A 70,789-nucleotide genomic window follows, 5' to 3' on the forward strand; every position below is an offset into this window, starting at 1 on the left:
GAAAGCAGCTTCATGTGTTCGTGTCTGTAGCCTGGAGATCAGTTGTAATTCCGGGAGATCTCCAGGCCGTACCTGGAGGTTGGCAACCGTGCTGATAAGGAGGTCAGTGGTGTTCATAATCCAGTTCTATGCACATACTCTGAAGGCAGTGGGGCTTTCTCCAAAGTAAAAGTGCATAGGATTGAGGCTGGTGTTAAAAAAGTGTCCCTGAATATATTTTATTTAGTTATTTTAATGGGGATGCTTACAAATCCATGAGTGTCGGGTGCATTCTCAGAAGAGGCTTTCCCCCTTCTGTCTTTCATCGGATGGAATGCCTGTTCTGAGATTGGGGTGTGTGTGTGTTATGCTGTGGCTTTCTAGTGTTGCCAACTCTGGGTTGGTAAATTCCTAAAGTTCTAATCCTGGGAGAGCTCCAGGCCAAACCTGGAGATTTGGTAAGTGCATGGCTTTCTGTGCATTGCCTTAAAAGAAAGAAAACAGGCTCCCTCCCTCCCCCAGGATTATTGTTTCCCTCCAATGTAAAAGCATACAGATAAATCAATTAAAATTGTATGATTGATCAGCTAAGGTCTCTTTAATTCATTGCCAGTCCTACTGATAAATGAGGTTTCCCTATTGGAAAGAGGTCTCCTTTGAGATGAAAAATCCCTTTGAATAAAAGTGGGCTGGGTATCCTGGGGCTTGCGGCTATGAAGATTCTCAAAAGGGAACGCTTATAGGGTCCTTCCCTGTGGGAGAAGAAAGGCCCCCCTGAAGCAAAGGTTGGGCGAATGTACCCAATAATTTAAAAGTTGGTCAGGTTGTGGGCTATTATTGGGGGGAACGGAGCCAGTGTGGCGTAGTGGTTAAGAGTGGTGGACTCTAATCTAGAGCAAAGCTGCTTAAACTGTGGGTCACGACCCCATATGGGGTTGCGTAACTGAATGTGGGGGTCGCGAAAAATTTGATTTATTATCAGTAAATGTTTGATTTGTATACCTATTTTATATAACTATATACCCGGGGTCGCGTAAACATTTCTCGGGCAAAAGGGGTCGCGAGTGGGAAAAGTTTAAGAAGCCCTGATCTAGAGAACCAGGTTTGATTCCCCTGTCTTCCACAGGAAGCCTGCTGGGTGACTTTCAGCTAGTCAGTTCTCTCTGAACTCTCTCAGCCCCACCTACCTCACAAGATGTCTGTTGTGGGGAGGGGAGAGGAAGGAGTTTGTAAGCTGCTGTCAGGTCCTCCAGCCAACCTAGGTCGTCTCAAAAAGTCACTCGCTCAGACAGGCAAGTCAGAAGCAGGTAAACGTTTATTGAGAGCATCTAGTAAGCATGGATACACTGCAGCTTGAAAGCTGCCAATAACTAGCTGGACTACAAGGCATAACTTAAAGCATGATTACATGATTACATCACAGGTGCAAGATCAAACGGCCTGGGAAACAGCGAGATAGCTGAGCACAGGGGGAAGGAGGGAGGAATAGGAGTCTAAACACGGCTTGGCCGTTAGCTACTCAAGGTCGGGGCTCGGGAGGGGCGAGGAACAGGGAGTGGGAATCACCGAGCAACTGAACATCAAACACAGGCCTAAAACATGTCAAGAGCCTGAACCAGGACCTGACCGCTTGTACGGGTCGGACCTGACAACAGAGGTGAAAGAAACAAACCAACAGGCTTCCTCACAGCTGCTTTGAGACTCCTTAAAGGTAGAGAAAATTGGGGTATAAAAACCGACTCTTCTTCGTCTTTAAAAGTGGGAGTGGGATATTTCATAATGAGTGGGGAATCTCCTTTAGCCAGTATGTGTGGGTTGCATGGGGTTATTAGCCTATTGGCTTATATGAGGCGTTTGGGGGTGTTCCTTGCTTGGGGGGCCAGGATGACCCCCTGAGAGGAAAGGCCCTGTAGAGAAACGGCCATGTGTAATTGTGCTTCACACAGAGGAGCCAGGATTCTGGGGGAGAGAAATATGCCTGAAATAGAGAAACTGTGCTCCTCCCGTAGGAGAAGCACCTTGGGCACTTGCCCATCTCTGAATGGAGAGCTCTGGTCCTACCCCGTGGGAAAGTGGCACTTAGGCAAGGGGGTCCTGCAGGACAGACAGCCTTCGCCAGGAACAGGAGGCCCTGTTAGTCCTGCACAGGGAGGTGATAGGAGGGCACCGTAGGGATTAATTTTGGGTCTTTGGAAGTGAGGCCTGTACCTGTAAGGGAAGGTGCCTCAAATGGGATAGAATGGTAGGTAAGGTGACCCCTTCTGTAGGAGAAAAATGCCTGTAGGTTGGAGGGGAGGGGGGAATCTTCCCCCTTACTGGGTCTTGAGTGCTGTAGCATAGTGTAGTGGTGAAGAGCGGCGGACTCTGATCTGGAGATCTGGGTTTGATTCCCCACTCCTGCACATGAAGCCTGCTGGGTGACCTTGTGCTGGTCACAGTTCTCTCTGAACTCTCTCAGTCTCACCTACCTCACAAGGTGTCTGTAGTTGGAAGGGGAAGGAAATGTGATTGTAAGCCGGTTTGATTCTTCTTTTAAAAAAAAGTAAAGAAAGCCCGCATATAAAAACCAACTCTTCTGTCCATTGAGAAGAGCCCTGTGACTAAAATGGACTGTTTGTAGCTGATGCATCCTTCTTTTCAGAGTACAAGGTGAGGCTAGATGGTCTCTGAGTACTCCCTTTGCCTTTGTTGCGTTAAGTATTCTATGCTGTCTTCACCACACCCTCTTTCTCCACACTCTTCTGTGGAAGAGAAGTCTGAAATCAGGCAGGATCTGACCATGGGGTTAACGTACATCCTTGTGTACTGTCGAAGGCTTTCACTGTCAGAGTTCATTGGTTCTCGTAGGTTATCCGGGCTGTGTAACCGTGGTCTTGGTATTTTCTTTCCTGACGTTTCGCCAGCAGCTGTGGCCGGCATCTTCAGAGGAGTAACACTGAAGGACAGACACTGTCCTTCAGTGTTACTCCTCTGAAGATGCCGGCCACAGCTGCTGGCGAAACGTCAGGAAAGAAAATACCAAGACCACGGTTACAGCCCGGATAACCTACGAGAACCAATCCTTGTGTATGTTCCTGCTTTGAGGAAGCCCACAAGGAATTCTGTGGGGAAGCTTCCTCTCTGCGTGTAACTTTGTTTTGGGGTTGGGAGGGACCTACAAAGCTCTGTGTCAGCTTATCTTTCCCTGTAGGCGGTGGCTTGACTCACTTGCTCAAGCTATTTCAAATTGTACATAATTATGCCTGGTACAGAAATAAATGGTCAGAGAATTTTTTTCCTGTCTCAAATATTAGAAATTAGAGGCACCCAATGAAGATGATACTGCCTGTAGGTTTCCAGAACATGTTTCTGCCTCGTACATCAAGGTGATGTACATGGAGTTCTCCAGCAGTCTTCCACCTGAGCACTGTCCAACCCAGGCAGCTTCTTCAGGGTGTGTTCAGACCACATTCTGTATTGTGTTAGAGAGTCAGTGTTGGGGTTAGGATGTTGGACTAGAATTCAGGAGACCTGGATTGATATTCATACACTGTTGTGAGGCTTGCTTGAGCCGGTCACTGTCTCTTTCAGCATAACCTACTTTGTAGGGGTTGTTTTGAGGACACCATATATGCCACCCTGAACGTTGTGGATGGAGACTGGGGTCAAATATCAAGCTAGACAGATAGGGTGTAGGTAGTGGTGGTATTTATATATTTCCTGCTTTTTAGCTGAAAGTTTGCTCCCCAAAGCAAGTCACTGGAATCCAAAGACAATGCGTGTTCCAATTAAAATGTGATGAAAAGTAACCCTTGTGGGGGGCATCGCAGCTGGTTGCTTCCTGCCTTCCCTCTTATGTCCTCATAATGGGTCTTGAAAGCAGCAGGGCGGGGTGGGGGGGCGGCTTTCAGCTGGGTCTGGATCCGGGCAGGATGCATGCCTGCCTGACCGCTGTTTCTTCCGATGGCATCTGTTCCGGATGCAATGGAGGGGTGCCTGTGTACCTCCTGCTTCTGCCCTGCTGGCTTCATTGATGGCAACTGGGAACCTTTGGAAAGAATTATTGAGAGATTGAATGTGGGCTCCAGGGTAAGCAAAGAAGGGGGGCTTTGAAACTCTCTTTGGTTCATGTGCAATGCCTCCCCTTTCTCGTGTATTCTTTCCTCACTGTGGCTTATCTGGATTCGCCCTTCCTTTGAGCAATATGACTGTTTTCACCTTGAAACAGAATTCCTGGTGCTGCTGTCTCCCCCCTCCCTCCACAAATGCTGAGCATAGCCATTCATCCTTGGGAGCAGGTAACTTTAGAACAGAAGCATCCCTCGTGTGCAGATCTGGGTGCTTTTGACAGGAGGTCAGGGGCCGGACCTGCTTCCTGGCTAATCAGGAAAAATGAACGGTGTACCTAGCTGAGGGAGGAGGAGGAGGAGGAAAAGGAGTCCCGCTGACTCTGCGAGTTGGCAATCTGCATTTTTCTCCAGGCTGCCGTGCTGAGGCCTCCTGGGGCTTCTGAATGCTTGCTCACTTTGTGCCTCTGACGCAGTCCGAAAATGCTGGCCTGGTCTGTCTTTTTGCTTGGGCCGCTTTTAAAATAAAATTGGTTTGTGAGGATTTCCTCCCCACAGAGCAAGGACATCCAATCATGTTGACCCCCTTTCTCTATGGAGGGCTTCCTTCTCATCTGACTTGTGCTTCTGCTGTGAGTGCTTATCGCTTGCTATGCGCGCCAGTTTCTCTCTGTTGGATGCTTCTTTGCTGAGATGGTATTCACGGGGCTGCCTGGGGGTTTTATGGGTCCTTGGGCCCAGGGTTTCGTGGATGTCTCCCCCATGGCTCTCTTCTGGTCACAGATGCTGCCACCTGGCTTCCCACAAATTGTGGCTCCCCTGTTCCCCTTTTCCTCAGCAGAGAGTGACATGACCCTTTCTCACACACCTGTCAGAGAACGGATGGAGGGGACAGCTGCACATAGTCACACACTGGAGAGTGAAAATAACCAGCCTTTCAAGTCTTTGCTTCTTCCTAAGCCAGTATTTTTCAAAACCACAATTCCCATGGCTCTTGGGGGGGTGGGGAGCAAAGCCATACTAGTTGAAATTAGTTTAAGAAATGGAGCATAGATGTGCCATGTTTCCTGCGTCATTCACAGCAACTGGGCCTTTGATGATTGGAAGCATCTCAGGACCCTCGGGTGGCATCTTGTTAAAACATTCCTGACCAGTTGCACAGTGCAGTGATTTGCTGGCAAAGGAAACTTCCAAGAGAGCCAGTGTAGTGTAGTGGTTAAGAGCGGTGGTTTGGAGTGGTGGAGTCTGATCTGGAGAACCGGGTTTGATTCCCCACTCCTCCACATGAGCGGCAGAGGCTAATCTGGTGAACTGGATTTGTTTGCCCACTCCTACACACGAGGCCAGCTGGGTGACCTTGGGCAAGTTACAGCTCTGTTAGAGCTCTGTCAGCCCCACCTGTCTCACAGGGTGTCTTTTGTGGGGAGAGGAAGGGAAGGTGATTGTAAGCTGGTTTGAGTCTCCCTTAAGTGGTAGAGAAAGTCGGCATATAAAAACCAACTTCTTCTTCTTTCAAGGCTGATGGAACTGTGGCTTTCTTGTTTAAAAATGAAGTCAGTCTAGAGTATATTGCAGCTCCAGGTTGGGACATGGGACATATGGTTTAGTTGGAGCCCCAAATCCCAGATTTACACTGTGAACCTAAGCATGTATACTTGGAAGTAAATCCCATTCTGTTCAATTGGACTTGTTCCTTTGTCAATGTGGAGCCTTAGTCTCATAGAAAAAAGTGGCCCATTATGTGGGAATGGGGGCCTAAACTAGTATGTGTCTGACGTTGACAATTCTAAAGCTGAATCAAGGCCGTCTCAGCAGGAAGGAGAGCCCTTAATGAATTCCTGGGGTGCGGATTACTACTGGCTCTCTTAGATCAAGAAGAATCTCTCTTACTTCCTTGCGCTAAAATACAGAAGTAACTTTGGTTTGGTGGTTTCCAGTTGGGGTGGGATTCTTCTTTGCTCGATTATTCCCCAAAAATATGCACGAGATGATCAAAGAGGCCTTTTCTGTCCTAGCCGTGTTTGACCACTTCTTCCTCTGTCTTCCAGAATCGTCCACAGAGGCACTAGCGCTGCCCCATCAGAACTTCATGATCCCCCAGAAGGCGATCAACATGGTTCCCGACATGGCCAAGTGGAAACGCTCTCAGGTGCAGAATTCACTTTGCTCGGTGATATTGGGGTTGTTACAATAGGTCGGCCAAATCACAAACGGAGACTTCATTTCCTGTGGAGGTGGTTGGCTTGCATCAGTTTGTGGACTTGAATGCAGTACCTAAAATAAATAGATAGCTAAACCCCTACACATAGAAAACTAGCATGTTAGGTTGAAGAGTTCTACCTTAGCCTGAGGGAGGAGCAAAGAAAGCCTGGGCTCCTACAGAAGATCATAAACCCATCTGCCACAAGGGAAGGACTGCCGTGGGACGTCTGCAAGAAACTAGACTAGGGGTCCTCAGTGTGGCAACATCTTTCTTGGTGCCCGCCAACTGTCTTTAGAAAGTGGGTGGGGTTGGGGGGGGCTTTTGCCCAGCAGGGTGTCTGATTGGCCATTGGAGATCTGATTGGCTGATTTTGTGACTGTGCCCAACGTTCTATGCCAAAACTCCAGAGGAGCCCACAGGCTCAAAAGGATTGGGCACTTCTGGTCTAGACCACTACTCTGGTATGGAAACATGGTTCTGTTTAGGAAGCTGTGCCGTAGGACACATTTGGAGGACTCTCTGCCCTCCCTCCCATGCAGTGCCAAATGTCCTTCGTCTTTGTCAAGAGTTGTATGGTATCGGGTCATGTGAAGAGTGATGTACTTCTGAATTCCTTTTGAAGCCCATCCTAAGGCCTCTCCTTTTTTTAGGGATATTGACTTCACTATAACATTTATGATTCCTATGAATCGTTGAAAAGAATTACCGTACATAAATTTGCTTAAAGTCCCTATAGCACCCCTGTAAGGTAGGACAGTGTTGTTATTCCTCACACTGGAGATGGGGGAGCTGAAGTGGAAAGAGGCCAAAAATGCCTCAATGCAGCACCCCTCCGTAGTACCTCGAATTGCTGTGACGTCCACACGTGGCTACCTGGGCAAACTGGAAGTTGTTTTCTCCCCACAAACCAGGGTTCTACACTGGGATTTAACTGTGGCTTAGAATCCTGGTTTTTGGCAAGCAGATCAATTCCAGTTTGCCCAGTCACCTGCATTCAGATGTCACCAGAGGCACCACAGACCCTGCTCTGTGGAGGAGGAGTGGGGTAAAAGGCTAATAAATAAATGTTGCACACCATTGCTGTTTAAGCCTCAACCCTGCCCCCCACAAACAAATTAGCCAAAATGCTAGGGCGGTGGAACCAAGAATGTGTTAACTTTCCCTCACATCTGGTTCCCTGTGGATCCTGCACCAGATGACAGCAACACAGTACCTCACAGACAGAAGGCCCGTTGCTTGCTAATGGGTCTGAATTCGTACCTCAGACTTTGGAGACTCGGCTGCATTTGGCTCATGCTTCCTCTTTGTGGCTGCAACTGTTCCTAACTCCCCCCTTCCTTTGCAGGCTTATGCAGACTACATAGGCTTCATTCTCACGCTGAACGAAGGTGTCAAAGGCAAGAAACTGACCTGCGAGTACAAGGTTTCTGAGGTGGGTGAACGGATGAGGCTGCCTCAGGTGGAGTCAGCCCTTCCAGTCTGGACTGATCAACGCCAATTGCCGGTGGCTCCTGGGAGAGAGAAAGCTTGAGACACTTTGACCGGAGAATCTGAGGTTGAACCCAGGGCCTTCTGTGGGCAAATCATGCTGAGCCCTGAGAATTCTGCACTGTCTTGTTACGGGGCCTGTGCTGGTTTCTGAGCCACATTCTGCAGATAGAATCAAGCCATGTGGGGTGCCGAAGATCCAGCCCGTGAGCACTAGAAATCCTGCTTGGTCCCACCCTCCTCTGGTGACGAGTGTTTCCTCTGGCACACTTAGGAGGCTGACTTGGCAGTCGTAGTTGGTGGGAAACAAGTTGCATAAATATTTTTAAATAAATGAATAATACAGTGAGGACTATTTAGATTCAAGTCCAGGAGCACCAGTGTGGTGTAGTGGTTAAGAGCGGCGGACTCTATTCTGGAGAACCACATTTGATTCCCCACTCTCCACATGAGCAGCAGTCTCTAATCTGGTGAACCGGCGTGGTTTCTTGGCTCCTACCCATGAAGCCTGCTGGGTGACCTTGGGCTAGTCAGTGATCTCTCTGAACTCTCTCAGCCTCACCTACCTCCCAAAGTGTCTGTTGTGAGGAGAGGAAGGGAAGGTGATTGTAAGCTGGCTTGATTCTCTTTGGGGAGGGGCCGTGGCTCAGTGGTAGAGCATCTGCTTGGCATGCAGAAGGTCCCAGGTTCAATCCCTGACATTTCCAGTTAAAGGGACTAGGCAAGTAGGTGATGTGAAAGACCCTTGCCTGAGACCCTGGAGAGCCACTGCCGGTCTGAGCAGACGATACTGACTTTGATGGACCAAGGGTCTGATTCGGTATAAGGCAGCTTCATGTATTCATGTGTCCTTAAAAAGGTTAGAGAAAGTCGGCATATAAAAACCAACTCTTCTTCTTAGAGTCCAACAAGATTTTCAGAGTATAAACTATTGAGAGGCAAACCTCCATCAGATACCTGACAGTACCTGTCGAAGGGAGCTTTGACACTTGAAAGCTTATACCCTGAAAATCTTGTTGTTCTTTAAGGTTCTCCTGGACTCAAATCTAGCTGTTCTACTTCAGATCAACACGGCTACCCTCTGCAACTCTGAGGACTAGAAGCCCATTTCTCCCTCCCCTCCACCCCCCACCCCCGATTGTCAAGCTTCTGAGTTTTGATCCATTTCTACATTTAGGCTGCGCTGTTAGAGAGTCTGTGCCAGCACTTTCCAATCTGTGGCCAAATAAATGCATAGGAAAATACGCAGTTGTTTTTTCTAATGATAGTGGGCCAGTACACATGCAGTGTTTTGAACCTTGATTTAAGAGCTTGGTAGCTAGCCATAGGACCAGGCATTTCCTCCCCCACCCCTTCTGCTGATGTTTTCTCCCTGGTAATGGGTTATGTCCTCCCAGGGATTTAGTCACAGTTAATGCAGATCTGGGTTTCCATCTTAACCAGGATTTGAATCAGGTTGGCAAACCATGGTTAAAAAGGGAATTTTGTGTTAGCAACATGCTAGTTTGGTGCAGTTATTACCCAAAACTGTGGTTTAGGCTTTGAGGGGAGGACAGGGGAAACTGTCGCTGAAGAGGCACAACGAAGTGTTTTTCTCACCCCTGGCTAGATGCTGCAAGCGTGACGGCCACAGTGTTTCGGCAAGGGCAGAGTTTTAACCATTTCTTTCTTTTATTTGTGACGCTTTTTGACCCATCCCATTTCCTCCCCTTCCATTTTTGTCTTTGCAACATCTCTGTGAGGTAGGCTAAGCGGAGAGATTGCTCTCCCAGTAACCTTCACATCTGTGTGTGTTTTGAGAATTGGGCCTACCTCTAAGCTGCCACATGGATTTTTTGCCCCCCCCCCAAAAAGTCAAAATGGAACTAGAGATGCCAGGCAAACTCAGCCCCCCCACACACACACACATCCCGCTATGGTTCCTGTGTCGGTTAAACCTTGGGAAGTAGCCTGATTTTAATAAGCCCCTCTTCTTCCCTCCCCAGATGAGTGGCATGCTCCATTAATTATTTATTGAGGAGGGGGAGCTGGCAGCTGTATTCCGCCGGCTCGGCTGTCTGCTGTTGGGCTTTTCTTAATCCCATGCCGAAAGCAAAGGGGAGAAGATGTGTGACTGCTGTTCATTCCCCCCCCAAGGCAGAGAGGTGGGGGGCGTCTCTTGCCGACCGCTTCTGTAGCCAACATCGCTCCCTGCACATGGGTTCCAAATGAGGAACTCTGGCAGCAAAGGCTGGCTCGATGGTGGCCTTTTGTTATTTAATGCCAACGGCCGTCCCGTTAACTGGGCCCAGGAGTGGCTGTGTGACCCATATGGTGCCTTCCAGCTGGGGGTCACGGGTCCCTGGTGCCATCTGAATGCTAGTTGTGTCAGCATCCCAATATAAACTCAGATGTTTGCCCTACTGGAGTCAAGAGAGACTCCGGAGCAGGCATGGCACACATTTTGGCGCTTTGGGCTACGGTTAGAGAGTCCTGGATTCCAGATCCCTGCAAAATGGAGTGCCCTTTAGCCAGTTGCTCTCTTTTGCCAGGTCCCTCTTCACTACCAGCGGGAGGTTTTTGGGGCGGAGCCTGAGGGCAGAGTTTAGGAGAGGGGAGGGACTTCAATGCCATAGAGTCCAATTGCCAAAGTGGCCAATTTCTCCAGGTGAACTGATTTCTATCGGCTGGAGATCAGTTGAATTAGCAGGAGATCTCCAGCTGGTACCTGGAGGATGGCAACCTTACTTGTGGCCTAACCAATCTCACAGTCTTGCAGTTTGAAATAATGAAGTAAAATCAGATAAAAAAGGACAAATATGCCTTGAATATTACTATTTTGGGCCAGGCTAGGGATTACAGTGGAGGATCCATGCCTTCAAACCTGATCAAGTAGGAGGAGCAGGCTGAGTAGTCTTGGGGCAGCTGCTATAAAGGCCCTGCTCCTTGCTGCAACAGAACTGACCTCTTGCAAGAACGGAGCAGGGCCTGATCCAAAGAGTGTAGTTGACGAGGGTGCTGTTTTAGGGGAAAGTGGGGCCTGCAATCAAAGATCCGTCCTGCTAGCAGAGATGCCTCTCTTTTGCTGTTAAAATCAAACACCAAGTCCTCTTCCCGTGTGATCGCGGCAAATCCAGGTTTTAAAAGCACACAACTTGACCCTCTGTTTAGTTGGCCGTGTGTTTTGAATGTTACAAGTATGAGAACGTGCAAAGAGCTTTGCTGGATCAGACCACTCTGCACCTCCTGTTTGCAACAGCAGCTAGCCAAGTATGTGTGAGTGGCCGCAAAGATAGCCATCCCTGTTGTCTGTCTTTCTCCAGACATTGGTATGCAGAGGTATACTGCCTGTGGACACGGAGGTTCACTCTTGCTGCCTTGGCCAAATAGCCATTGTTTGAGCCCCTCTCCTGAGAATGAATTGGATCTTTTAGTTTAAGGCTGTCATTTTGTTGTCAGAATGTGACCTCCCCCTTCATGGTTTATAGTCTGTTAAATTTTATAGGAGCCAGGCCCAAATGTTTTTTAATCCAGGATTTGAATTAAAGGGGTTGATCTTTTTAACATTGTTTTAGTCGGCTTCTAGCTTGAGGACTGTTTTAAGAGGATTGTTTTTAAGCTGCTCAACATTTTATGCTGTTTTTATGACCTGGCCCAGTTTTTAATAGTTTATTAATCATCACCTTCTTCAATGGTACTTTATGTTTTTACGATGTTTTACCTCATAAGCCGCCTGAAGCATTTTCTTTGGAGAGGCGGCACAGAAAATCTCTAAGCAAATAAAAGATACTTTATGCAAGGAAAGCCAGCCAGCGTATGAGTCTCACCCCTTTAGAGTTTACCTCCCTGAGCTTTTACTCCTGCTTTTGTAACTTTTCTCCCTCTCCCTCCGCCCCCCCAGCCCCATGGCACCGGAAAACCAGCCGTGTGCCTGGCTTAGAGGACCAGTGATGCTTCCAGAGGCGGCATGAGCTGTGCGCGCGCACAGGAGACGGCAGTGCTTGGCTCACCCCATCGCTCTCTCCTCCTCTGGCGATGCTTCAAGGGCTGGAAAGTTGCTGGCCTCAGCAGTTTCCCATCACTCCTCCCGGCGTGCGAGCTGAGTGATGGATTGAACTTCGGCTCAGGAGACCGGAGAATTTCTCCCGGACGATGCCTCCAGCAAAGTCAAAGCCGGCGCTGCTATTTTTGCCCTCTTTGTTCTTGCTTGGCGGAGAATTCCTGTCTGGAGGAGCCGTGGTGGGAAGCGATGTGGCGTACCGCCACTATTCTCTGGGTGCGGGAAGCCCCAAATTCATTACTAGGGGTGGAATAAGAGAAAGAACCCAGGGGTGGGTATTTATTTAAAATATTTATAAGCTTGCCTTTCTTCTGACAAAGTAGGACCCCAGTCCTGTTGGCGTTATTGTTATTTTTATTCTTCTTCTTTGTGATAATTATTAACAGATGGAAGAGCAACACAGAGGGCTTTGCCACCTTGGGGGGCCTTTTCTGCAGCGGGGAGGCAGGACACAAACGTTTTCATAAATAAGCAGTCTTCCAACACAAAGTTGAAAAACACGAGCCCCACATACTTGATACTCTAGTACTTCCTGTAACACTGCAGAGCATTGAAAGCCCCCCACAGAAGAGAAGGCCACAGAGGTAAATGCCTCTGCTAGCAGAACGGATCTGTGGGTTCCAGCTAGGATTGTCAACTCCCTTTTGAGGAATTGCTGAAGATTTGGAGGCAGTGCCCGTGGATGGGGGAATTTTGGGAGGGATATCACCCTAGAATGCCATGCAGTCGTCCCTCTGAAGTTGCCATGTTCTCCATGGGAACGGATCTCTATAGTCTGGAGTTCAGTTGTAACTGCAGGAGAATGCCAGTTTGGCAACTCTACTTCCAAACCACAATTATCCCCATAGTATAGGTGTGTTAGTATTGCTTGTAGCCTCTAAATCAGTGGTTCCCAACCTTTTTTTGACCAGGGACCATTAGGACTTTTTTGTTCGGTGCAGGGACCCCAAGGTTCAAAATAAAAATTCCGAGAGTTTGAAAATAAACTTTAATCATAACTGTTAGTTAAACATTAAACTTAGAATAATATTTGAATATATATTTTTATAATAGAGAACTTTTAATTGAAAATATTAATTTATTATGGGTTTATAACTTTGTTTCGCGGACCTTAATTTAGCTCTCGCGGACCCCTGGGAGTCCATGGACCCCTGGTTGGGAACCAGTGCTCTAAATCCTTAGGTGGCTCCGGGCCTCAGCATCCATAGGGCTGGCTGTCTTCTCTTGTGTGAACCTGCCTATTGGCTGAGATAGGGTTGCCAGGTCCCTCTTCACCAGAGAGAAGGACAGTGAGGCTTGACAGGAAGATATAAATGGCAGGGGCTGGAGTATTGTTGCCAGGTCCCTCTTCGCCACTGGCGAGAGGTTTTTGGGGTGGAGCCTGAGGAGGGTGGGGTTTGGGGAGGGGAGGGACTTCAATGCCATAGAGTCCAATTGCCAAAGCGGCAGTTTTCTCCAGGGGAACTGATCTCTATCAGCTGGAGATCAGTTGTAATAGCAGGGGATCTCCAGCTAGTACCTGGAGGTTGGCAACCCTAGGCTGAGATCATTACCAAAGCCCTGCTTATAGTTCTCCCACCGTCAGAGTTCGGTCAGGGGGAGGGGCTAGCAGAGACAGGGCCTTTTCTCTTGTGGCATCCTAACTATGGAATGCCTTCCCCCAAACACATTTGTCTTTGCCATTATTAACATTACTGATAGGTAGGTTTGCCAACCTCCAGGTGGTGACTGGAGATCTCCCACTATTACAACTGATCTCCAGGCGACAGCGAATAGTGCCCCTGGAGAAACTGGCTGCTTTGGCAATTAGACTCTGTGGCATTGAAGTCCCTCCCCTCTCCAAACCCCGCCCTCCTCAGGCTCCACCCCCCAAATCTCCAGGCATTTCCCAACCCAAAACTGGCAACCCTATTGATAGGTAAAGGTTTATACGGGTTTTAATTAGGCATGCTTTCTGATTCTCATCTGCTTTAATGTTGTTTCAAGGTGTATGTGTGTGTTTAGACCTCTTAACTTTTCAGTATTGGTTCTTGACCATGAAGAGGCCCCTTAAGTAAGAGGGAAGGGAAGGAATGTTTTAATTGTGGGTTAGGTTCAGAGTTGCCAATCTCCAGGTAGGGCCAGGAGTTCTGGAAATACAACTGTGCTCCAGACTACTGAATTCAGTTCCGCGAGAGCCAAGGGCAGCTGTGGAAGATGGGCTGCGTAGGGTTCCACCTGTGCGGAGTGCCCCGCCTCCCCAGGCACTGTCTGCAGACCGCCAAGAATTTGTCAAGCTGGAGTTGGCAAGCCTAGCTGTGGTTAAAGGAGGCAGAGAGGGGCTGCGAGGCAAAATTTGACAGACTCTGCAGGGGACATTTTGCCCTACTTATGCCGCTGCATGCCAGACCACAGAGGTTGTGCCCGGAGTGGCTCGCCAAATGTGCTTGTGCAGATTTGCCTGGAGTGAGTCGCCAAATGTGCCTGCACTTTCAGTGTTGCTTCGGGGTGTAGCTGTGCCCTGTGTTTGTTCCTTGGCATCCCCTTGCCGGCCACCTGCCTGAATGACCGGCTGCCCTTTCCCTCATGGTAGGCCATAGAGAAGCTGGTCGCTCTCCTGGACACGCTCGACAGGTGGATCGACGAGACCCCACCAATGGACCAACCCTCTCGTTTCGGGAACAAGGCCTTTCGGACTTGGTACGCCAAACTAGACCAGGTAGGTAGAAGCGGGAGAATTGCCAAGTTTTCTCATCGGTGCTGGGTTCCGATGCCTTTTGGTGGGGATGTAGGATCGTTTCATTTGGCCAGTCTGTTGTGTTTGAAAGGAAGACAGGTGCTGCTTCTAACACTGATTTGTTTATTTTACTTCATTTTTGCCCCACCTTCCCCCCATGGGTTCCCCAAGCAGCTTCCATCGTTATCCTCTCCGCCCTTTTATCCTTGCAGCGACCCCGTGAGGACCCTCCTTTCTAACCAGTTTTAATTGCTGTTTTTATGTCTTGTATGTATTTTACTGATGTGTGTTGGGGGGTTGATTTTAATGGTTTTAAAGTGAGATTTTATCATGTGTGCACCTTAGTGGCCCTTGTGGGGGCAGAAAGGCACGATACAAATTTTGTAAATAATAATAATATATTAATATGTGGTCTCTGAATGTTTAACGTTTTTTAAAAGCGGGTTTTCAGCTCCCTCACCCCCATATGCTGGGGCAAAAACACTGATCTTGATTGCATAAACCTGTGCTCCATGCCATTTGTGTCAGGTGCTGTATGGTGCGCAGAACTGGGGCGGCTCCCTTCAAAAGTGGGATAAAGCTTGGGCGTCTCAGATTGCTTCTTGACGCAGGGAAGCTGGCGCCGGTGAAATCTGGGAACCTCTGATCGAGTGTGACATTCCTGCTGGGAATTTTTGTGTTCTTTTTTTTAGGAAGCAGAAAACCTGGTAGCCACAGTGATCCCCAGACAGCTGGCGGAAGCGGTGCCAGAGGTGGCTGTCTACCTAAAGGAAGCTGTCGGTAACTCCACCCGCATTGACTACGGCACAGGTCTCTGTCAGGGCCTGGATCTTTTTGCAAGGGATGGGACTTCCTCAGGGACCTGCTTCAGCCTACTGCTCTCTAGGAAGTACCTTGGCTGGGCAGCTCAGCTGTTCCCAGCTGCTGTAGAGTTGCTAGGAAGTGTTACTTCCTAGAGAGGATAGGGTTGCCAGGTCCCTCTTCGCCACCGGCAGGAGGTTTTTGGGGCGGAGCCTGAGGAGGGCGGGGTTTGAGGAGGGAGGGACTTCAATGCCATAGAGTCCAATTGCCAAGGCAGCCATTTTCTCCAGGTGAACTCATCTCTATCGGCTGGAGATCAGTTGTAATAGTAGGCAATCTCCAGCTAGTACCTGGAGGTTGGCAACACTAAGAGAGGAAAAAGTTACCCTCTCAGCGAAAGCCAGTAGCTTAGTGGAGAGGGCCTTATTCCCTACACTTTTGCAAAGCAATTTCTCAGATATTGGCACAGATTCTCCAGCTAGGCACCCCTGTGTCATGTCTAGATCCAGCTCCTCCCAAGAGCCCGCTTCCCTTCAACTTCCAGCAGCCACCAAAGTTGCCATCAACGGAAGGTGAGCCAGCAGCCAGGCACTCCCTCTGCCATGCCTGGCTCCAGCTGAGCTCAGAATTCCCTCCACAGGGAACCTTTGTATTGCATTTCAGGGCTGCTTTGTAGTGTTTTGCTGTTATTTATGCAAACTGTTTTGGGATGTGGGTTTACCTGCATAAAAATATGATACATAAAAATATAATGCATGAAACAGCCAGTCAGTTTTGCTCCTGATCCCTGGCTGAGTACGTTTGTGTCTGCGTTAATGACAAATGCCCGCCCCGCCCCCCAATTCTAGTTCTTTTCTGAGGCTGGTAAACCTGTGCCTGGTTTGTGCTGCTTCAGACTTTTCGTACAATTAGATGTTTCCCTATGCCCCCCCCCCAAAAAAAAATCAGCTATACCCCTGCACATAGAAAGCTATTGTATCAGGGAGAAGATGCTTCCTGCGTAGGGATCTTTTTCTGTATGGAAGAATATTGAACAGGATGCATTCCTGCTTGCAGAGAGAAGCTAAGTCCCTGAGCTGCTTCTCAGTGAAAGGCAAGCTGAGCTTCTGCAGCTACAAGACACAATTGGCAAACCCTGGGCACTGCATATGCTGGCCATCTGCCTACGACTGCCTTTCTTCTGGATTTCATGTGCTCAGCAGCGTGGAGCTTGTCAGCAGCCCTCGCACCGTACTCCATTTTCCCATCAGGGAGTCTTTGTTTGTCAGAATGGGGCTGGCCTATAAAGAAACGGCTTCCATCAGGTGCCGCTGGAGGGAGAAGAGGCAGCAGCCAAAAAAGGGAAAAGTCATCTAGGTTACATAAGTGGTCCCCGCATCCATTTTATCCTTACAACCACCATGTGAGGTAGGCCATGCTGGGTGCCAAGGGTTAACTTAATGGCTGAGGGCCAAACTAGACGCTACGTCAGCCATGACTTGGGTCGAGTTGCCCAACCTCTTTCACAGACAGATGTGATGTTGGGGAGTTCCTCTGTTCCTGTGTGCTCTGAGGCCAGACCTGGCTCGGTGTGGTGTGAGGAGGAAGACTGGAGATCTCCACACAGACACCCCGCCATGCTTCTGAGCTGATTTAAGACCTAGAGCACATGGGAATGTTATTCCCCAACATCCCTCTTGTCTGTAAAACGGGTTGGGGAATCCCAACCTGTGGCAGGCCTGGTTTGGCCCTTTCTGTAGAGATTTGGCCCAGTTTCCCATCAGTTAGGGTTGCCAACCCGCTATTACAACTGATCTCCAGCTGATAGAGATAAGTTCCCCTGGAGAAAATGGCCACTTTGGCAATTGGACTCTATGGGATTGACGTACCTCCCCTCTCCAAACCCCGTCCTCCTCAGACTCCACCCCCCAAAATATCCAGGTATTTCCCAAACCGGAGCTGGTAACCTACCATCAGTTCTAGCCTAACCCTGTAACGACTACCCCACGTTAGCTCTCTGCATGTTTCCAGTAACATCTGTCTGTGGATAAACAGGCTTCTAGGAGGGGACAGTCTGCTTGAAGAGCAGATGGGGAAAAAAAGTAATGACTCTTAAAATTGCCTGCAAATGGCAGGCAAGAAGGTATTGAAGGTGCTTATTTTTAAAAAGCAGAAATGCAGGATAAAGTCTGGTGCATAACTACTGTTGGTCAGCAGGGGGTGCTGCTGCCATTGGCAGTGGGCCTATCCTGTTGCTTCTAGTCCAACTCCCGGATCCTCTGGTCTACATGTGTCCCTGAACACCAAACGATACTCTTAAAAGAGAGCCAGGTCTAGTTCCTCTCCATCCTGTTCCTCTTCCTTTTGAAGGAAGGAGGCCTCTCCGACTCACCACAATAACTGGAGCTCTCTGGTGGGAGTGAATGCTTGGCCCCCTTACTATAGGCCTTCCAATGGCAATTAGAGATTGTTTTAAAACATTGGAAGGACTTAGTATTCTAAACTGATGCCTGGATGTTTATAGAATATAAAAATATTTCACTGGACTTGGTAACTCGCAGTGCAGTCTTCTGCCGTTCCGCCACTCGGGCTACTGAAATCAGTGGACTTCCTCTAGAGTGAGGACGCACAGGGCTGGGGGTCTCTTACAAATTTATGATGATAAACAAAAACCTCAGGACAAAACTAGATAAGAGACTGATAGATCGGTATGTTTAAACACTAGATCTGGCACAGTGACAAATAACAGAAGGGGGTGAGTCTTATTTTAAGGAGCCAAACATTTCCTCCTCCCCCCCCCCCGCCCGTGTATCTCCCTGCAACCCCTCCTCCAAATGGGCAGCTAAAGAATCAGTGTAGACAGGTAAAAACACTTGATCTTTAAAACATGTGATCAAGCAGGTTTGGTGCTTGTTCAGGGCTTTAAAGGTAAGCACCAGGTTTTGAACTGAGTCCGGAAATCAAGGGGCAGCCAGCAGAGTTCTGTAAGCATGGAAAAGATGAGTTACCAGTAGTCTGCACCCATGGGCAGTCTTGATTTTGCTTTCTGAATTGCCTGCAAGGGCAGCCGCACCTAGAGCACATTGCAGTATCTTAGCCTGGAGATCTGTGTGAATCAGGCAGTGCTCTAATGCACCATATACTATCAAAGTGTTGATGATCTTCAGATTTAAAACCGATCATTTAAAAAACATTACAATCAACCCCTGTTCACCTATCCTCTCCTTTCCTCTCAGGTCATGAAGCTGCCTTTGCTGCTTTCTTGTGCTGCCTCTGCAAAATCGGCGTGCTTCGAGTGGACGACCAACTGGCCATCGTCTTCAAAGTGTTCAACAGGTAAAACCACAGGAAGTGGAAGAGCCGATGAGGGAAGGCCCAAGAGGGGTGTCAGGATTGTGTCCCAGAATGCAAGCAGAAAACTCCCCAAATCTGGACTCATGAGCAGCCCTTGGAGCCAAACTAGAATGGGCCAAGAGGGAGAGCCACATAGATTCTGTCACATATCTGCCTGCTAACAATAAAGTAGGAGATGGGATGAGAGCTATTTTTAAAAAAAACCAAGCAAAATGAAGTACTTGGATGAGGGAAGCTCAACCCTTTTAAAAACCATATATGCTAGTGGCCATCACTACATCCTGTGGTGGGGAGTTCCATAGGCTAATAGTTCATCTAATAAAAAGTCTGTTACCAGAGTTCAGGATGTGGCCGTCAGGTTGTAATGAGGCATATGATGGCAGCTAGGCTTTGTATGCCCCCCCCCAAATATTAAGCTTCTTTACTCAGCAGTAGTACCTTGTGATATCAGTAAGACTTCCTTTCAAGTGTGGCCATTTATGCAGGGCTGTTTCCCCGCTGTCACCCCCACCAACAGCTTCAGGGCTTCCTTTGGATTATGCATGCCTTTCCTGATAGTCAGAGGTCACCTCGCACTCCCTGCACATTTTGCTCACATTTTCTGGATTCTGGCTAAAACAGCATCCAGAAAACATGGGCACAATGCGCGGGGAGAGCAAGGCCACCTCTGGCGGGCGGGAAAGGCATGCATAATCCAAAGGAAGCCCTGAATCAGTCAGTGGGGTGACCGTGAGGTAAACAGCCCTGCGTTAATGGCCTGTGTCTACTTGATGATGAAGCTTAAGAGTTTGCCAAGGGTCATGGTCATGTGTGCTGCGCAAGTGCCCAGGAAGCCACGGAATGTAGTGCGGAGTAAAAAATTCAGCATCCTCAGAACCAGCGCTTCAATTTGGGAGGAAGCTCCCCTGCAACCACGTTTCTAGCCCTCATGGCTGAGAAGGTGGGCCTGAAAATGTGTGTTAAAATCTTTGCCCAGGGAAGGTTCACAGGAAAGATGGCCTTGCATGTCCAGATCCTTGAGTGGCCCAGCAGGTGGGAAGTGCTATTAACTACAGTCCCTAAGAAGGACAGTCTGCTTCCATGGGAAAACCTCCAGCATACACCTGCTGCAGTCCAACCTCCAGGTTGACCTGCCAGCCTGCCCTCCCAGTTCTCACCTGTTGTCATTCTTCTCAATTCCATCCTTCCCCTCTTCCAGATTGTGATCAGCCTGTCATTTCCGGCAGGCAGGAAGTATTGCTATTTGTGGTCTGTCAATGGACAGCCTTGCATTATACCGTTGGTACCGGGTCGCACTGGGGGCATGACTTGGCTGGTCCTACCACAAAGATACGGTTCTTCTTGTTCCCAGGTACTTGGAAGTTATGCGGAAACTCCAAAAAACCTACAGGATGGAACCAGCCGGCAGCCAAGGAGTCTGGGGTCTGGATGACTTCCAATTCCTCCCTTTCATCTGGGGCAGTTCACAACTGATAGGTAACGAGGCCGGGCTTCTTCCTCCTAACCAGGACTGAGTCTAAGCTGTTCCAGTTTTTTCTTTCTTTAAAAATCCAAATTATTTAACCGTGCTGCAGTGTGCAAACAACACATGCTTGTTTTCTCTTTTGATGTGTTCCATTTTTTGTCAAGGGATTTTCGCACTCCTTAACCTTGCTTGCTAAACGCCAGCCAGTTGAAACAGAGGACTTGAACAGGAAGCAGAGATCCCTGATTGGTGGAGTTGATGTTAAGGATGCCTCTGTGTGTCCTCTGAGCATGTTCTTGGTGCATAAATGCCACAGAAAGAGGGTGTGTTCTTGGTGGATGTTAGAAAGTGTAATGGGGGCAGTAGTGATCAATTCACATGACCATTGAAAATGGTGGCGAGAGATAAATGAAGGGTAAATGAGTCTTCTCTGTCTTTGGTGCAAGCATAACGCAGCCCATTTTTTAACACTGGTGAAGGGGTGGAGAGTGGTTGCATCTCCTGCATGAAGTTCTTCCCTGCCTATTTCCTTCCTTAGTCATTATTGACCTTAACTGGTTAACTCTAGTGAGGTCAGCTTGTGTAGGATAGTGGCTAGACTGTGACTAAGGAAATCCAGATTCAGATCCTCTCTCTGCTATGAAGCCAGCTGTGTAATCTTGGGCCAGTCGCATGCTTTCATCCTAACCTGTTTCCTGTGAATATGTGAAACAGTGGTATGCTTCATAAGAACATAAGAAAGGCCATGCTGGATCAGACCAAGGTCCATCAAGTCCAGCAGTCTGTTCACATAGTGGCCAAGTAGGTGCCTCTAGGAAGGCCACAAACAAGGCAACTGCAGCAGCATTGTCCTGCCTGTGTTCCACAGCACCTAATATAATAGGCATGCTCCTCTGATCCTGGAGAGAAGAGGTATACATCATGACTCGTATCCATTTTGACTAGCAGCCATGGATAGCCCTCTCCTCCATGAACATGTCCACTCCCCTCTTAAAGCCTTCCAAGTTGGCAGCCATCATCACATCCTGGGGTAGAAAGTTCCACTATTTAACTACGCTTCATTGGACCTCTCCTTCATGCAGCTCAGTTTTGGTCTCAGGCAGAGCAGAGAAAGGTCTTTCCAAACACCTGCCAGCTGAGATCCATTTTTTAAAAAACTAGATGCCAAGGACTAAACCCGAAACCTTCTGCATGCAAAGCACAGACCTCCCTCAAACTGAAGATTGATCCACTTAGTTATAGTCTCTGCTCTGACGACAGCCCTTCAAGGTCTCAAGCAGGACAAAGGCTTTCCAGCTGCTTGCTACCAGGCAAGGAAGCTGGGCCTTTGGCAGGCAAAGATTCTGCCGCTCAGGCTCCATCCCTCCCCAACCTCACACAGCTGTTGTGGATAACAAGGGGGGGGGGGTTAAGATGGACTATGATGGACTACCTGAGCTCCTTGGAGGAAGGGCAGAATAAAAATGCGATAGATAAGATCGATAGCGGGGTTTCCTTCTTGCCGGCAGTTGAGACCAGAAATCCTCTGCAGGTTAAGGGTGAAAAAAGTAAACTGTGATTCTGTCGAGCAATCAAGCGATGTTCATGTTTACATCAACCAGTTCCTGTATCTGATGGAAAGATTCTCTACAATTATGAATTCTTTTTCCAGATCACCCAAACTTGGAGCCAAGGCACTTTGTCGATGAAAAGGTGGTGAATGAAAACCATAAGGACTACATGTTTCTGGAGTGTATCCTGTTCATTACAGAGGTGAGCCTGGGAGAGCAGCTGCAAGTTCTTGGTCTCTTGCTTTCCCTATTTTGGACTTCTGTTAATTTTGTCAGAGATGATCCTACTTGTGTTCCTTGGTCCTTAAATGAGTTCTCAGTCAGCACTATCCCTGTACATATTCAGATTGGCCAGGTTTGGAGAATAGAGTTGGAGAGACCTGGGTTCAAATCCCCACTTTCCTAAGAAGTTGAATTGGGGTTGGTCAGTCTCTCCTGGTCTACCGCACAACACTGTTGGGAGGGTAAAATGGAGGGGAGAACCAGGTATGCGCCCTTCCACTCCTTCAAGGAAGGGCAGGACAAAAATGAAGTATACAGGTAGTAGTCTAGTGGCTTATCTAAACTGAAACAATGTTTAAAAAATTGGGACCATTATCTCTTTGTAAAAATCCTGTTTATCATGTGTGCTGAATACTGTCTTTGGGTGTTAGCCAGGGAAGGGCTGTAAAGTCATCTCTGGTTATTCCTTGGTGAGAAGGGGGTACTGTCTGAAAAAAAGGGGTATGTATGTTCATGTTGCTTGGAGAAATTTAAAAAGTGCTTTCATTTGGGATTGAGTTAGAATCCTGAATCGTCAAAGGGGGGAGGGGTTGTATCCTTTAATTCTTTGTTAGGATATCGTAGACAAACGATACTTTTTTTTAACCATCCAAGAAAGGTGATTGTACAAACTCCTTGTGTGCCTAGAGTTGCTTCCACCTGGAGGCTTTGCTCTGCATTCCCTGTCATGCCTGCAATGGCTTTTGTTATCTGTGCAAGCATCCGCCTTCCAGGTTTTCCCCTGCTTCACTGTGTGTTTTCCAAAACCTGCTTTGGTATGAGCTTCCCTAAAAGATTGTCCTTAAAGTGGGTTTGTAATGGTTTGGACAGAAAGGTGCAAATTTTGGGGTCTCCCCACCCACATGTGGTCTTATTCTCCTCTCCTTGTGCCCACCATTGGCAGGCTTTAAGAAAAAATCAGTAGTAGGTATATCATAACACAACAGTTATAACACTATAGCGATATAGTATCATAACACTATAGCGATATACTTACTACTGCTTTTTTTTTTAAGCTGGCTGGAAGGGATAGTATAGTTGGGGCAAAGAAAGCAACCTAGCTTCTTAGTTAAAGGTTTTTGCAGTCTGGAAATATTACCTACTCCCTGGGTACCTTCCAATAACTAACAGGATCCTCATCGGTCACATTAAAGAGCAACAGATTTATTGTGACATCTGTTTTTGTGGACTAGTCTCACTTCATCAAACACATATATGCATGATTATAGAGGGGAAAGTTGTAAAGAGTCTATGAAATGCAGGAAGTACACAGTGTGACATTATGTAACATTCAGATGTATTCAAGACAAGCACAGTGACGGTTCACAGTAGCAGTCATTGGTGATAATACCGCCTCCTTCATTCTGCTGTGTTGACTTTCACCAGCAGTGGGCGAGAAATGCCTCGTTTTTATTCAGGTCTTGGGAAATGCAAACAAATTTCTTGATGAACCACAAAAGGTGATGCCGTAATAACTCTGTTCGTCTTCAAGGCATGGCAAGATTTTTTTCTTTTTTCTTTGGATGCAACAGACCACCCACGACTACACCTCTGGAATTTGTAACTAATGGCCTGTGGCTTCTTGTGTGGTTGTATTAATGCCAGGCAACATTATGTTTCCCTCCTCTTCCATTTGTTGATTTCTATTGTGGCAGGTAGAGGGTGACACCGCTGACCTTTTGAATGAATCACTGCAAGAAAAACAAAATTGGGTCTCGCCTGCGCAGGTAGCAAGCCGCCGACCCAAATGTAGTCTGTGCACGGGACTTATAAAACCTCCTCTTTTTATTCTCCGCCGGTGTCTACCAAACCAGGGCTCGGCAAACACCTGGCAGGCCATAAAAGCATGGCTGACAGGCCACATTTTCATTTGTTGAGGCGCTACTCGGAGTGGCCTGGTTTAGGTTACCATGAAACCAGGCAGCTGAGCTGATGCCCCGCTGCTTGTTACACTGAAGTTCCACGCTGACATGACATGAATCTCCTCTTAGAGACAGGTACTCGTTCCTGAAAGGTTACTGGGTTAGGCGGAGCACTGATGTGCTCAGTGGAATATTCTTATATGTTCCATAAGCAATCCCATATGTTCTTGCTGCCTCCTCAAGAAGAAAGAGCTTCCTTTTTTCTCCCTCTAACTCATATTAGGTTTTGACATATAACTTTTCCTTGTAGGTTTTATTCCAGGTTGTGGTGTGGTTTGGATTTCCAAATTTAACTCCTATAGCGCCACCTAGTGGCCAGTAAACTGTTTTATGCTAAGTCACATAAAGAAACACCTTCTCAATGCCAAGTTTATCCACGTGATTTATGTACATTATTTTTAAAAGGTTTTTTTATTTTAAAGGGGTTTTTTGTGGCTACATCTTCATGTTAAAGGCTTTCAGATTCAGCCTAACCTAACCTTTCAGATTCAGTCTCTGATCTTCAAATTGTTATGGAAGATAAGGGCGGCATTCACCCTGAACGTCCTGAAATCAGGAAGAGAAGCAAACAAGAAACTGAAAGGGGGGATTAAAATATATTCCATACTTTTGCCTTTGACAGTGGCCTTGGTGGGAAGGTAAATCCATTTAAATGGAATCACTGGAAAATTATGAAATGCAAACCTGAGTGTTTTTAGGCTATAGTTAATTACTATTATAGTAAGTACCGGTATGTTCTGCAAGCAAAGTGGGATGTGCCCCTCCCTATAGAGAGCCAGCATGGTGTAGTGGTTAAGAGCGGTGGTTTGGAGCAGTGAAGTCTAATCTGGAGAACCGGGTTTGTTTCCCCACTCTTCCACGTGAACGGCGGATGCTAATCTGGTGAAGTAAATTTGTTTCCCCACACCTCCACATGAAGCCAGCTGGGTGACCTTGGGTTAGTTACAGTTCTCTTAGAGCTCTCTCAGCCCCACCCACCTCACAAGGTGTATGTTGTGGGGAAAGGAAGGGAAGGAGATTGTAAGCTGGTTTGATTCTTCCTTAAGTGGTAGAGAAAGTCGGCATATTAAAACCAACTCTTCTTTTTCTTCTACACACCAAGCTCCTTTATCTTGCAATTCCATGGTTGGTGTTGCTTTTTCATTCCCTCAACAGCTTCCGTGTACGTATGCTGTTCCCTCATTTTTATTTTCAACAGAAGGGGGAAACTGAAGCCGTACATGCCTAGCCCGAGGCCACCCAGCAAGTTTACGGCTGCGTCCAGCGGCTCTCCCAGGCCCTGGCCCAGCCAAACAGCCCCTGCGGACCACGTGGGCTTTTGCTGAACCGAGCCTGCCGATTTCATGCTGCGTGCAAACCCCTCTCTCTTGTTTGAAACGGGACGCTTCCTGCAGGCCTTCCCTCCCTCCTCCCCACCCACTTGGGCCATTTTACAGGGCTCCAGAACACAGGGGCCCTCCTTCTCCCCACAGCCCCCCCCAGCCCAAGAGGCCTGCCCAGCTCGTCCTGTTTTCAGGAAGTGTGGCAAACTTCCTGGTTCTACTGGGCAGTGGGATGCCACCGGGCTCAGTGGCTCGCCCGTGCTGCTGTTTTTTCCTAGTAGCTTTAAATTTGATTATTGCTGGCTGGCAGGGCTGGCTCCATGATTTGCGGGGAACTGGACAAGGTGCCTTCATAAGAACATAAGGAAGGCCATGCTGGATCAGACCAAGCTCCATCAAGTCCAGCAGTCTGTTCACTAGGGTTGGCAACCTCCAGGTTGTAGCTGGAGATCTCCTGCTATTACAACTGATCTCTAGCCAATAGAGATCAGTTCCCCTGGAGAAAATGGCCGCTATGGCAATTGGGCTCTATGGCATTGAAGTCCCTCCCCAAACCCCACCCTCCTCAGGCTCCACCCCAAAAACCTCCCACCGGTGGTGAAGAGGGACCTGGCAACCCTACTGGGAGATCCCCCAGAATCGCAACTGATTTCCAGTCTGCAGAGAGCAGTTCCCCTGGAGGAAATGGCTGCTTTGGAAGGTGGACTTTCTGGCATTATTCCCTGCTGAGCTCCTTCCCACCTACCCCCAGGCTCCACCTCCCAAATCTTCAGGTATTTCTCAACCTGGAGGGGCAGTGTCTATGGGGGAGAGGCTCCATTACAGCTCTCCCCCCCCCCACCTCCAACTCTTAATTGCAGCTGAAACAGAGGGAGCAAACTGTGATTCTCATGTATTCTTTCAGCTCCAGGTGGAGCCTGGAGTTCTCCCAGAAACCCAACCAGTCTCCAGATTATAAAGATCAGTTCCAGGAGGCTGAAGCTGGTTCCCGGCTCCCAGTTCCTTATTCACATTTCCTAGTTCCTGAGTGGTATTGAGGACAATTTAACAGCTCTGCACCCCATAAGAAAGTGTGGACCACCACATAACATACACCCCCACATTCAGGGGACTGTGCCCTCCGAGGGGGCGCATGCTGGGTCCTGGTCCAGTTCTTGTGCCAGCCGCTCCCAAGTGGGGTGCCTCCAGGACAAATGCACATACAGACACCGGGGCTCAGCTGCACCCCCAAAAAAATCTGGACCATGTCACATTACACATCTCCACACTCCACAGACTGTCCCCTGCAAGAAGACATACAGTGGTGCCTGGAAATGTGAATAGGGAACTGGGAACCAACTGGGAACCAACTTTAGCCTCCTTATCCGTGCCCCTGGAGAAAATGGTACCTTTGGAGAATGGGTTCTACGATACCAGAAACCCCTGAGCTCCCTCCCTTCTTCAAACTTCACCTTCCTCAGGCCCCACCCTTAAATATCTAGGAATTGTCCGAGCCAGTTGGCAACCCTACGTTGGTGGATCTAAAGTAAATGGGGCAGGGGGAGGACTGTAGTCCTTCTAGAATCCCTCCTGCTAGGAACTGGTTTACCACTCCAGATTTTATTTATTTATTTATTTATTTATTCTTTTGACTTCTATCCTACCCTTTCCCGGCCAAGTCAGGCTCATATCTGTATCATATCTCTACCTAAGATAATAGGCATGCTCCTCTGATCCTGGAGAGAAGAGGTATGCATCATGACTAGTATCCATTTTGACTAGCAGCCATGGATAGCCTTCTCCTCCATGAACCTGTCCACTCCCCTCTCAAAGCCTTCCAAGTTGGCAGCCATCACCATATTCTGGGGCAGGGAGTTCCACAATTTAACTATGCCTTGTGTGAAGAAATACTTTTATCTGTTTTGATTCTCTCACCCTCCAGCTTCATCATAATACCTGCGTTCTGGTATTATGAGAGAGGGAGAAAAGCTTCTCCCTGTCCACTCTCTCATCCTGGGCCTCTGCCCACTGAGCACTCTACTCCTTCATGCACGTGCACATTCTCCTGGAAGAGGGAGTGGAGCTCAACACCGTCATGCGCCTTTAAGCTCTTCAAGTGCCTGCATTGTTGAAAGGATCGTGCTCTGTGCCTCCTTGCATGAACCCCGGGGGAAAGCTCCTGTCCCAGGTGGGAGTGGATAGCTCAGGCATCTCTGGCCTGGGCAGATGCCCCATGGTGCCAACTCTCTGATAGTGTCCAGCTTTTAAATGTGTGGGAACTATATTTTATGTGGTTTGCTATTAGTATCCTTGGGGAGCCCTGTTGGGCAGGATACAAATCTGCACTTGCAACCATTTCTTGCATTCTTTCTCCCTCTGGTATGACCAAGAAACAGAACACTGGGTGGGGCTATGCAGATGAAGGGTTTGGCTTTCCAGATCAGAGGAGGCTTAGGTCACTGCAGTCCCCAGAGGCAGGGAATGGGGTAAACCTCTCCCCCAAATGTGTCCACACAGAGTGAACCCTTTCCCCTGTTTTTCATCTACAGCCAGTATCGTGTAGGGGTTAAGAGCGGTGGTTTGGAGCGGTGGACTCTGATCTGGAGAACCGGGTTGATTTCCCCACTCTTCCACATGAAGCCAGCTGGGTGACCTTGGGCAAGTCACAGCTCTGATAGGGCTCTCTCAGCCCCACCTACCTCACAGGGTGTCTGTTGTGGGAAGGGAAGGTGATTGTAAGCCTGTTTGAGTCTCCCTTAAGTGGTAGAGAAAGTTGGCATATAAAAACCAACTCTTCTTCGTCTTCATCTAAGCAGATGGTTGCAATTTATTTCTATAGCAAAATGTCAGAACATAGGATAGTTGGTCAGAGCCCTGCTGGATCAGACCAAAGACCACCCAGTCCAACTTTCACTTCTGTTAGTGGCCAGACAGATATTTCTAGAAAGCATCCAAGTAAGACCTGAAGGCAGTAGAAGTCCCCATTGCTTGGCCTCAGCAACTGTTGTTTAGGGGTAGGCTGCCCCTGAATCTGGAGGTTTCATTTCGTTTTCATGGCAAATAACCATTGGCAGAACGTAAGTTTGTCCTGCCCCCTTTTAAAGCTACCCAAGATATCAGTTTATCTTGTGGGAATGAGTTCCAGAGATTAGTTCTGCTTTGGGTGGAAAGGTACTTCATTTTGTATGTTCTGAATTGACTGCTGGTTGATTAAAGGTCTTTCAGACCACTGAACTTCCAGACTTTGTTATGGTGGGAGCAAAATCTGTCCTCCACCTGTGAAACCGGGTCACCTGCCTCTCATTGACAGAAAGATAAAATACAGTACAGCCTTGCCATTCATAGATTTGTGATTCCCGGTCCACAGTCCATTTGATGTGGTCTGTAGCTTGTATATACTCACACCACACCCCCTTCATAATCTTTACACCAATGAAATTTGTAGGAAATTTCCTACTCGGAGGCAGCAGACCCCTGCCTCCAAATATTCATGGATTTCACCATTTGTGGTGATCCCAGGAACAGATACTCCGTAAGTGGTGAGTGTCTACCATATGTCTTCATGAGTAGTTTGGGAGGCACACTGCACCACTGAGGAATATTGCAGTTTCCACCCCTCACCTCCACACACACTCTGCCCATCAGAATTATTGGCATTTGGCTAGAGTAAAAATGAAGATTGAATGTATATCTCTGTTCTACCTCATCTCAAAATAGTTGCTTGCTTGAGTGTAATAGCTGCCTTCTGGAGCTTTATCATGCTACAGGAGCAATTATTTCATCATTCTCTTTTGTCAATGGATGTCACTCTCTTCTTTGCTAAGTTTGGCAACTTTGTGCAGCTCACAGTGCCGTTTGTTGTGTGAGTTGTAGCCATTATTACTTTAGCGACACCTTGTGACAGAACGCAGCATTACAACACCAGCAAAAATGGAAAAGCCCAATTTACATGGTCCCTTCCAGAGAGGAAGCACATTCAACTGAATGCATCTCTTCCCAAAATAGACAGCTATAGAAAAAGTGGAAATACAGCTTTGCAGGCATTCAAGCCATGGCAATGACTTCTGTGTTTTGCTCCTAGGCTTTGTCCATTAGACTTAAATGTGTTTGATTGGCAGGCTGTTCCTAATATTGGGGTATCTTGAGTGATGTGTGCTAAATTTCAACTTGCTGTGCTGCAGCACATCAACAATTTTCTTGCTCCTGAGAGAGAGCCCCCCTATTTTTCTTCAAACGGCTGTGTCTAATTGCTGTTAGTTTGGGCACCAGACTGTGTCTCTAGCGAAGGAGCGCTTGGCTCCTCTGCTTTCCGTGTTGCATTCTTGCAAAAATTCCGGCTCTTCCAACGACTCCCACACAGACTGGCTTCTCTTTGCCGCGCTCACTTCCTTTGTCTGGAGCTGTCCCCCCACACCTCTGCTTTCCAGCTGGTTTGGCTCTGGCTTGCCCCTCCTTTGAAAGGCCAGGGCCTAAAGGTTTTGAGTCTCAGTCCCTTGTGAAGCATTGCTGGGTCTACAGGGGACAGGGCCTTAGAATCTGGGAGCACAAATGCCCCCAGGAACCTTCTTGCCACACGCAACTTGAAAGCGGGAAGAAAACCAGGCTGGGTTTGCATTCCTTTAAAAAGCTCAGAGTAGGCAATGCAACCCTCCCTTATTTCTCTGCTTTACTCCCCCCCCCCCCCCAACGTTTAAATCTGACTTCTAAATTTGGAGGTTTTGGAAGGGTGGACTCGGATTTCAGCTGAAAGGGAAGGAACTGACAGGAAGGAGCTATGCAGGGCTGCCTTCCCTCCCCCTTCTTTTCTTTTCCTTTTTTTTTCAACTGACAGAGGAACCATTTACAAAAGGCTGATTCTCTTGGGAACGGAGAAGCAGGAACGCAACGTCTGTGAGTAATTTCCTGCTCAATATGGCTGCTCTGACTCACTCCGTTCCCCTGGGGTCACTGTGGGACTGCAGCGCTCTCTCGCTCTCTCTGCCTCTCTCGCTTTTTCTCTCCAGCTCTGCTGCTTTCTTCTCTCTTCTCCCTTTGTGGCTAGAATGAGCTAAGGTTTCCCTCCCTTCCCCCCCCCCGCCCCAGTTCTAAACAATAGCAGGGGCTTCAGCTAGAGCAGATGTTGGTTTGGAAAACCGTGCCCACTCAGTCGGGGGTGCAGTTTGGGTTCCAGACCTCAAGCGTGCAAGCGTGGTCCTCAGGACCAGCCTGCCAAAGAGGCCGTCCCCTGAGAAGGCCTGGAGCCATCCGTCTAAATGAAAGCTGCTGGGTGTAGGGCCCTGATGGGGACGGTCAAGAAGATGGTTTGCTTTGTGCGGGGACCCAGCCCCGGAACACATGAAGCTGCCTTATACTGAATCAGACCCTTGGTCCATCAAAGTCAGTACTGTCTACTTAGACTGGCAGCGGCTCTCCAGGGTCTCAGGCAGAGGTATTTCATATCACCTACTTGCCTTGTCCCTTTAACTGGAGATGCCGGGGATTGAACCTGGGATCTTCTGCTACATACCAAGCAAGCAGAGGCTCTATCACTGAGCCACAGCTCCTCCCCTGGAGGCAGGGATCATGCTGCAGCACATGTAACAAAACTGGCCCTTGCTTGGCAGCCTTTCGGAGGTTTCGTGAAGAGAGCCATGGAGGTTCGCGGAGACGGGGGTGGGGAGCACAGCTAGGATTTTGCGCATGACGATTCTAAGGGCTGCGTCCCAAAACTTCTCATTCTGAATGGGGAGGAATGCATTTGTGGACACTCAGTTCTGTTTTCGGAGGGCCTGTGTTGGGAGCGACTAGGACAGGAAAGCCCGGCTTGCTTGGCCTGATGCACAAGTGCTCTTCGAAGCGGGCTGGTGTTGTGATTGGGGCTGTCACCTGCTTGAAATAAATTTGGGATTGGCTGACTAAAACAACTGCTATGATGACGGAAAAGATGTGCTTTGTGTCAGGATCAGGCGTCTGTCCCTAGCATCCCATAAGCAAACTCATCCAGGCAGGTAGCTCTGAAGCAGTAATACTTTATTAGGAGCTAAAAGACAGATTAAAAGGACTGCCTACAGGCAGGTGAGGCTGGTAATGGCGAAACGTAGGCAGGTTACATGTTTTAAAGCACTACAGGCTGTGAAGGTAAACATGACTAAGCAACCCCGAGATAAGCGATTCTCAGGAAGGTAGACTAAACATTAGAGCGCAGCTGTGGAAAACAGGACAAGCGAAACTGTACACAGAGTTTACCGGCATGAGAACCAAGGACTTGACGTGTAGCCAGAAACTGGCCTACACATGTCAAGAGCCTTTACTCCTGCTAACAGCAAAGGCCTGACACTTTGTTTTTAGGTGGTTGATTTGGGGCTGGCACTCTGTGGCAGAACATGCGAGTTGCATGCTGGAGGTCCAAGGTTCAACTTTTGGCATTTCCTGTGAAAGGGTCTTGGGGTGCAAGGCTGGGAAAGATTTATATGTCCGAGGGCCTGGACAGCCACTGCTAGGCAGGGCAGACAAAACTCACTTAAATGGACCCGTCTAAGGTAATTTTGTATATTTATGAGTGTGTCCTAGAAGAGGTATTCCCTCCTGTGCAAGTGGAGAGGCATTCTCCCTGCTCTGAGATGCTGTCTGCTACCTACAGTTTTATTTCATAGAGTCATAGAGTTGGAAGGGACCACCAGGGTCATCTAGTTCAACCCCCTACACAATGCAGGAAATTCACAACTACCTCCCCCTCCCAGTGACCCGTACTCCATGCCCAGAAGATGGCCAAGATGCCCTCCCTCTCATCATCTGCCTAAGGTCATAGATTCAGCATTGCTGACAGATGGCCATCTAACCTCTTCTTTAAAACCTCCAGGGAAGGAGAGCTTACTACCTCCCGAGGAAGCCTGTTCCACTGCTCTAACTGTTAGAAAATTCTTCCTAATGTCTAGACGGAAACTCTTTTGATTTAATTTCAACCTCTTGGTTCTGGTCCGACCTTCTGGGGCAACAGAAAACAACTCGGCACCCTCCTCTGTATGACAGCCCTTCAAGTACTTGAAGATGGTTATAATATCCCCTCTCGGTCTTCTCCTCTGCAGGCTAAACACACCCAGCTCCTTCAACCTTTCCTCATAGGACTTGGTCTCCAGACCCCTCACCATCTTTGTTGCCCTCCTCTTGATACGTTCCAGCTTGTCTACATCTTTCTTATTTAAAAGTACTTGTATCAGAATTAGTAACCGGCGGTCCAAAAGTGCTGCTTCCCATTTAATTGAGGGCATCTTTTAAATCAAAAACTTTTAAACTTATTTCATTGGGGTTTCAGTGCAATCCTATGCAGAGCTGCACCCTTCTAAATCCACCAACTTCAACAGATGTAGATGGGGGTAACTCTTGTTTAGGATTGCGCTGTAAGTCCTGCAGCCCCACAAGTGCCTTCTGCCACATGCTCTGGCACACCTCCCGGAGGCCCCTCAATGTGGAGCAGATACCAAGACTTTTCCAGCCCAAAGGACAGCTGTAAATCTCACAAAAACCAATGGTCATTAAGTCCTATTGAAGTAGGAGAGACGTGGCCTAGGGGTGACTAACCTGCTCCACTGACTTCAATGGAACTCGGGTGTGACTAACCCTCTGTGGATTGGAGCCCCATGGGGGTGGGATGAGGGTAGCCAAATTGCTCTTCATTTCAGTGTCCTCATCTACAGTGGGGAAACAAGAGCCAGCGTGGTGTAGTGGTTAAGAGCGGTGGTTTGGAGCAGTGGACTCTGATCTGGAGAACTGGGTTTGATTCCCCACTCTTCCACATGAGCGGTGGAGGCTAATCTGGTGAACTGGATTTGTTTCCCCACTCCTACACACGAAGCCTGCTGGGTGACCTTAGGCTAGTCACAGCTGTCTTCGAGCTCTCTCAGCCTCACCTATCTCACAGGGTGTCTGTTATGGGGAGGGGAAGGGAAGGTGATTGTAAGCCGCTTTGATTCCTTTTTTTTTTCCTTTTATCCCTTAGAAGCTCCTTGATCAATTGATCTTGAGCAGCATATATCTAGTGATGGAGGGATATAAGGACTGAAACAAATCTTGCCACTGACAATGTAGCCTTGGGGTCCCTATCACTTAGTAAAAAAGGCATTATGTCAGTCACAGAGGCATTAGATTTGTATATTAAAAGGGGGGAAATATAGTGCGATAGAAGTTCCTCGTAAAAGCGGCATTCCAAAAGGGCATGGGCAGCCACTTTGATTCTTCCTTAAGTGGTAGAGAAAGTCAGCATATAAAAACCAACTCTTCTTCTTCTGTCTTGGATCATTCCAAAGGGGGTTGCCGTGTTGGTCTGTTGCAGCAAAAATAAAGAGGAGTCTTTTGGTACCTTAAGGACTAGCAATCTTATGCATCATATGTGCTTGTGGCCTAGAGCCCACTTTCTCAGGTGCTTAGGAGTAGATCCTCGCAGCGCAGTTAAATTGGGTAGGGTGAGAAACACAGAGTGAAATGGTTCCACAAAAGCCGGAAAGTAGAGGATTCACTCAACAGCTCTTGAAGGCAGAAATTGGGACTCACCCCCTGGTCTTGGAGGGCCCTGCTCTTCATTTCAGTGTCCCACATTTCAGATGTCCTCCAGTGGACCCTTCCTTGCTCATGTGCATGCACACATACACACCCTCCCTCCTGGAGAGAGGGGAGTGCAGTTCCTAGATGCTGCTTCTTGCCGGCATTGAGCAAAGGATAGTGGAAGAGCGGCTCTCCACGGCTGCCCCGGTGCTCCTCCCAAGGGAAATCAGAGATCATCCCGGAGGCCTCTGCGGTATCTCCCAGATGGAGAGGGCAGGTGGCGATGCTGCAGCCGGCAGTCGATCAGGAGTCCATGGTGGGGGGCCTTCGCAGCTGCCCGGCAATGCCGTGTTGCTGCCGCTGCAAATAGGAGGACGAGAGAACGCACAAACCTCAGCATCCTTCCGGGGTCAGTTGCAGAGTGCCTCTCTGGGATTTCCTGTTTATATCAGAAAGCATCCTCTTTTTAAAAAATGATATTTCAGTTCACCCGATGCAGTTTCTCCTCTGTTAATAACATGAGAAATCTCGCTGGTTTTGTGTGAATGCTTTTGCACGACTGGGGGCGGGGGGGGGGAGGTCAGAGTTAGAGTTCACCCATTATTCCTGGCTTGTAAGCAGGAGCAATGTTTCCTGTCCATTGCGGCTGTTGGGGTGCCCAGTAGCGCAGGTCTTTTTACCCACAACATATGAGGCCTGAAGTCAGTGGGGCTGAAGACTACCCCCTGGACAACGGACTTCTCTCTCCTGTCCTGAAATGCAAAGCATTGTCACTTGGGTACCGCAAAAGGGCAGCCATGTTGCTAACATATCCGCTTTTTATGGAGCATATTACTGGAAATCTTGTTTGGCCTCCTTTTCGGGGTGTCCGGGAATGTGTGTGTTTCTACTACAAGAAGAAGGTGGAGGAAGCCAGCTTCTTATTTTCAAGCCTGTGGGGTTCTCGCCAGGTCATCCAACAAGCCTTGCTTTCCCAGAGTTCCTCTTCAGCACATCTTCAGGTTTATGATGTCATGGAAACTTCCCTCAACAAGTTTAGCTGAGTTTCTTCCCTTGCTTCGAGAACAGAGTTTTACTACTTAGGGTGTGTCCAGACTTTATTTCTTCACCAGTATCCAGATCTCAGAAGCTAAGCAGGGTCAGCCCTGGTTAATATTTGGATGGGAGACCACCAAGGAATACCAGGGTTGCTGTGCAGAGGAAGGCACTGGCAGACCACCTCTGTTAGTCTCTTGCCATGAAAACCCCAAAAAGGGGTCGCCATAAGTTGGCTGTGACTTGACGGCACTTTACACAGGCACATCCCATTCTCAGAAATTGATTTCTCCCTACCCCGTTCCAAGTGTTCAGTTTTACTTTTACTTTGGACACCAAATACTCTTTCTCTGTGGGCCAGGTTTCCAGTATGTGTCCCGAAATGGGAGTGCACCATGTGGTCTCTCACATGCACCCTACTCTACCTTACAGGGTCCTTAAGAGGATAAAAAAGAGAGAACTATGCATGACAAGCTCTCCTTGCATGGGCAGGACAAATTTGCTGACACCCCAAGGAGTTCAGTTGGAAGCAGAAAGTGGCAAAAGTATTTCTCCTGCATCCTGCCCTGAGTATTTCCCCTGTTCCTTGTACGATGTGTCGGCAGCCATATTGATGCTGCTGACTAACTTCCATTCACCCCAAGCCCTCCTTCCTTCTGCCTTCCAGATGAAGACAGGCCCATTCGCTGAACACTCCAACCAGCTGTGGAACATCAGCGCAGTCCCTTCCTGGTCCAAAGTCAACCAGGGCCTCATCCGCATGTATAAAGCTGAGGTGAGTGAATATGCACACATTTTCTTTTAAAATATTTATTGTTTAATTTTTATTCTGCTTTTCAACCCATGGTGGCTTATGGCAATGAATAGCACACATGTACAAACACAAAGAGTTTTAAGAGGTGCTGTGGAAGTGGGGCTCACAGCGAGGTCTTATTTCCAGCATGGCAGAAGGATCATTGGCTGCTGCCTTTTCTCCTGCTAGCCCCATTGATGGTGCGGGCTCTTGGCTGGAACTGGGTCTGAACTTGGTAGATCACTGCATAGCTGCGTCCTGCCCTCCCTAAGATAGCAGTGGCAAGTCGAAGGGGAATTGAGAGAGGATCTCAGCTAACCTGGATCCAGCCACTACAATACAAGGATAGCTAGCTGCTTTTTCTTCCCCTCCCAGGAGCCCCATCCATTGCAGTTGAAAACTGGATCGAGGCCTTGGGTGGGGGTGGTGTCCAATGCCTCTACTTCTTCTAACTTAAGTAAAGAGGGAAGATGGGTCAGTCTCTTTCCTTCAAGCCTTCAGAATTGGCTTCTTTCATCCTCTCCCGTCACATGGTGTCCCCTGGGGGAGGCTGCCCTTTATCACCCTTAATGCCCCAGAGGGTTTGTCGGCACGAGACCTGTGACATGAGTCAGGTCGAGCTCAGTCACAAGATTGGGGCAAACGGGGCCACCCCATGGCCTTTGCCACTCTGGAAAATGATGCAGAAGGGAAGGCAGAAGCTACCCATCCCCTTGAGCAGCACTCCCCAGCTGGAGCAAGCAACAAAGTGCTTTCTATGGTGGGTTTCCCAAAGGTTTATGTGACTGCGAGTCGGGTCAGCAGATGACTTGCATCACACTCTTTGTGTAGACAGGCCCTCAGGCCATGGTGAAAGCCAACCCTTTGAGTTGGACACTGAAGCCAATGCGGAACCAGAAATGATAAGGGTTATCTACAGGTCTAGAAGCATTACTCTGGGTAGATAACTGCAAAACATTCAAGGGTGACCCTTAACATCTAGGTTGTTTTGGTCGTGTCTGTAAAGCCACAGAAAAGGGAGAAGAGTAGATATATTGAGTTGATTCAGGAGCACTCCAAAGGGCTAAGCCCCTTTTGGAGCTGCCCTTTCTCATCCAGGAGCTCATCCCTTCAAAGGCATCTGAATTTTTCCAGTCATAGTTTTGCTCAGCTTCTCTTTTGTCTCCTTTGCGCCCCCCCACATCTGCCACCAGACCAGTCTGTGCAAACAATTTATCTTTCTTTTGGACTCTTGAGTAGGTTGATTTTTTTGGAAATGCATCCATAGCATGTGCCCAAATTTGCAGGTTGCTTTGTCATGGTAAAACTTTTCCAAATGCCTTCCTCTTGGCCCAGTGAAAACAAAAGGCCTTGATGGCTTCCTTGATCAAGTGGAATAAATTCTGCATCATTCCAAACTGGGGAGGGGGAGGATCTGGTGACAATGAGAAAAGACCCACTTCCTGTTCACAGCATTCCACGGTGGGTTTTATTTTAAAAGGTGGGGAGAGCTGCCAGTGCCATTTAAAATGCTGCTTTTTAAACCTGTCTTCCTCCTCTTTCTTTCCAGTGCCTGGAGAAGTTTCCTGTGATCCAGCACTTCAAATTTGGCAGCCTACTTCCCATCCAGCCCGTCACATCTTAAAGAGGTCGTTTTTGAGACAAGGCGCTGGAGGAAGCAGGGCGCAGTCAGCACTCTTCTTCCCCCTTCCCTCTCACCTTGCTGCCACGCACCCCAGTCTTTCCTGTGGGTTATCTTGCGTTAGCCTACAGGGCGGGGCAAGGGGGGAAGAAGCACTTGAGAATCTTGCATGGAAGAAGGGGGGGTGGAACCGGTAAGAATGCAAGAGCTCAACGTGACCTTGGACCACGACAATCCAGCACCGGGTTCCTCACTGCACCTCCATACCGAACCTTCCTTCATCCCCAGCATGTTCAGCCTCTTGCCGCTTGCATTTTATTTCTGAAGGCCTGCTGTAGAGAGCTCTGGGGAAAATGCAAGTGCTTTAAACGGAGGGGCGTGGCTTGTAGCGCTGAGACTGTTCAGGGTGCGTGTGGCTTTCGCCTTTGTTTTTCTTTAATCCACTGGAAGGCTGGACTGGGGGGGGGGCACAAAGTTGGTCTTGGGTGTACCGCAGACTGTTAAAGGCCAACAGGGTGTTTTGTTTTGCGGCAGAGGGTGTCGGTCAGCTCCTCCGTGCTTGACGCTTCTTTCTTTCAAATTATTGGGGGAGGTGGGTGCCTACGTCTGATAGGTTTCCCATTGCTGGGGTGACTCGAGAGCAAGAGGCCAGACAGTTGGGGCCCTGCAAGCAAAGCTTTCTTTCCTATCTGCCGTCTTTGTGTGCACATGAGACACGCCCTGCCGCTTTCCTCTAAAACTGTCCAAATGTGGGTAGAGACTGATTGGGGTACCCTGTGCTGTACCAATAACAAAGGGGGGGGGGAACTTAGCCCTAAACTCCAGAATTAAGTACCCAAAAGGTCAAGAAAAGATAAATAAAAGTAAAAATCCAAGGCCCAAGGTTATGCACTCTAAAAATTATGTAAGTACAAAATATGTATACATTTATTTCAGGATAAAATCTAATACCACATTTAACACATATAGGGCATTGCAACAGCCTACCAAATTGACATACTTATATAGCACAGTAAGACATAAAATAACACAATTATACTCTGACCACATCAGAGTATAATATGGTCAGAGAATGATATGGTCAGAGTATAATTGTGTTATTGTATGTCTTACTGTCTTACATGAGTATGTCAATTTGGTAGGCTATTGCAATGCCCTATATGTGTTATATGTGGTATTACATTTTATCCTGAAATAAATGTATACATATTTTGTGCTTACATAATTTTTAGAGCGTACCATGTGCTGTGACATCAGTTATGCAGTTATGCCAGGATGGTGCTAGAGCAGATTCTTCCTATTCCTCCTCTCTTTTTTTGTAGCTCATGTCAGTGATCCTTCCACCTCGCAGCCAAGATTAGAGCCGGATGGGTGCATCCCCTCCCCCTTTTTCCTGTCTCTGAGCACCTCCCCATTTTTGTCTGGGTGCACATCAACTTTGGGACAGAGCTGAAACATTCAGAATGGCCGCTGTTACTCATTCTGAGATTTTGAGCATTACTCACATGTTGCAATTTTTTTTAAGCCCTCTAATTTTTTCCCCCCAAATAGCCAAGCCATCCATACAGGTGTTTATCATCTCTTTAAACCAGAAACGATGACGAGGTCTCTGTCTCTCTGGCCTCTTCGTGCTTGAGATCTTGGTCATCTCTGCAATGTTTTATCCAACAGTCAGCCTGTTTAGCTGTCGCGCCTCTCTGCCCATGAGGGATCAGGTCCACTAATAAAGGATTCTCACAACTTAGCCTATACTGCAATCCTTAGTAGGCTGTAACGGAAACCATGGGACTTGACTGCTGATATAAAAAGGTTTTCTGATGCGTCAGCTCAACAAACCCCTCCCGGGCAGCCTGCAAGCTCAAGGCATAACCTGCTGTCGCGTGTTCCTTTCAGACCGGCAAAGCTTAAGTCACCAGTCCAAGCATGCTTCCCCTCCAGCCACGCATGACAGTCTGCCAAGGTACTGATGAACCTTTGGGGGTTGCACCTTGCCTGGGCCTACGAAAGCACAAAATGGATGGAGCACCTGGCAGGGGTGGTTGGTGGCTTGTAAATTATCTCGGCTGGTTTTAAAGGACCTAATCCTCAGGGAGATAAGTCTTAACAAAAATTCTGAAGTCCCATGTTTACCCAAATCCTGTGGTGCATGTTTGGACAACGGCGCAAGATTTGGATAAATCTGGATTGTTATTCTCCCCTGTCACTTAAATATAAGGTAGCATCAGAGACCTCTAATTCCTGGCACTGACAAGCAGAAAGAGGTGGCCAGATAATTGCTAAGGCTGCTGCAAAGCCAAATAGCAAAGACTTGCTTGAGTTTGCCTAAGCCTCTCCTAATTCTGAGCTTGATAGAAATTCATAGCGTCATGTTGAGTCTCTGGTTTGGACATTTCTTTTTGCCCCTGCCCCATCTTGTCTTCACCCATGTTTGGGAGGAGTGAGCACATTGCATCCCAAGGAAGCTGGAGGGGAGTGTTGCCTGGTTTTCCCTTCCCCTCGTTGGCACATGCAGGGAACCGAAGTGGCTTGCACCACTTGAGATTGCAACCAGTGGATACCAGCTCTGAAGGTTCTGTTCACATAAAACATCTCAGTGCAAACAGAAAGCTAGCTCAGCAGGTCTACCTTTTCTCTTTGATGTGTTGGTTTTCTATTTGCGGGGAGGCCTTTTTTTCCCTCTCAGAGGGAAGCATTCCAAAATGGTGATCCTCCACCTGCTGTCTAAAGTGGAGCAGTGCATTCTACCGCCTCAGGTCTCTGCCATCTCCATTGCCTTGCCAGCTCGGGGTGGGTGAGGGGGAGAGTGACTCTTGCTTGCTCAGAATCTGCTTCCCTAGCTCCTGTGCATACACTTCAACTGCCTTCCTCCTCCCTCTCCGTGTGTTACATGTAGCAGCCAGCCTGCGTCCAAAATCTTGTGTTTAAACATAACTAAAAATAAAATGGAAAGACTTAAGATGTATGTGCAAGGGAAACATTAAATTCTGGAGGATACACTGGGGTTTCTGAAGCGTTTTGAGCAGTTGTGCTGATGATGCAAGCATCACAAATCTTTGCGTGTTGCATTTTAACACATTTTGAGGGATCAGAATGAGATTGGGGTGAAAGTCTATTGCTACAATGGGATATGGGGCCTGTCCCTTAGGCAGGGAGGCTGTAATGATGTCTCAGTTTTAACCAATCTACACTCTGTCCCAAAAGGGTTCTGTTGAGGGCTTGAAGAATGTGAAAAAACAAAAATTGCCACCCAGTGTGCTTCTTACTTTGCTTTGCCTGGGTCAGTCGGTCCTACTAGTTTAAGGGTTAGGTGAGACTTTTCAAGTGTACAGAGGAGCTGCATCTTAGCTCAGTGATATAGTAACTGGGGGCTGCCTGTCTCCCTATCAGTCAGTCATTATTTTATAACGGTCAATTGACCAGTTCCATATAAAATTCAGAAATCTACAAGAGTCACGCTTCCAACATCCAAAGAATACAAACCCGAAAACGAATACTAATAGTTAAAATTCAATAATATACATTAATAAAAGAATACAAATAATATCCTTAATACACTATTTAGTAAAATCATGAGTCCCCATTAAGAGCTGGAATAAAAGTGTAAATCAGTTCGGCCTTCCTTGCCTTACCAGTCTGCAGAACCTGGCCACCTGTTTTGTTATGTCAGAGTTCATCATTAAGACGTAGATTTACTCTATCTGCCTCAGCGTAACCTGTACTTTTCTCAAGAAGAGGTCCTGATATCTTTCCGTGTGCCTCATTATAAAGTCTCCCTATTTTAATATTAAAATTTCTGCAGGAAGACAAAAAGCAGCGCCAAGCATGGCGTTAAAATACACAGAGAGAGTAGGGGATACACACTGAGATATATTACAGCAAATGTGGATTTTTTCAGAAAAGATCCAAAGAACAGATTCTCAACACTAGAACACAAAGAACATATTCCCAATACTAGGGGGGAAATTATGTTAGACTAAGATCACACAATACAGGTTGTTTAAAGTGGAAACAGGCAATTGTTTTTCAGAGATGGTGATTCCGGAAAATGCATTTAGCAGATTTTTGTTATTTCTTTAAAAAATCTGCCAAACCTGTTTGGCCACTGACAAAAAAAACTGTTTTTGTTCATGGCGGGAAGACAAATACAAACAGTCTTCAGCTTTCTTAAAAACTTGTTTGCCTCCAAAGTAATGTGGGGTTTTTAGGGGGTGGGTGGAATGTGGAGCTTTACAACTGGGTGTTGTAAAGGAGGACTTAATTTCTAACTGTTAGGTATAGAGTGTACTTGAGCTGGTTTGCATATGGCCTGGTGAGTAGGATGCAAAAGGGTATAGAAATGACACAAACTCCAACAGTGAACCTCTGTGCACTGGCAGTCCCGGGCAAGTAAAACCACTTTTGCCATTAGAAACACAAAAAGGACGGACAAGCAGCAGCTGCTTAGTTAGCTGAGCCAATTAAAAAATTCTACACCTGGGTGGGAATGCTGCGCCCCCTCCCCAACAACCTATATGCCAAACCATCTGTGAACTTGCTTGATGAGGCATTAGCAATTTTTTTAAAGCTTCTGGATTGAGACCTACCGTTTAACTGTATTTGGGCTATGGAGTCTGGCCCACCAGAAGAAGAAGAGTTGGTTTTTATATGCCAACTTTCTCTACCTTTTAGGGCTAATCAAACCAGCTTACAATCACCTTCCCTCCCCCTCCCCACAACAGACACAATGTGAGGTAGGTGAGAGAGAGTTCAGAGAGCACTGTGACTGGCCCAAGGTCACCCAGCTGGCTTCCTGTGGAGCAGTGGGGAAACCAACCTGGCTCACCAGGTTAGAGTCCACAGCTCGTGTGGAGGCATGGGGAACCCGGTTCTCCAGATTAGTGTCCACCGCTCCTAACTGCTACACCACACTGGCTCTCAAGTATTTCTGTGCGTAGGTGCCTGTCTACCTGGAACCACCATCCAACATCCCTGATGTCATCGTCCCACATGGCACGCTTTGGCCCCTCCAGCTTCTCTGGCGCTGTGGCTTAAATTAAACCACTGGCGTTTTGCACACGGTGAATGTTTTGCTTGATTCTGCATGAGAGAAAGAAGTCTTCATCGGAGGGCAAAGGGTGGTGGTGGGAACATGATTACACCAACTATTCTTTAATCACCAGAAAGATCCAGGGTTGGGCTCCCATTATGGGGGTCAGTGGCAAGTGATACTGACCACTCTTTCCTCTATTTTATTTGAAAAAAAAATTATTCTGACTTTCCACCCAATCAGGGTCCCCAAGGTGGCACACATAAAAACGTTCACAGCATTTGAACTAGCCCAGTTCTAGAAGTCTGTTCCCAGGCCCAAACTGCTTGTTGCGGGGGGGGGGGGGGTGTGATCCATGACTGGATCTTTACAATGTATTTTTAATTTATTAATCAAAATATTTCTCTGTGACCTATTTTGCTCAAAAGCAGCCATGTGAGGGGGATTTGGATTATTATGTGTGTGGGAGGGTGAGAGGTGAGCCCCCCCCCCACCTCTGTGCTGTTTCTCTGATGGAAATTGTTTCTCCTCACCAGGTTGCTAGCTCCAGTAGGGGATAATGACTGGTACAATACAGATATGTGTCTTTCTTCTCCAGTGCTGCTGATAGCTACTTGTGGGGGGTTATTTCTATTGGGGAAATAGCGGGGAGCTTTACCCCTCCTCTCACACTGCCATTCCAAATTTTCTACTTCCCTACAAATGCTTTTTAAAGTTCAAACAATACCTTGGGAGGGTCAATGCTGGATCTTCCAGGTTCAGCCCCTAACCCCACTGAGAAGAGGGCCAGGTAGGGTTGCCAACCTCCAAGTGGTACAAGGCTCTCAGAAATAAATCACTTATATTAACAGTATGCAAAACAAGTGTCAAAGACTAGGTGCACTAACAACCACCCACAAACAGTGAAAATACAGTGTACACAATTTTATACAAGATAAACAAAATTTGTAGCTAAAAACAATGCTACAAGAGTATCAAAATGGAAATTTACAAAAATGTTCTTTTTGGTAAGTATGATAATATCACTGTTTCTTTCAGGAGTTCAAATGAAGCTTGAGAGAAGATGGAGGACAGAAACACTGTCCGGATGTGCTTTCACGTTTTCACTGCCGTATGGCAGCTTCTTCAGCTGTCCACTTCATGAACATCAAAATCTCTTGTAGAATAACTACAGTGGACAGCTGAAGAAGCTGCCACACGGCAGTGAAAACGTGAAAGCACATCCGGACAGTGTTTCTGTCCTCCATCTTCTCTCAAGCTTCATTTGAACTCCTGAAAGAAACAGTGATATTATCATACTTACCAAAAAGAACATTTTTGTAAATTTCCATTTTGATACTCTTGTAGCATTGTTTTTAGCTACAAATTTTGTTTATCTTGTATAAAATTGTGTACACTGTATTTTCACTGTTTGTGGGTGGTTGTTAGTGCACCTTGACACTTGTTTTGCATACTATTAATATTAGTGATTTATTTCTGAGAGCCTTGTACTAATTTTTGACACCAGACTATTTAGTACTAGTGCATAGTGGTGGCTGGAGATCTCCCGCTATTACACCTGATCTCCAGGCGATAGAGATCAGTTCCCCTGGAGAAAATGGTTGCTTTGGAAGGTGAACTTTATGACATTATACCCCATTTAAGTCCCTCCCTCCCCAAACCCCACCCTCTTCAACCTCCACCCCCAAAATCTCCAGGTATATCCCAACCCAGAGCTGGCAACTGCTGCGGAAGTTACTGCAGGTTCCAACGAGCAAAGCCAGCAGGAAAACCTGTCAGGGTACAGAGGTTCATTTTTTAGATACAGAGGAACCTCGCAGAAAATAAAGATGGCTCCACGTATGCCAAGTTAAAATTCACTCACACAACCCTAGGGCCAGGTGAAATCCCTAGGACCTGGCCCTCCTATCATAGGATGAAGTTTGGTTTGTGTGTGTGTAAAGTGCCGTCAAGTCGCAACCGACTTATGGCGACCTCTTATGGGGTTTTCATGGCAAGAGACTAGCAGAGGTGGTTTGCCAGGGCCTTCCTCTGCACAGCAACCCTGGACTTCCTTGGTGGTCTCCCATCCAAAGACTAACCAGGGCTGACCCTGCTTAGCTTCGGAGATCTGATGAGATCAGGCTAGCCTGGGACATCCAGGTCAGGGTAAAGTTTGGCTTAGAATCTCCCATTATGTTGCGAGTGGCCTAAAGTCACCAATTTGACAGGGAAGAAATGTTCTGGCCCCTAGTTCATATGGCAGCCATTTCGTGCATGGCAGCCATTTTGTGCAGTCCCCCACCCTAGGGTCGCCAGGTCCCTCTTCGCCACCAGGTTTTTGGGGCAGAGCCTGAGGAGGGCGGGGTTTGGGCAAAGGACTTCAGTGCCATAGAGTCCAATGGTCAAAGCGGCAATTTTCTCCAGGCCTCCAGCTACTACCTTAGGGTTGCCAACCTCCAGGTGATGGCAGAAAATCTGCTATTACAACTGATCTCCAGCCGACAGAGATCAGTTCCCCTGGAGAAAATGGCCGCTTTGGCCATTGGACTCCATGGCATTGAAGTCCCTCCCCTCTCCAAACCCTGCCCTTCTTAGGCTCCGCCCCAAAAAATCTTCCGCCGGTGGCAAAGAGGTACCTGGCAACCCAGCCCCCCCCACTAAGTCTTCCCCAAATTCCCCCCTTGCCCACCAGCTCAAGAAGGCTGGGATGGATCCGTGAGGTAAAATATTAAAACGGGATCCAGGATGTGTTGCTGTCAGACATGGAGTTTCCCCATATGTAGTTTTTGTTTCAGCTCAGCTTCTTAACTGCGTTGGTTTCCCCCTCTCTTATACGTACATAGTATTGTTTGATTTAATAGATAAGTCGAGCAGCTGCAACAAACGTGTGTGTGTGTGTGTGGGGGGGATGCCCATGATTTGGATGAGGGAGTGGTGGGTACAAAGGAGGTTCCAAGTTGTACCCAAAGCTGCTGGGACAAAGACGCACAAGCCTTGTATAAACTATTGTATTTATTATTAGGATGTTTGTGGCCGATTCTTTCGTTGCACGGTGGGGCCGGCCTGCTCTGAAAACAGTGGCCTATGGAGAGGAGATTCCCACCGAGGCCGGGCGAGAGGTTGCCGGCCGGGCAACGGGGCAGGAGAAAGAGGGAGGCCGAGCTCCAAGAGAGGGAAGAAGGAGCCGAACCGTTTCCTCCTGAGGAGATGGAGGGTTTTTCTTTGGAGGAAATTTTTTTTCCAGAGGAGACTGCCAGTCGGGCAACGGGAAAGACAGCTGGAAGAAGAGTGGCCATCTTCTGGCGTGGGCTTTTGTTCCACAGTGCTTATTGCCTTTGATGCAGGGGCGTTTCCTCACGGCCACCCCCGCCGACTGCTTCGGGGCTTTCTTCTGATGATGCCTGCCTTTTCCGCCTGTCACAGGTCGCCTCGCTCTTCCTGATCGCATTGCCCGTGTTTTCCAGATGCTGTTTTAGCCACAATCTGGAAAATGCAGGCAAAATGTGCGAGGCGAGCGAGGCAACCTCTGACCCTGGGCGGGGGGGACCCCCGTCTCTGCATAAAAGGCCTCAGAGACTTTCCTTCCTGCTGTGAGGAAAAGTGGCTTCCTCGCCAAGCCCCCAGACCTTTCTGGATTGTTTGAGCTAGAGCCCAAAGACTAAAGGGACTTATCTCTCCTTTTACCCTGACTTTGGGACTACGCAATTATTGTTTTTTTGCTAACACTGTTTTGTTCCAAAGTCCAAGTTTTGTAACTCTTCCCCCCTCCCACACCATTAAATTAAAACTGTTTAAGTGCAGTTCAGGTTTTTAGCAGGGCCCCCACAACGCTTGCCCTTTTGAGGCTGAAAGGGTTACAGAAGCAAAAAGAAGAAAATTTACTGAACAAAACGGCTGCCCTCTTTAGGGTTGCCAACCTCCCGCTATTACAACAGATCTCCAGCCGATAGAGATCAGTTCCCCTGGAGAAAATGGCCACTTTGCCAATTGGACTCTATGGCATTGAAGTCCCTCCCCTCCCCAAACCCCGCTCTCCTCAGGCTCCACCCCAAAACCCTCCCGCCGATGGTGAAGAGGGACCTGGCAACCCTAGTCCTCTTGCAAAGTCTCCACACCCCTGCATTAGGCCATTACAAGCATGGTGGCCATCCTATCTTGATGATGACCTGTGTAGTAAATAATTTAATACGTTATTGTGGAGAGCCAATAAGTGGTAAGTGTACATGGGGTAACATGCTTAGTAAGGGGGTCCACTGGAAGACATGTTGCTCAGCTCCCCCCCACTCCCAAATCTGGAACTGGTACTGAATGCAGCATCCAGCCTTCCATGGTATCCAACCTTTTGCTAACAGGGTATGAAGAAGGCCAGCTTCCCCTGCAGATTACTCCCAACAACATTAATATGCAACTTACCTCACAGGGTTGTTGTAAGGAGTCGGATCCTGTGGATCTGTTTCACTAGTGGTGGCGCTGTTCTCCAGCACGAGGAGCCTTCCCCTTATGCCCCTCTTTTCTCCTCATTTTGGACCCAAAGTAGCTTACATCATGGGTAAGGCGTCCATCATGGGAAAGGCGTGGGTAGGCATCCATTTTATCCTCACAACAACCCTGTGAGGTAGGTTTGGCTGAGATTGTAACTGGCCCAAAGTCACCCAGAAAGCTTCCTTAGCGGAGAGGGGATTTGAACCTAGGTCTCCCAGATCCTAGTCTGATACCGTAGCCACTACACCATTCTCTGTATCATTTTTGACAGCAAGTTCCTTGGGGCAGGAGCCTATCTTTTTCTTTGTAAAGCACCATGCACATTGCTACCACTGTTTTAATCATTATAATTAATGATGAGAAATAACAGTGCCTCCTGGAACAGGTTTAAGCTGTGGCACTTCTGAAATCAAGGACCAAATTGCTCATGAAATATAGTATATCGAAGAGTTGAAATAATAATTGCCGCAAATGACAGAAGAAGAGCCCTTCTGAACAATGGCACAACTGACTGAAACTTTACAAATGAATGATAAAAAACAAAATAGAGACAAATGGACACCTTTCTATGATTATATGGCAATTAAAAAATAACAACTAGACTTCAAGAGCTACAGTAGATTTAAGTTGGGGCTTAAATTCACCCTACCAGAAAATAACGGTATTAATAAAAGATACAAGGGGGTATTACAAGACGCTATACTGTTAAATATTATTTTAACAATTTACCGCTGTTTTTGTTTCTGTTCCTTTCTTTCTCCTCCCCATCCCTTTTTCTTTCTGTACCCATACTTATTGTTGAAAATCAATAAAAATAATTAAAAACGAAGAAGAAGAAGAGCCCTTCTGGATCAGATCAGTGTTCCATCTACCACAGTACCCTCTTTCCTCCAGTTGTCATGTAGATGCCCTCATAAGACCAAGAAGCAGCCAAAGCCTTGCACTATTGTTATCCTTCAGCACCTGGTGTTCAGGGAGATACTGCTTCGGAACATGGAGTTTCTATTTAGCCATCATAACTGACAGCCATTCATGGACCCACCTGCCTTGAATTTCTCAAATCCCCTTTTAATGTCATCCAGGGGGACTTCACTGCACCCTGTGGCTGTGGCTGTAGTGGTGGAAAGTGCCATCAAGTCGCAGCCGACTTATGGTAACCCAGTAGAATTTTCGCAGCAAGAGATATTCAGATGTGATTTGCCATTGCCTGCCTCTGCACAGCGACCCAGGGCTTCCACGTTGGTCTCCCATCCAAACACTAACCATGGTTGACCCTGTTTAAGCTTCCAAGATCTGACAAGATTGGACTCGCCTGGTCCATCCAGGTCAGGGCCGTATGGCTGTAGAGTTCCCTAAATTTATGTGTGCAGTCCTAAGCACACCCTTCTAAGCCCATTGACTTATGGCTGTTCAGGATTGCAGTGTCTGGACTGTGTGAAAAAGTACTTCCTTCTAGTTGGCTCTCAATTTCATTGGATGCCAACAAGTCCTGGTAGTGTTGGAGTGGGAGAAAAAGTTCTCACTACCTGCTTTCTCTGCAACATGTAATTTTATAAACCTCTATCACTGTTTCTCTTTGTCTTTCCCCAAACTAAAAAGCCCCACACTTTTTTGCTTTTGAGGTTGATCCTTTGCCCTTCCAAAAGTCCTTCTGGCAAAGATGCCTGCAGGGAGTGAGATAACGAAGTCTGAAACTGTGTATTCCAAACACTTGGAAATTAAGGTTAGAAGAACAGTGAAATTATTTGGTGAGGGTTCCAGGTCAAGGATTTGCCAGTCACCCTACAGGAAATCTGGAGGTTTTTCATATAGGGAAAAAGAAAGCACAAGTAAGGAAGGACATGGGAGTGGTTTATGTAACATTATTAAGGAAATAAAAGTTGCATTCTACAAATAGAGGTTTTGTTTATTTATTTGTCTTTAAATGTATCCCATGCGTTTGGTGGCTTACAACAAAAAAACTGTTTATACATAAAATTACAACCAGGCAAAACAAATTCAAAAGTTCAGAATAAATTCAATACATCTAAAAAGAGCTGTTTTGCAGGTCTTCTGGAAATAACTGATGGTACCAGTGACCATGCCTTCCTGACTCCCTGCAGTAATCTGTTCCAAAGGACTCATGCCACCCTCTTGCCAACGAGGGCGAAAGGAGGGTATGTCAGTTTTTCTGTTAGATTTCCCATAGTTGAAATGTGGGTTCCTAAGAGACCAGTGGTGTAATTTTTAATCTCCCGTGGACCATAAGGTTGATTTAAGGGTAGATGTGAATTCCTGTGTCGGTTTGCTTACTCTGTGCTGGCAGGCTGTCTATAATGAAGGAAAGATCATGCATGGTACAGTGGTTAGAGTATTGGGATGGGACTGGGGAAACCTTGGTTTAAACCCCCACTTTGCCATAGGTGTTCACTGGGTGATTTGGGCCAGTTAGTTTCTCTCACTTGGGCCCCATTCTAAACTGGATGTTGCCCATTGTTGGCCCTATTCCGAGTAAAGCAATACTGGGATGGGCATTTGATACAGCTCATTTCAATCCATCTATGAGCTGTCTCTAAAGTGCTCTGAAGTGCTTTGGCCATTTCAAACAGTGCTATGCTTAGAGGTCCCTCTTTGCCACTGGTGGGAGATTTTTGGGGTGGAGCCTGAGGAGGGAGGGGTTTGGGGAGGGGAGGGACTTCGATGCCATAGAGTCCAATTGCCAAAGCAGCCAATTTCTTCAGGTGAATGGATCTCTATTGGCTGGAGATTAGTTGTAATAGCAGGAGATCTCCAGCTAGTACCTGGAGGTTGGCAACCCTACCTATGGACCAGATGCGCATGCCTAAGGCCCACATCCTTTTGTTTCTCCACTTCAATAAACAGGGTGGTGTGTGTGAATCTGACTATGGTTTACAGCGGCGGTCCCCAGTGCCGTGCCCATGGGCATCATGATACCTGCCAGTGTGTTTCCTTGCACTTCACTAGAGTAGAAGGTGCTTCTGAAGGACCCAGGAGGCATCCCCTTTGTGTCTGCTGGGAGCGCCCATCCAGAAAGAGTTGCTGTGATTGGACCCAGCGGCCCATAGTAGCCAGTTTTTGTGACACCCACTACTTGTTCTGAAAACACCAAAAGCACTCTTCGGTTCAACAAGGTTGGGAGCCGACAGTTTACAAAGATGTTCCATCATCCACCAATTTGACTCGCCTTCTGTTTATCAATTGCAATCAGCACAGTGGAGCTGTTGATGGGTATTTGCTGATGTTCAGTCAGGCAAAAAAAAGATGAGGGACACACGAGGAATCGCACACTGCCACTCTTCCACAGCTCCCCCACCCCATCCACCATTACCATCACCTTCCCATCTGCTCTTTGCCACATTCTACAAACTCACAAACCATTCACATTTCACAGTTAGTGGCTCACAGTTGCAACCAGTCCCTTTGTGTCCTTTACTGGTGTAGTGGTTAAGAGCGGTGGCTTGGAGTGGTGGACTCTAATCTGGAGAACTGGGTTTGATTCCCCACTCCTCCACATGAGCGGTGGAGGCTAATCTGGTGAACCGGGTTGGTTTCCCCACTCCTACACATAAGGCCAGCTGGGTGACCTTGGGCTAGTCACAGCTCTGTTAGAGCTCTCTCAGCCTCACCTACCTCTCAGGGTGTCTGTTGTGGGGAGGGGAGGGGAAGGGAAGGTGATTGTAAGCCGGTTTGATTGTAAGCCGGTGATTGTAAGCCGGTGGTAGAGAAATTCGGCATATAAAAAACCAACTTTTCTCTTCTTCTCTACAGTTGTCTGACTCAATGATCATTAATAGCAAAGGAAGGCAAATTGTCCAGATTTAAAGGATGAATTCACACATGCACATTTTCATACTGTCTCATGGGAAAAGTAGTTTTCCCCCCCACACCAACCCACTTAATTATTGTTGTTAAAACTTGACTAACAAAAGTGGGGTCTCAGAGCTATATGGTTTGTTTTTCCACAGTATTCTTGGCACACCATGCCTGTATGACCTAGCTGAGGGATAGCTAGAAGACCCTGGGAAAGATTTGCGTTAGGATTTAAACAAATTATTTCTTAGGACTTTTTTCTGTGTTGCTCAGTTGATAGCTTCATTCCTCATGCTCTTCCTAGTTTATGTTCTGTTTCTAGGACAGAACAAAATTTGGTAACATGCAGATGTGGGGGGGGGAGTATCTCTGGATATATTTCATTACTCGAAAGTAGCTCTCATTAAATCAAAGGTTGGTGACCCCTGACCTAGTGGCTAATAGCAAGGGCAGATGAACTGTTCAGATCAGGAATAACTCATTCACATGCTGCCTTTTTAGGAGCTGTAGTTATTTGGGGGGGGGGACCTATTGTTCCCTTAGCAACTGCATGACTATCATCCTGCATCATGACAAGGAGCTGCTCTAATTGGCTACCTTCATTTGCTCATAAAGTGTACAAAGTAGCATATGATGCAACACACAAGAAAGCCTATAGAAGCAGCTACCATGCAGGTACAAAGCTGCTGGGCAGGATGTTTGATTCGAACTTTGAACACAAACATTAAGGTGATGTGGTGAGGAACTCACTCAGCTCACATGTACATGAACAATTCCATCATGACAAATTCAAATGTCACTCAGATTCATTTCAAAGTTCTCAGCATCTCTGATCACTGGAGATATTACGGGGTGGGGACAGACTTTGTCCCTCCCCAAATAAATTTTTCTGCTCACAGGAAATTCATGCAAAAATCCTGTAACTGTCTCATTTTAAAATAAATCTCTGTAAACCTGAGAACTGGAAACCTATACAGCATAGTGGGGGAACCTTGGAGAGAATCCTTCGTAATTATTCTAAACAGGAATAATGTGAGCTGGGCTCAGTCAGCAAACCAGAACCTATTTTTAATACCGTTCCAGACTCAGCTCTAGAATGTACACCATCCTTTCCTTCAGCATCAGGGATGCACAGCTAGGATTATTAGACATCGGAGCCTCTAGATCAGAGAGGTGGACTTCTGACCCAGTAATCCTGTTTTCATCCTTCCCCTGTAAGGTTTGTCATCTCTCCTGGAAAGGAGGATCGTGGGGGGGGGGGAACATGGAGAAGGGAGGAATTCTGGCTGCTACTCATTTGCATATTTTATTTAACTTAATTGTATGCAAAACGAATAGCCGTCCTTTGATTAACATTGAGGCTTAGCAAGGGGAAACAAAGAACAAAACCAGCCCGATGATGGTAGGAAAAGAAGACAGGCCAAAAGGATGAGCAGATGTGAGGCTTTGGCAGCCCAAACCAGTTCCGATGATACAGGTAGAGTATCCCTTATTATCCGGACATCCCATATCCAGACTGATCCGAAAACTGGATCCTTCAAGCCGGCACGCAGGCAGATCTGTGATGCCTACTTTAAATGTTTCCTCTCATCTAAAAAAATAAGTGTACACTGCATCGTAGGTGGAGACTGAAAGCCTGCCTTGTTAGTTTATTTGTTGTTGCTCTTGCTTAACAGCTGATACAGGTATTCTGGTGAGATAGTTACACCTTTGCTTTCAGATGGTTCAATGTATACAAATTATTTAAAAATATTGTTTAAAATTACATTCAGGCTATGTGTATAAAGTATATATAAAACATAAATGAATTTGGGGAGATCTCATCCCCACGAGATCTCATTATGTATATGCAAAAATTCCAAAATATTCCAATGTACGGAAAGATTTGAAATACGGACCACTTCTGGTCCCTAGCAGTCGGGATAAGGGATACTCAACCTATATCACATCCTCCACAAAGGAAGAACTCATACATGTGATTTGGCCTGGCAAACATCAAGGCATAATGGTTGCTACAAAGGGGGACTGAGAATGTCTTTCTTTCAGATTATGCAACTGATGACCAACACCAAACTGATTTGGAAAGCACTCATAGCAAGGACTGTGGTTGAGGGGCACCATTTTGGATTTCAGCAGTGCATCATAGTTTATTTACAATTTTATTTATTTACACCATTGATCTCCCACCTTTCTGACGAGGGCCACGAAGGCAGCTAAAGGCCACCAAAGGATTCAGAAGTGCCATTGTGGATTTCATTAGTGGAGCAAGATTCTCAGGGAAGATTAAATTACTTCATAGAATTTGCAGGCACAAGATATGGAGATGGCCTCTAGCTTGGATAATTTTAGGAAAGGGATTAAATTCATGGAGGAGGGGTCTATCAGTAGATATTAATCATGGCAGTTTATCAGGACCACAAGATTCAGAGATGTTCTACCTCTGATTGGCAATTGACGGTGGGGGAAACCGCAGGAGAAGGCCTTCATGCCCTGCTGGTGGCCTTCCTGGATGCATTTGGATGTATAGTTGTAAACAGGATGCTGTAAACAGGATGCTGGACAAGATGGACTTGGTCTGACCCAGCACAGGAGTTCTCATATTCTTATAATGTAAAAGGGTTAGATACTTTAGGCATAAGGGTCAGCCCTAGTTAGTATTTGGATGGGAGACCTCCAAGGAATACTAGGGTTGCTATGCAGAGGCAGGTAATGGCAAACCACCTCTGTTTGTCTCTTGCCTTGAAAACCCCATAAGGGGTCACCATAAGTTGGCTGCAACTTGACAGCACTTTACACCCACACACAGAGTGATTGTTATTTTAAACAATGAAACTGGCCTGCTGAGCTAGGGGGAAAGCAGATCACCAGGCCAGAGAGGTCAGTGAGGCTTGACAGGAAGATATAAATGGCAGGGCTGGAGTAAGATTGTCATGTCCCTCTTTAACACCGGCGGGAGGCTTTTGGTGCAGAGCCTGAGGAGGGCAGGATTTGGGGAGGGGAGGGACTTCAGTGCCAAAGAGTTCAATAGCCAAAGCGGCCGTTTTCTCCAGGTGAACAGATCTCTATCGGCTGAAGATCAGTTGTAATAGCAGGAGTTCTCCTGCTACTACCTGGAGGTTGTAAAGAAAACAAGAACCTCGTGCTAAAAGAGGAGTTTAACAAAACAGTAGCACTGTGACTAAATATAATTTTAACAATACATGCAAAAAGTCTAGTAAACCACTAATAGTAACTATTTCAAATTATTTCAAATATAAAGATCCATGAGCTGTACATTCCCATAGGAAAAAAAATTATATATATATTTTATATATGCCAATGAATTGCAGTAGAGGTGTGATTACTTAACACATCAATATGACAATATGTATAACAAATACTAGCTGGAGATCTGCTATTACAACTGATCTCCAGCCGCTAGAGATGAGTTCACCTGGAGAAATGGCCGCTTTGGCAATTGGACTCTATGGCATCAAAGTCCCTCCCCAAACCCCGCCCTCCTCAGGCTCCATCCCAAAAACCTCCTGCCGGTGGTGAAGAGGGACCTGGCAACCCTATGTGTACATGTCAGGTAGTTAGTCCTGCATTCACACACTCATAGGGATATGAAAACTATTAAGGTATTTCCATGTGGCATAGAAAGCTGGCACATATGTAGACCAAGAGAGACCACTCTGATCACTTAAAACATTCTGAAAATGAAATATCAAAACACAGAATTCAAAATGGACTCCATAACTGTTACTTTCAGACAACCCAGAAAACAGAAATTTGGGACACACATAGCTCAAATTACCCAAATGCCTAATGGGGGGAACCATCACAGTGGTCTAGTGCTATAACACTGTGAAAGAAGGTGAGGGGAAGCACACCTGGAGAAAATGGCATTGAAGTCTCTCCCCTCCCCAAACCCCACCCTCCGCACTCCGCCCCCACAAAACTCCCACCAATGGTGAAGAAGGACCTAGCATCCTTATCTGTAGGCCTGTTGACTTGTTTATAACTGCTCAGTGCATAGAACTGGATACTGAAAGTGTTTTGAGGAATAATCCTGAGTGTTATACACCTGTGTTCTCTGATTTGTCTAGGACCGTGTTGGTGAATCTATGGCACGCGTGCCGCAGCCGGCACGCCGAGCCCTCTCTGTGGGCATGCGCGGACCCGTCGCGTCTGCCTAGGGCTGTGCCGTGTTGCCGTGGTGAGGGCGCTGAGGGCGGTGCTCCTTCTCCCCAAGCCCATGCTCCCCAAGCCTGCGCTGGTGCCCTCCCTCTCCTTGCACCCAGGGCAAGCCCCTCCCTCCCTCTCTGTTTGTCAGGCCCCCTGCCCGTCTTCAGTTTGGACCGGGAGGCTGTGGCCGAGCACCTTGCCACGCCCTCCTCTCAGCTGAGCTGCGGGGCAGCTCAGCTGTTTGTCGGGCCCCGCCTGTCTTCAGTTTGGACCGGGAGGCTGTAGCCGAGCACCTTGCCACGCCCCCCCTCTCAGCTGAGCTGGGTGGCAGCTCAGCTGTTTGTCGGGGCCCCGCCCATCTTCAGTTTGTCTGGGGCCCCGCCCGTCTAAAAAAGCATTTAGAAAATTCTACAACATTTGCAGACAATCCTACAAGCCATCAGGAAATCTACAAGGAATTTTCTAGCATTGTAGCAGCTGCAAAGGTGAATTTTAGTAACAGTTTTTACAGTTCCGTAAGATGGAGACAACCCTGTGTTTTCTTACTTCTCCAGATAAAGCCAGATTTGAAGAACTTGATCTTTCCTGCCTACACTGTTTAGATTTAGAAAATCTGGAAATGGAGCTAATAGAATTTCAAGAAAGCTCTATCTGGAAAAATAAATTCTATGATCTGCGTGAAACACTTGAGAAGATAGAAGGGATGCCAAAGGACAGCACAGTTAGTTCTGAAAATGAATTCCTTAAAGTGTGGAATTCTCTGCCAAATAATTTTAAGTCAATGAAAGCACTTGGGATTGCTTTCCTTACTTTGTTTGGATCATCTTATGCTTGTGAGCAGCTGTTTTCAGCTTTGAATTATATCAAATCTGACACCAGAAACAGGCTAACAGATGACCTGAGTGCTGCATGTGTTGCTCTCAAATTTACAAAGTATGAGCCAAGGGCAGACAAATTATCAGCATGCACACAACAGCAAAAATCACATTAATTGTTCAAAAAATTTGACGATGTCCTCAAAGATGTCACAAAAATGGTGAATTACATCATGGCTCGTGCTCTGAATTGTTGACAGTTTCAAGCATGTCTTGAGGAGGTTCAGGAGGTATAATTGTTTACTTATGTACAATAATATTGGAGCCAGCCGAAATCTTGACCACAGGGGCTGTTCTGAAGGAGAGTGCTCATCCGCATGGGTGAGGAAGTCTCCTTCAGAAGCCTGGTGATGTGAGCAGCTATCAAAGCCAGTTCTTTTTAGTTGGAGGGTATGTCCCTCTGGATGGGACTGGGTGAGCCCCATCTTTTAAATAACCCTTATGCTTGATGCAGATTGCAGAATTGCAGATCAACCCACTGATTAGTTGTCAGACCAAGTTGGCTCTGATTACACGACCCCTACCTCAAAAGGGCCCCAACTATGAGGCCCTAACAAAACCCTAACAAAACCAGCCAAACGATAAATGGGAGAAAGCACAGAGCCATGCATCTGAGCAAAGGCGAATAGTCAATTATTTGGCTTTTTCGGGACTTGCCTATTTGGCTTTGGGCAGATTCCCAGGTTTTGGTATTCGGTCTACCTGAAACCCGAATATAGCCAAAACGGCTAATTTCGGGTTTATTTTCAGTTTGGGTATATCGATATGCACAACCCTAGTAGCTAGAACTGAATAGGATGGGCCTATGGGCCAGCCACCATTTTCCAGCCTAATCTACCTCAGAGGGTTGTTTTGAAGAAGAAATTGGGAGGGACAATAGAAAAAGAGAGAGAGAGGACTGTGTGCCAGCTCATTTGAGCAAGGGTGAGAGAAAGATGGAATAAAAGAGGTGGTACCATAGAAGACATTTGGGATAGCAAAAAAGTTAGGGTTGCCAACTACCTGGAGAAAAAAAATGTCCTGTTCCTTATAACAGAGACTGAATGGATGTCATTTACCAGCAAATGTCATTTGCTTCCATGTCATGAAAAGTTTCAGTTACCCATTTGTATACAGTAGTCCTCTGTTAAAGGGACAGGGCTTTTTCCCCTCTCCAGGCCTGCTGGCAATGCAACAAAAGGTGCACAGCAATGAAGGAGCCTTTTGACTACTCTGTAAAAGAGCGGGTCTTTCAGGTGCCACCGTCTCCCTGCCCGTCAAGTGGCTTGGGTTTCTTCCATCTCCTTCCCCAACCAGTAACCCCACTGTAGGAAAGGAGAGAATGGCGAGGTGCCTTCTAAAGCTAGACTGAACCCATCTCTTGCTCCACCCCTCGTGCCTCACTGTCTGCATGGCTCCCATCTGAACAACTAGTTCTTCTGGCTTTCGAGACTAGAGAGCAGAGTCTTTGGGGAAGACGGGGCCCAGCAACAGGTACTCTAGGGTAGCCAGGTTTCTCTTCCCCATCGGTGGGAGATTTTTTGGGTGGAGCCTAAGGAGGGTAGGGTTTGGGGAGGGGAGGGACTTCAATACCATAGAGTCCAATTGCCAAAGCAGCCATTTTCTCCTGGGGAACTAATCTCTATCAGCTGGAGATCAGTTGTAATAGAAGATCTCCAGCCACCACCAGGAGGTTGGAGTACCTAAGGTACTCCCTAAGGTACTCCCTTCTTCTTACTGCTTTCCATCCCCTTCTCACCCTCCTAGGGTTGCCAACTTCCAGGTACTAGCTGGAGATCTCCTGCTATTACAACTGATCTCCAGCTAATAAAGATCAGTTCCCCTGGAGAAAATGGCCGCTTTGGCAATTGGACTCTATGGCATTGAAGTCCCTCCCCAAACCCCACCCTCCTTAGGCTCCACCCCAAAAACCTCCCGCTGGTGGGGGAAAGGGACCTGGCAACCCTACCCCCTCCCTTTCTCAGGGCAAAAGTTTCTTTTGAATGCTACAGCAGAGAGAGATAGACAGGAGTCTCACTCAAAACCTCCAAAAGCGTGCCAGAGCTCTATGAGAAATCCGTGTGCTTCCCTGGACACTCTTGTTTTGCAGACTGGGAAAGGTCTACATGGATCCTGGGTAGTAATGAAAGCAGTTGTTTCTAAACAAAGGGAGACGGACACATACACATCTTCTGGTGCCGGCAGGGCATTCACACAGGCTTTCCCCCTCCACAGCAGTTGAAAGCCAAAACCCCTGCCTCATCTGCATATTCATAAGCATCTGATAAATTAATCATGATGTCAGTAGCATGCTGGCTGCAGGAGAGGCGACAGCCAAAGGTTCCTTGCCCTGCCTTCCTCTGCTCTTCCTCCTTTGCCTACGGTTTGCTTTTCCTCCCCAAGCCTGATTTGGCTTCTTGGTTCATTTCGGACTCCCGCTAGCTAGCCTCTCCCAAACAAGAAAGTTGCAAGGCTGTCTGCAAAATTAAATAATAAATAAATAACCCATCCTTGGATACACGAGACCCTTGATTTATGCTGGGAATCAGCTCCCTCTATCTGCTTACAATGCCCAAAGCCAAGTTCTACAATATCGTAGGCTTACCATTTGCCCAGTGGCAGCATGCGAACTCCCGCCCCCCACTTCCACCTCCCGTCCTCAATAATTTGAGGCCAGGGAGAAAAAAAAGGAGGGTGGCATTGATGGTCCAGGCAAACTATATGGCTGATTTAAAATTGCTCATCCCTGCTGAATCGACTCAATCCCTAATTCGAGTTTTGTTCTCTCTCATATGAATTGAACCTGCAAGCCTTTCTTTTCTATTTCCCTGCGAGGAATTTTTTAAAGTACATTTTTGGGTTCTTAATTAATTGATGTGAAACTTATCCACAGTGTCAAAGTACAAAAGTATTGGGAATACCTGCAACAAACTGGGCGTATCGAAAAGGCTTGCAACAAAAAACAAAAGACACCCAAAAGGGACGCACTTGGGAACCCGTCTCAAACATGCCTGACAATCTTCTATGACTGTACATTGCATGGGATATTCAGAGGAGGCACAAAGAGAGGCCCTTCTGGATGGCTTTCAAATCTTCCAGTTTTCAGCAGGGGGCATCTGGATGCTTCCAGAAAGTCCACAAACAGAGCAGGGAAACTACGTTTCTCTCTCCCTGTTTATCTCCCAATGGCTGGTGTTCAAAGATACACTGCCTCTGAATACAGAGGCTTCATTCCTAGCAGGTGTTGATGCAGCCCAAGGGCGCAACCTGCCATCAGTGGCATGGGTGGAGACTGGCATCACCTTTGGTCCTATGGTGCCACTGGATGGTTCTATTGTTAAAATCAGCCAGTACAATCCTAACAATGGTATTATTCTAGCATGATATATAGGCCATAGAGGAGCCTGCTGTATCCCACATCCCCCAAAGATAACAATGCAGGGGGTGGGGGGAGGATAGGGTTTCCAGGTCCCTCTTTGCCACCGGCGGAGGTTTTTGGGGCAGAGCCTGAGGAGGGCAGGGTTTGGGGAGGGACTTTGATGCCATAGAGTCCAATTGCAGTGCACTACGAGGCCCACTTGGTTCTGCTTGCCCCTGGCTGCCGTTGGCCCTCCAGGAACATTCCCAGGAAGTTCAAGAGCCAGTCCACCCAGGACGTTCAAGAGCCAGGCCCCAAACAGCTCTTGCCATCTCTCTTGCTTCTGGCAAGCAGGAAGAGCATAATTACATCTGTGACATCAGTAGTGGTGAAAATGTGCAGGCGTGCTTAAGTATGCTCCACAGATCTGCTGTTATGACCTGGTCTAAGGAGACAGAGAAGCATAGTTCCAAGGCCAGAATTTATGACATTTTAATTGTACCCTTCCTCTTTGGAGCTCGGGTTGGTACTTAAGGTTCCCTTCATTGTCAGTCTTTAATGTAACAGCGAATACACTGTAACAGCAACCCAACACTCCTTCCACTTAATCTTCACAACTACCCGAAGAAGTTGATTAGACTGAGACCAAGAGACTGGTTGGGGGTCACCCAGTGAGTTTCATGGTTGTGGGATTTTTTATGCAAGTTTCTGCAGTCTTAGTCTGACATTCTGACCACTACATCACTCTACTGTAGAACAGCTAGCTTAATATGTTTTAAATGATTGCATTGTATGAAATATTAATACAATACATCCAGGGAGGGGGGCCTGAGATATGGGGAGGGGCAGGCCAACACAGGCCCTTGTGTTTGCAGCTCTGGAAATAGACCTAATGGTGGTAAGAAAACTCTGTAACTCATCAACTTGTACCAAGTTTCAAAATATTTTTGTAACTGCTGTGAATACTGCCAAGGACAAGCCTTCCTGGAGATTTGGAGAGGGTGGACTTTGGGGACGAGAGGGGCTTCACTGGATTATAATGCAATGGAGTCCACCCTGCAAAGCAGCTGTTTCCCCCCTGGGGAACTTATCTCTGTAGCCTGAGATCAGTTGTAATTCCGGGAGATCTCCAGGCTCCCTTTAAGCGAGGGCTCGCTATGTCTTCTCCTATGACCCTCCCCCGCCTGACTCCCCCTCCAGCACAGGAAACTGATTATACACACACACTCTCTCTCTTTGCCGAACAGGCAGGGAAGAAGTGCATCTCAGCAGCAAACAACTTGCTTCTCTTCTGGGGAAAACAGCATGCAGGCCCCTAAGTTGCTTGCCTCCTTGGGTGTGAGAAGGTATTTTTCTTTTTTTTTTATTTGCGACTTAAATTTTAGGTGCTGAGTAACATTTAGACTTTGCTTCTGTAACAAAGTAGCAATAGTCTCCAGTGTCTTTCTTACCTGGAGGGGGAAAAATAAATTAACCCTGTTGTCCGATCCCTCCAAATCTCATAATCAGCGTCCGATGCCCTCCCTCCCTTTCCTCATACTGCAAAGGAGATTCATTCCCCGATCTAGTAAGAAGTTGTAATTCTGCATGATGGACGCTAGGAGGAGCTCTGGCAATTGCCTTCACATTCTGCCATAAAAACTAGAGCTTACAGGCTGTTAGGTTTTAGTTGGGGGGGAAACAATTTTTTTTAAAAACCCTCCAGACGAAAAAGGGGAAAAACAAATCTTGCTAACAGGAGGCAATTCCTTCCCCCACCCTCATCCTACCAAATTAAGTCTGAATCAAAGCAGATTTTATAACACTGAAAAGTATAGTAATTGCAACCAAAAATTTAAAAACGGTAAGACGTCTTTGCCACTTTAAAAAGATCGACTGAGGAATCAACCAAACGCTGGCATTGATCTCTTTCCAATACAAGTTGATTGATGAGCAGAGATAACCCTCCCCCAAAAGGTAACTTTATGGAGATGCCGAACAAAACTCAGGTTCCATTTTTGAAACCCAACCAATCAGTCTTGTTAGGAATGCAGAAAAAGAAAAAAGCTCCCTCCCCAATTTATGATATTTTTATTTTGCAAAGAGTTGAAGCGACTCAGACCACAGCGGTGGTGCTTGATCTCAAAAGACGGCCTCCAGTTCTGAGGTCAGCCTGTAGGCGGTCAGAAAATCTTTACCTTCATTTGGTTGGGGGGGGTGTGTGGGTGAGAAGAGAAACACACATACACGCACATGCACCACCAAGTGGCACAGATAACAAACTCCACTCAGGAGATAGATTATATGTATCTATATATATACACACACACACTCATACCTGAAAAGAAACTTCATAGAGTACATTCTTAAACTAAAGAGGACACTGTCATTTTTGGCCCCTTTGCTACAACCATTGATAACTCCCCCCCCCTCACCCTTCACAAAGAGCAGCAGGCCAAACCTGCAGTCCTATAAAAATAAACACACCCCACTGGGACTCAGGGGGGCTTTCTTCACAGTAAATATGCTTAGGATCAGGCCAGTAAAAGCACTTAAGAAACAAGGCAGAGAATTGTTACCATAGGTGCCCCCTCCTTCCAAGGCAGAAAGCATGTTTCTACATACATAACTGCAGCCACTTTTCTCCTCTCCCGCAGTCTTCATCTGAAAAAAGTATAAGATTCAACTCCCCCCATTTTCTTTGCTCTTGGGAAGACCCAATGCTTCAATTGGAAAAAAGATCTTGAGTCCCCCCCCCACTTTGGCATCTACTGCAAATATAAGACCCCATGTTAAAATCAAGTAGTGTTGGGAATGGGGTGATCTGTCCCCCTGAGGGAGAAGGCTAATGTTAGAGCAAGAAAACATTTTACTAAGATCTATTCCAAGTTAGGATATATAGGAAGTGCCTGTTTCTAAAGCTCACCGAGCAAGTCTCGGCAAATCTTGTGCACTGCTTTGGGAACACTGCTGAAATCCATGAGGTTTACTTGGGAGGAAGTGTTTTTGATCTGGCTGTAAACCTAACTTGGGGCAGCAACAGAGTTGCCACTTTCTTGAAGTAAGGGAGAAGGGGGGGGGAGAGAGAAAGCAGAGGCCCATTTAACTTTTATAACTGGACTTTTTATTAAGATTATAAATTTAAAACAATTCTGAACAGTTTTACCCGGTGATATACAATTCAGTATGCACACAGAAAAAAAAATTATACAGAGATACAAACAAACAAAAAAAAATCCTGCTGTTTTGGCAACGGCATCCTTTAATACACACAGTGCTTAATGTGAGATTTTGATGGCAGGCTGCAAGACACCTTTTTATAACAAAAGGTTCCCCCCTCCCTTTTAATGATAATACAAAATTTAAATATTTGAAAGAAAAAAAAGAAAGACTACAGAGTACAGACTTTTGCACACTAGACCCAAACAATGCTGGCTTTAGGCTGGAAAGGCTGAAATCAAGAATCCAAACTTTAAAAACTATACCCTCCCCAGCGCAATGAAAGACGCTAAAATAGTGTTAACACATTTACTGGTGGCGTTTTCATTCATGGGGCACCCCCCCTTCCAGGTGCACAAATAGAGGGGAAGAGAAAGAAGGTCCTGCAGAGCAGTGCATGATGGGAGAAGTAGTTGCCATATCACCCCTCCCTCCCCAAATCAAAAGTATCTTGTTTGAAAATATAAGCAGACAGAACTATAGATTTCAAGAATGCAGAGGGTGGTAGGAGGAAGCAGGAATAAGTCTCGAAACCCCCCACTGTATAAATGCCAAATCACATCAATTTGCTTCCAAGAAAAAAGTTTAGGTTTGTTTATTTTTTGCTTTTTCCTGCTTCGGGTCTGTATAATGGGAATCTTCTCCCCTTTCCACAGGAGGAAGGATGCCCCCAGTCTGAGTTCCTGTGAAGGGAAACTGAACCACAAGGTTTGGAGGTGATTTTTCCCCAGGGTTGTTTCTTTTTCATGAGGGGGGGGGGAAAATCTGGAAACCAAGTCAACGATCACCTCCATTTTTAAAAAAAAACTCTGCAACTAGAGTTCACCCACTTCGCTAGCTCGAAAAGCACCATTCCCATGCCCCCTCCCTCCCCAGCACTGCAAAAAAACCCATTCTGAGCATTTCCAGCCGACGTGTCTGTTTTCACAAACGCTGAAGTCTTGGGTGGGCTGGAGACCGGCCTCGGGGACCAGACCCTCCCGCAAAAGGGGGACAGAATAGCTCCCTCTCCCTAAGTCCTCTTTCTCCCCCCTCCTCACCTGGTGGCATCCCAGTAGAACACCTCATTAGGAAACCAAACGCTAAAAAACCTGGAAGGATTAAAAATGGGAAAGAGAAAGAGACACAGCCCAAACACCCCCCCAGCAAAGACACAAAAGATTTTTTTTAAAACTTTAAATAGGTAACTATTCCTCATCTCTGTAAAAATAAAGACCCGAAATCTCAGCATTAAAGTTTATCTTACAATTTATAAAACGTTCGCTCGGCCGATTCCTTCCGCGCCCAGTCCCTTCAGCCTTTTGTTCGGGAGTCGGGGCCCCCTCCCCTCCTTCCCGATCGCCGCCCCTCCAGGTCGCCGAGCCCCCCCCCCTAAAAGGCCACGATGGCCCGCGTCCAAGCCCCCAAGCTGGCCAGCGCCTGTTTGCTACAGAGCTGCCCGTTGAGCGGCTGCTCCGAGTCCGCCGCCGCCTGCTGCTGCTGCTGCTGGTGCTGCTGCCGGCTCACCAGCCCCGTGAAACCGGAGCCGAAAATGGAAATCAAGTTGGAGATGTTGGACGAGTCCGGGCCGGGCTCGGCGCTGAAGTCCTCGAAGCGCGCGCGCTTGGGGCAGGGGGCGAAGGGAGCGCCGCCCAGGACGGCCCCCCCGGCGGCGGCGGCGGCAGCTGCAGCCCCCCCGGGGCCGCCGCCCGCCGGGGCCCCCCCGCCGCCGTCCTCGTGGCCCGGCTCGTACTTGCGCTTGGAGCCCGGGCTGGGCGCGCCCGGGCAGGGGCAAGGGCAGTGCGCGCAGCAGTCCTGGTGCAGGTAGCCGTTCTCCACCGTGGTCACCACGTGCGTGTCCAGGTCCAGGACGGTGGTGCGGCTGGAGCAGTGGGGCGCGGCGGCGGCGGGCGGCGCGAAGGGGCAGCCGGCCGGGCCGGGGTAGAGGGGCCCGGCGGCGGCGGTGCCGGGCGGCGGGGAGGCCCGCGGCGGGTCGAAGGCGCCCGAGGAGTCCCTGCACAGCGCCGAGAGGGCGGCGGGCGGCGCGGGCTGGGGCGGCGGCGGCGGCCCCAGCGGCTCCTCGTCCTGGGGCGCGGCGGGCAGGAGCGCGGCGCACACGGGCAGGTCCAGCAGCTCGCCCCCGAAGCCCGCCCGGGCCAGGGCGCAGCTCCGCGCCTGAGCCCCGCCGCCGACGCCGCCGCCCTCCTGCTGCTCGGCGGCAGGCTGCAAGGGGAGCGGGCCGAAGTCGGCGGCGGCGGGCGCGCAGGCTGCGGGGGGCATGCCCACGAGCATGCCGCCGCCTTCCGGGTAGTGGTGCTGCTGCTGGCGCCGGTAGAGCTCGGCGTAGCGCTCGCTCAGGTAGAGCTGCCGGGCGTTGCGGAGCACATAGGAGACGAGCAGGTTCTTGTGCAGCTTGATGCCGCCGCGCTGCGTGCGCGAGCTGTGGATCTTGCGCAGGGAGAGGCCGATCAGCGCCTGGGCGTCCAGGGCGCACTCCATCCTCCGCCGCCCGCCCCTCAGCCTCGGCCGCCGCCCGCCCGGGGACGCATCCACCCGGGCGCGGGGACACAGCCGGTGACCCCCTCCGCCGTCGCCAGGCCAGGCGCGCCGGCCGCCACCGGGCGCCCTCGCCGGGCTCGCTGCGCTGCGCTGCGCTGCGCTGCGCTGCCCGCCTCTGCTTCTGCTTCGGCGTGCGAGGCAACGAGCGCTCCCTTAGCCGGCCCCCGCTATTTGTAGGGCCCCCGCCGGCCCGCCCCCGGCCGCCGGCGCCTATCGCCGCCCGCCTTTGCCTGGGACTGGCAGCCCCCGCCCGCCCCGACGCCGCCCGCCCGCCCAATCCAGGCGAGGCGGTTCCTTTGTGCTATTCAAATGCCGAGCAGACTCGGGGCTTTTTTGCGCTGGCGGGCAGGTCCTCCGCAGGGGAGAGCGGAGGAGCGGGCCGGGGCAGAGCGCGAGCGCGGTGCATCCCCCGGGGGCCAGGGCAGGGGCATCGCCCGGGGCAGGGCCGGACAGCTCCCCCCCCCCTTCCCCGGCGCACCTGGGGCACCGGCGGGCAGGTGAGCGCCCGGCCATGTGCGGCAAGGGGGAAGTGGGCCGGGCCCCGAGGGGCGGTCCCTCCCGGCTCCGGCCAGCCCCTCCTGCCTTGGCTCCAGCAGGTGCGCGCCGCCAAGCGCGCAAATCCACACCGTGTCTCCAAAGGGGCACAAGAACTCGTGATGTTGGGAAGGGGAAAAAACCAGGGACACGCGTCGTTTCAGGAGGCATCGACAGCACTGACCGCGCTGCTCCACTCGCGCCCGAAGTGAATGAGGACGGGGGTTCGCTCGATCCCGTGAACGTTCACGGCGCTGTAAGCCCCGGTTGGTAAAAGGCAACGCGATCTCAGGTATATTGACTTATGCAATGCGATCCTATGTGCGTTTACGTAAAAGTAGTCCCGCTTTGTGCGTCGGGGCTTACGCGTAGGGAAATTTGCGGAAGATGGCAACCTTAATCCCAGCCTCTTCGTATATGTTAGTTAAATCCTTTCAACTTTGCCTTTCTGTCAATGCTCTCGCACAACATCCGTGAACAAATTGGGATAAAACCCCAATTTTCAAAAAGCATAAGAAACCAAAAAAATAAGAATCGCAGAGATAAAAAAAAGAAATCAGGCTGGAATCAAAGATGATTTTTAAAATTAGCACGGAAAGATTGCCAAGTTAGGTACCTACTCACTGAAGTGGGAGACCAATGTCCAACATCCAGGCACTACCACAAAGAAGGCCCTGTTAGTTTTGGCTGCTGGTTTGGTTGGAAAAAGGCCTCCCCAGTCACATACGCCTGATCTACATCACACACCCCCAGTCTAATTTTTATGACCAAACTGAACATCTGGAACCCCAGAGATGGAACTCCAACACCACATGTCCCTCACACCAGTGGCTTTTAACCCGTGCGTCAGGTCCCTCGAGTGTGCCAAGCAGCCCTACCTGCTGAGCTGCAAGCCCCTACAAAGCAGCCATTTGTTGACTGCCCCCCTTTTGCTTGAAAGCATGTGCAGAGGGCCCCACCATGACCCCTAGCCCACACATACACAGAGGAGCAGCAGGGATGTGAGATGAGGTCACTTCATGCCTGTGACCTTTGGCACACCTTCTGGCCATTGGTTGCATTTCCTGTCTTCTGCTCTCTTCGTGTTACCCACAATCCCATACTTGACACTGGTGAGATCATAACAGGCTCCTCCTCTTCCTGTCATGTGACTCTGATACCTTGTGGTTCTCATTCAGAGTGTCCTGGTTCTGGAAAGGTTGAAGACTGCTTGCCTTATAAGCATCATCTAAAAAACAAGTAAATGCTTTCCCCTTTAATAGTGGGGAAGGGCTGTGACTCACTGGTAGAACATGTGCTTGGCATGCAGAAGGTCCCAGGTTCAATCTCTGGCATCTCCAGTTAAAGGGACTAGGCAAGTAGGTGATGCGAAAGACCTCCGCCTGAGACCCTGGAGTGCTGCTGCCGGTCTGAGTAGACAATACTGACTTTGATGGACCAAGGGTCTGATTCAGTAGAAGGCAGCTTCATGTGTTCAGGTGTGTGTTCACTATTCAATTGAATCATTTAATTATTCAATTGAAACTCATACAGCTATGATTTTTTTTCAAATCAGGAAAGAGCCCTTAATGCACATATGTAGCGAAAGGTATAAGATAGTATTTTGTAGTTTGGTTTCTTGTCAACTATCCCAAAATCTTCAGGTATTGTCTTGACGAAGCTCTGAAGAGAGAAAAACTATTGCTGTTGTTCGCAATTCACTATTCTGTAGTGGCTAGAGCATCAGTGTAGGATCTGGGAGACTCAGGTTCAAATTCCCACTGCTGCCATTGGGAGCCTGCCTGGGTAACCCTGGGCCAGTCACGCACTCTCAGTCTAGCTTACCTCACAGGGTTCTTGTGAGGATAAAAAGGAGGAGCATGATGTAAGCTGCATTGGGGATACAGTCCGGATATAAATGAAGTATGTAAGCAAATACACCCACCTTGCAAAAGATTTTTTGAAAAAACATTTTGTGAATTTGGAACAAAGTATGGCATAGATATATACAAACAAACATTGTGGAGAGGTCGTATCAAAAGGATTTGGGGGTCCTGGGCTCAAATCTCAGTGTGCCTGTAAACTAGTGAGCCTTTTCAAGTCAGCCTCAGTTCCTTGTTTGTAAAATGGGTCTGTTCATGACCTACCCCAGTATGGATCTGATGGCTCCAATGGTTAAACTAGGCATGATGGGGAAGAGGAGCCAAGTGTATATCTGTGTCTAAAGCAGTATGTGGTGTGTGTATTTTTTATTTACATAAGAACGGAGCACATGGGTGAAGGAAGCAAAACCCAGCCCTGTTACCTCACTGCTCTTCGATGGTTTCAGCACTTTTTCTTCCAGCCCTGTTCATCGCACACCCCAGGGCTGGAGCTGTCATGGCAAAAAAGCTGATGTATGCAAGGAGGGAAGGAGCAGGAGGGACAGCGTGTAGTGGTTAAGAGTGGTGGCTAGGAGCAGTGGCCTCTAATCTGGAGAACCAGGTTCCATTCTCCACCCCTCCACGTGAGCGGCAGACTTTAATCTGGAGAACCGGGTTGGTTTCCCCACTCCTCCACATGAAGCCAGCTTGGGCCAGTCACAGTTCTCTCCAAACTCTCTCAGCCCCACCTACCTCACATTGTGTCTGTTGTGGGGAGGGGAAGGGAAGGTGATTGTAAGCCAATTTGATTCTTCCTTAAGTGGTAGAGAAAGTCGGCATATAAAAACCACCTCCACCTCCTCTATATCTGTATAAATATGTACAGGGTCGGGTCCTGGTGGATCTGCTCTGCTAGTGGAATCGCTTTGCTGTGGTGGAAGCAGCCTTCCCCTGATGCAAGATACCTCCTCTAGCAGGAGGGTTCTGCATGATCCAGCTCCTAGATTCCCATTGCAGGTAGCCTGACCCTCAAAGAAATAAGTTCTGGATGTAACCCAGAGAAAGCCAAGATGCAGCAAAGTTCATAGGCTGGCATCCAAGGAACTGCACAATTACTTCCAGGTACCCACGGTGATTTTCCGTGTGCTTTTCGGGAGGCGCAGTGCCTCCTGCCTGCCTTGGGAAATTACTTCTGTAGCTGAGGTATGGAGAGGGTCTGCTGATCGGGGGAGGGCATTCAACTGGGTGTGCCTAAACTGGCTCTTTGGATCTTGTTCACAGTAAAAAATGAAAGTGGTATTGATTTCAAGGGGGTTAAGGGGCAAGCCCTTGGCAAGCACGTGGATACCACAAAGCCCTTCCTTTAAAAAAAAAAAAAAAAGACAGGCAGATCCATATCTGGATGCCAGGAGAGGAAAAAGCTTTGGTGGGAGATAATTTTGAGCTGAAAAAAATAATGTGTGTGTGTGTGTGTGTGTGTGTGTTAAACACCTCCTCATCTCACCTCTTTTGCTCAAAATCACAGCTGTCCTGACAGAGCCTTTCATAACATTTACAAAATTACAAAGGGTTTTTTTTTGGGGGGGGGGGGAGATTATTTATATATTTTGAGCACACAAAGGTCCATTTATTGATTTCAGATGTTGAGGTGCTACATTTTTGCCCCAATTTGGGTACTTCAGGCAACATATGATAAATCAAAATATATTTTGACAAACAGTATAAAACATATTAAAGAAAAATAAGAAGTAACGGCAATAAAACCGGCAGGATGAAAACAGCAACAACCAAACAAATAATAACTTACAATTATTCAGAATCTTATTCAAGTCTAGTCAAGGGGAATTACTCCCAGGAAAGTGTTCTTAGGACTGCAGTGTGAAAATCTGTTTTTATTAGTGTGTTCTACTCCAGTCCAGAAACTGCAGGTATGTAAAAAGTGCAAAGTGTGCTGCCAAGTTACAACCATCTCACGGCAACTCCATGAAGTTCCATGGGGTTTTCAAGGCAAGAGAAGCCTCGCCTTCCTCGGCATAGTAGCCCTAGTCTTCCTTGGTGGTCTCCCATCCAAGTACTGATCTTGCTTAGCTTCCAAACTCCAATGTGATCTGGCTAGTCAGAGCTAGTAGGGCTGCTACGCAGGTATGTAACCATGCATTCAAAACACTTAAGATTCAATAAACCACCAAATGAAATGAACTAAAACGAGCAACTTCAACCCCTGTTGCTTAATGATAGTGGAAATAAGAAGGGGCCGCAACTCTCCCACAAGGTGCTCAAACTTTGGCAAACCTCCGGGGAAATGAGCGCCAGGTTTGCAAGCAGCCACCAAGAATGCTTTTTTGTTTAACACCTGAAGTTTCCTTATACTGAATCAGACGTTTGATCCATCAAGATCGGTACTGTCTACTCCAATTGGCAGCGGTTCTTCAGGGTCTCAGGCTGCGGCTTTTCCTATCACCTACTGCCTGGTTTTTTTAACTGGAGATGCCGAGGACTGAACCTGGGACCTTCTGCATGTCAAGCAGATGCTCACAGCCCCCCATCAAAAACTGGTGATGTTGGGGATAGAACTCAGGACCTTCTGCATGCAAGGCAGTGGCTCTACCACTGAGCCATGGTCTCCCTCATTTAGAAGCTCTCCAGGGTATCAGGCTGAGGTCTTTCGCATCACCTACTGCCAGATTCTTTAACTGGAGATGCCGGGGATTGGACCTGAGACCTTCTGCATTCCAGGCAGCAGCTCTACCACTGAGCCACATCCCCCCTGGCTCTGCTGATAGAAATCCTTCTGTCTGTGGAAACACTTCATGAGATGCAGCCCACATAGGCTTGCCAACTTCAGGGTGGGACCTGGAGTTCTCCTGGTATTATTAGTAATCTCCAAACCACAAAGATCAATTTCCTTGGAGAAAATGGCAGCTTCAGAGGGTGGACTCTGTGGCATCACATCCTTGCTGAACTCCCTCCCTGGAATCCACCCCCAAATCCTTAGTGATTGGCAAGGCACCCCCCCCCCCACACACACACACACATGTCTCTTGCTGTGCCATGAGATCAGACCTTTTGGACATCATGAGCAAGGGCTGACTGGCCCTTTAATATAACAGGATAATTTCTGGAGGTCTGATGCTGTGGAGGCCGATGGCACCCAGGAACAAGGTAAACAGAGTCCCAGCAGTTTTGACAGCTCTTCCCATGAACACATGAAGCTGCCTTATACTGAATCAGACCCTTGGTCCATCAAAGTCAGTATTGTCTATTTAGACCAGCAGCAGCTCTCCAGGGTCTCAGGCTGTGGTCTTTCACATCATCTACTTTCCTAGTGCCTTTAACTGGAGATGCCGGAAATTGAACCTGGGCCTTCTGCATGCCAAGCAGATGCTCTAACACTGAGCCAATGCTCCTCCCCTTAAGGGACTGGTTAGCTGTGACCAGGCCAGTGGTGACACACTTCAGTGCTGCCAGTGTTATGGGGGCTGTTTGGCTGCCCAAAGCTCAACTGGCTTTTATGCGTAGGGTTGCCAGCTCTGGGTTGGGAAATACCTGGAGATTTTTGAGGCGGAGCCTGAGGAGGGAGGGGTTTGGGGAAGGACTTCAATGCCATAGAGTCCAATTGCGCAAGTGGCCATTTTCTCCAGTTGAACTGATCTCTATCGGCTGGAGATCAGTTATAATAGCAGGATATCTCCAGCTAGTACCTATTTATGCAGCCTATTTATGCAACCCTATTTATGCAGCCAACCTTGTGCTAGCAACCACTGGGAGCTTTTCCAGGGGTGGAGCATGGAGAGAAGAAGCATCATTGATACGGCAATGTCACTCATAAGTGACATCATCACCCATAAGTGACATCATGGCATCAACAGCATTCTGGGGATTCTTCCAGTCTCTATAATAAAGACCATAGGGATTAGGGAGATTCCTAG

General features: G+C 47.9%; 2 protein-coding genes across 2 annotated transcripts; one reads left to right on the plus strand and one right to left on the minus strand.

Annotated features, from left to right (window-relative positions):
• The first annotated feature begins 6,090 nt into the window (after positions 1–6,090).
• On the plus strand, positions 6,091–37,130 carry PTPA (protein phosphatase 2 phosphatase activator). The gene is made up of 9 exons (XM_056860609.1): positions 6,091–6,174; positions 7,574–7,660; positions 14,328–14,453; positions 15,164–15,281; positions 18,488–18,587; positions 19,957–20,081; positions 21,722–21,822; positions 35,324–35,431; positions 36,999–37,130. The coding sequence occupies exons 1-9, from the start codon at positions 6,115–6,117 to the stop codon at positions 37,071–37,073; spliced, it is 900 nt and encodes a 299-aa protein (XP_056716587.1). The 5' UTR covers positions 6,091–6,114; the 3' UTR covers positions 37,074–37,130.
• A 26,184-nt stretch (positions 37,131–63,314) lies between these two features.
• On the minus strand, positions 63,315–64,432 carry IER5L (immediate early response 5 like). Its single transcript, XM_056860780.1, has one exon. The coding sequence runs from the start codon at positions 64,423–64,425 to the stop codon at positions 63,319–63,321; it is 1,107 nt and encodes a 368-aa protein (XP_056716758.1). The 5' UTR covers positions 64,426–64,432; the 3' UTR covers positions 63,315–63,318.
• Between the last annotated feature and the right edge of the window lie 6,357 nt (positions 64,433–70,789).

The sequence above is a fragment of the Euleptes europaea genome, chromosome 14, assembly GCF_029931775.1.
Source record: "Euleptes europaea isolate rEulEur1 chromosome 14, rEulEur1.hap1, whole genome shotgun sequence".
Classification (NCBI taxonomy): Eukaryota; Metazoa; Chordata; class Lepidosauria; order Squamata; family Sphaerodactylidae; genus Euleptes; species Euleptes europaea.

Excerpts from the sequence above, each read along its gene's own strand:
- IER5L (XM_056860780.1), bottom strand. The coding sequence starts at position 64,425 with ATGGAGTGCGCCCTGGACGCCCAGGCGCTGATCGGCCTCTCCCTGCGC.
- PTPA (XM_056860609.1), top strand. The coding sequence starts at position 6,115 with ATGATCCCCCAGAAGGCGATCAACATGGTTCCCGACATGGCCAAGTGG. Across the intron at positions 7,661-14,327 it reads GCGAGTACAAGGTTTCTGAG|GCCATAGAGAAGCTGGTCGC; the intron begins GTGGGTGAACGG and ends CCCTCATGGTAG. Across the intron at positions 15,282-18,487 it reads CCGCATTGACTACGGCACAG|GTCATGAAGCTGCCTTTGCT; the intron begins GTCTCTGTCAGG and ends CTTTCCTCTCAG.